The sequence below is a fragment of the Oncorhynchus mykiss genome, chromosome 16 (assembly GCF_013265735.2).
Source record: "Oncorhynchus mykiss isolate Arlee chromosome 16, USDA_OmykA_1.1, whole genome shotgun sequence".
In the NCBI taxonomy this organism is placed as follows: domain Eukaryota; kingdom Metazoa; phylum Chordata; class Actinopteri; order Salmoniformes; family Salmonidae; genus Oncorhynchus; species Oncorhynchus mykiss.
In genome coordinates this window covers 38,395,410-38,467,498 of record NC_048580.1, presented here as the reverse complement: position 1 = coordinate 38,467,498, position 72,089 = coordinate 38,395,410, and the positions used below count along the sequence as shown (strand labels likewise).

Sequence of the window (72,089 nt, the reverse complement as noted above, 5' to 3'; positions counted from 1 at the left end):
TATGTCTGTAGCCATGAAGTGCTTTCAAAGGCTGGTCATGGCTCACATCAACACAATTATCCCAAAAACCCTAGACCCACTCCAATTTGCATACCGCCCCAACAGATTCATAGATGATGCAATCTCTATTGCACACCACACTGCCCTTTCACACCTGGACAAAAGGAACATCTATGTGAGAATGCTATTAATTGACTACAGCTCAGTGTTCAACACCATAGTGCCCTCAAAAGCTCATCACATTGACTTTGTACTGGTACACCCTGTATATAGCCTTGCTATTGTTATTTTACTGCTGCTCTTTAATTATTTGTTACTTTTATATGGGTCTTCCAAATGGACAATGACCCCAAGCATACTTCCAAAGTTGTGGCGAAATTGCTTAAGGACAACAAAGAGTGGTCATTGGAGTGTCCATCATAAACTTTGACCCCAATCCTATAGAAAATTTGTATAAAGAACTGAAAAATCCTGTGCGAGCAAGGAGGCCTACGAACCTGACTCAGTTACATCAGCTTTGTCAGTAGAAACTTATTGTGGGAAGCTTGTGGAAGGCTACCTGAAATGTTTGACCCATGTTAAACTATTTAAAGGCAATGCTACCAAATACTAATTGAGTGCATGTAAACTTCTGACCCTCTGGGAATGTGATGAAATAAATAAAAGCTGAAATAGATCATTCTCTCTACTATTATTCTGACATTTCACATTCTTAAAATAAAGTGGTGATCCTAACTGACCTAAGAGGTGGAATTTTTACTATTATTAAATGTTAGGAATTGTGAAAAACTGAGTTTAAATGTAGTTGGCCAAGGTGTATGTAAACTTCCGACTTCAACTGTACCTACCTCATCCCCATATTTTTGTTTGTTTTTCTGCTCTTTTGCACACCAATATTTCTACTTGCACATCCTCATCTGTGCATAGATCACTCCAGTGTAAATTTCTAAATTGTAATTTCTTTGCCACTATTGGCCTTTTTTATTGCCTTGCCTCCTTCATTTGCTCACATTATAAAGATTTTTCTATTGTGTTATTGACTGTACATTTGTCTATCCCATGTGTAACTCTGTGTTGTTGTTTTTGTCGCACTGCTTTGCTTTATCTTGGCCAGGTCGCAGTTGTAAATGAGAACTTGTTCTCAACTGGCCTACCTGGTTAAATAAAGGGGAAATAAATAAAAAACATGGTTGGCCAACTCCCTGGCCAAAATGGCTGACATTTATCCCATCATAAGAAGGTTCATGTCCGTTCTAGTATTCGAAATCTTAATTCTATGGTGGCCACTTTCAGGGAGCCACTAATCGCCCCCCCCATTGTATATTTTTTATTTTGGGCGTTGGGGGCTGCCAAATCCTGTCCCCCCTTGCGTGTTTGTGTGGTAGGCCAGTGGGCTACTCCCCTCTCAGATAAGCACTTTTTTTTCATAAATTGAGAGTGACGTACAGAAGATAATCTTACTTCTATTCTGACTGATTTAGTTCAGTGTTTAAAGTCCAGTGGTTTTACAGATTCAAACCGTCCTCTTAAAACACGGGCAAAAAAGGTTTCCCTCTCTGTCAACATGCTGTGCAATATTGTGTTACAATTTCCCCAAAACAGTGCCTTCAGAAAGCATTCACACCCCTTGACTTATTCCACATTTTGTTGTGTCTCAGCCTAAACTCAAAATGGATGAAATAGATATTTTTCTCTCACCCATCTACCTACACACAATAACGACAAAGTGAAAACCCGTTTTTAGAAATCTTTGCAAATGTTTTGAAAAAATAAACACATATCTAATTTACCTAAGTATTCACACCCCTGAGTCAATACTTTGTAGAAGCAACCTTGGTAGCAATTACAGCTGTGAGTCTTTCTGGGTGGGTATCTTAAGAGCTTTTCACACCTGGATTGTGCAACATTTGCCCTTTATTATTTTCAAACTTCTTCAAGCTCTGTCAAATTGGTTATTGATCATTGCTAGACAACCATTTTCAGGTCTTGCCATAGATTTTTGAAAAGATTTATAAAAACTGTGACTCGGCACTCATGAACATTCACTGTCTTGCTGAAAGGTGAATTAATCTCCCAGTGTCTGGTGGAAAGCAGACTGAACCAGGTTTTCCTCGAGGATGTTGCATGTGCTTAGCTCCATTTGTTTATTTTTCATTGTGAAAACTCTCATGCCGTGCGCTCACAGACACCATCATGGGACAGATCCAAGAAGATGAATCTATCATTCTTACCAGGAGCATTACCATTGGTTTGACTTCACTAGCCAGTTCACTCTTCTACCACTAGAGAGCCCATATTTCTCTGGGGAAGAAGAGCTGTAGGTAGGCTTTTTTCACTCTCTCTCCAAAACTGTCTGTGTGTACCAATGTATTTTTGGTTTTCTCTCTAGTACTCTAAGTCCAGTGTGGATGAGGTGTTTCATTCCCCCTCCCTGACCTACTAGTTCCTGCCCAGTCCCACCTCCTCTCTGTTGTCCCTGTCCTTCAGAGCCCGCTACTCACTCCTGGACAGTCCACCACTGACCTCACAGAGTCAATGGCAGGCAGCTTCTAGTTATATTTTTAATCATTTGTAAAAAAACATTCTAATATAAAGAATTCATATCTTGAATTAAGAAATCTTCTGATTTAGATCGTGTTTGTGTACAATTCATATTTCAATTAGCTTAAATTATATTTTAAAGGTATGTTTGACATATTTAGACTATGGTCAAACTATGCTTGCGCTCTCCGCGTATGAGTCATAAAAGGACACTTTAATGATAGCCCTATGCCTTAGCATTGATGTGGTACAGTAGAGAGTTCCCAAAACATGTGCGCAAGCCCAATGCTATCATTAAAGTAAACCTCAGGAAGTTTCCCAGACCTCCAGCATGTGGAACTACTCCCCACTGGCAGCACTACCATCAGTCCATCTACCACACACCAATTAGGTAGTCAGAGATGGGTGTGTAATTGTGCACCGTAGGTACAGCTGTGGAGCTGTGGAAGACACCAGCATACTTTTTATTGTGTTGTTAGGCACTTTGAAGTTAAGCAACATAATAATGAGAAAGATGAATGTTTGTTTACGGACATTTTAGTGTTTTCCCCCTGTAGTATCAGATCTGCTACTGAGGCAGTAGTTGCCTCAACTTGCTGAGTCCACCCCAGAGTTGATCAAATCAGAGGATTGATTGCATCAACTCACTTAGATAATTCCTTTGACGATACAGCAGTAGCAATATAAGGATGTAACATCTATAGAAGAGACAGGAGTGCGTATGATGGAGCTGTTGCTGTATGTTCAGAGCCATATTCCTGTAAAGCTTAGAGAAGACCTCATGTCTAATGTTGTTGAAGTGTTGTGGTTGCAAGTTCACCGGCCTCATCTAAAGCCTTTTCTTTTGGGGTGTTGCTATAGGCCACCAAGTGCTAACAGTCAGTATCTGGGTAGCCTCTGCTGAGTGCCTCACAACCAGATGTTCTGGTTTTGGGGGGAAATGGAGAGAGAGCCTGTGACATTACTTCCAGTTTTGGACGTTAACAAGGCAACACTCCATCTTCACTCCTCCTCCACGTTTACTGGATTGGGTGAACAGTGCAGAGGAGAACCTCCCATGACAGTTTTTTCCCTTCTCGTCAAGACCAGTATGTAGGGGATCTAGTTTCAGGCATTTATTTTATGCCTACTACATTTGGTTAGTATCTGGATAATTTGAGTGAAATGCCTGATAATGGATGTCTAAGAGAGAGGTCTATTTTCTGGGTGACCTGAATATAGACTGTTTTTCATCAAGCTGTCCACTCAAGAAAAAGCTTCAAACTGTAACCAGTGCCTGTAATCTGGCTCAAGTTATCAGTCAACCTACCAGAGTGTTCATTCACATGTATTGATTACATTTTGACTAATGCTGCAGAACTTTGTTCTACAGCTGTATCCGTACCCATTGTATGTAGTGACCATAATATAGTGGCTTTATCCAGAAAAGGCAAAGATCCAAAGGTTGGGCCTAAAATAGTGCATAAGATATCATACAAAATGTTTTGTAATAATTCCTATGTTGAAGATGTAAAAAAGATTTGTTGGTCTGATGTGCGTAATGAGGAGCATCCAGAAGCTGCACTAAATGCATTTATGAAATTGTTTCTTCCAGTTATTGATAAGCATGCACCTATTAAGAAACTGACTGTTAGAACTGTTGAGGCTCTGTGTATGGATGAAGTATTGAAAAATGTTATGGTTGAGAGAGATGAAGCAAAATGAGTGGCTAATAAGTCTGGCTGCACAGCTGATTGGCAAACTTACTGTAAATTGAACAATTGGGACTAAACTGAACAAAAATAAGAATAAACTGTATTATATTATAAACTAAGATAAATTAAATAAAGTATGATGGGAAAAAAGCTTTGGAGTACATTAAATGAAATTACCGACAAAGACATTCAAATCCATCTTTCACTGAATCAGAAGGCTTGTTCATCACAAAACCTTCTGATATTGCCAATTATTTGAATGACTATTTTTGGCAAAGTAAGCAAACTCAGACATGAAATGCCAACAACAAACTGTGAGCGGTCATATTCATACAGAAAATACCAAATAATAAAATAAAAACGTTGTCATTTTGAATTATGTGAAGTTAGTGTGGTAGAGGTGGAAAATTGATTGTTGTCCATCAATAATGAGAAACCACCTGATATTGGCAACTTAGATGGAAAGCTACTGAGGATGGGAGCATTTTTGGATTGTTTTTGGAAACAATTGTGTTTGACCAGATACAATGCTATTTCACTGTGAACAAATTAACACCTGACTTTCAGCATACTTACAGAGAAGGGCACTCAAAATGTACTGCACAGACACAAATGACTGATGATTGGCTGAAATTGATAATACGAAGATGGTGGACGCTATATTGTTAGACTTTAGTGTAACCTTTGATATTATTGACCATAATCTGTGATTGGAACAACTTTACTTCCTCTACGATATCATGGGTTGATAGCTATCTATCCAATAGAACACAGTCTTCTGTAATGCAAGATTATCTAATGTAAAACAGGTAAAGTGTGTTATTCCGCAAGACACCTGTCTTGGTCCTTTACTGTTCTCTATTTTTATTACTGATCTACCACTAGCCTTAAACAAAGCGTGAGTGTCAATGTATGCAGATGATTCAACATCAGCAACCACAGCCAAGGAAATCACTGTAACCCTAAACAGAGAGTTACAGTCAGTTTTGGAATGGGTGGCTAGTAATAACTAGTCCTGTACATATCTAAAACTAAAATGATTGTATTTTGAATGATGTCTTTCATTAGATTGTACGTTGTTGTGGTCAAGGCGTGTTGATTCAATGATTGTAAAGATTGGGTTAGGGCTGTCTGTGATAAAGAGTTGCTCTGCTTTTTTGACACCACACTCCACAAAGCAAGTTCTGCAGGCTCTAGTTTTATCTGATCTTGATTATTGTTCAGTCATATGGTCAAGTGCCGCAAAGAAAGACCTAGTTAAGCTGCAGCTGGCCCAGAACAGAGCGGCATGTCTTGCTCTTCATTGTAATCAGAGGACTAATATTAATAGTATGCATGCCAGTGTCTCTTGGATTAGAGTTAAGGAAAAACTGACTGCATCCCTTCTTGTTTTTATAAGAAGCTTTGTGTTGGAAATTCCAAATTGTCTGTAATCAAATAATATGCACTTCTGACAAACATACATTTTATTTTATTTATTTATTTCACCTTTATTTAACCAGGTAGGCAAGTTGAGAACAAGTTCTCATTTACAATTGCGACCTGGCCAAGATAAAGCAAAGCAGTTCGACACATACAACAACACAGAGTTACACATGGAGTAAAACAAACATACAGTCAATAATACAGTAGAAAAGTAAGTCTATATACAATGTGAGCAAATGAGGTGAGATAAGGGAGGTAAAGGCAAAAAAAAAAAAGGCCATGGTGGCGAAGTAAATACAATACAGCAAGTAAAACACTGGAATGGTAGATTTGCTGTGGAAGAATGTGCAAAGTACAAATAAAAATAATGGGGTGCAAAGGAGCAAAATAAATACATATATACAGTAGGGGGAGAGGTAGTTGTTTGAGCTAAATTATAGATGGCTATGTACAGGTGCAGTAATCTGTGAGCTGGTCTGACAGCTGGTGCTTAAAGCTAGTGAGGGAGATAAGTGTTTCCAGTTTCAGAGATTTTTGTAGTTCGTTCCAGTCATTGGCAGCAAAGAACTGGAAGGAGAGGCGGCCAAAGGAAGAATTGGTTTTGGGGTGACCAGAGAGATATACCTGCTGGAGCGCGTGCTACCAGTGGGTGCTGCTATGGTGACCAGCGAAATGAGATAAGGGGGGACTTTACCTAGCAGGGTCTTGTAGATGACCTGGAGCCAGTGGGTTTGGCGACGAGTGTGAAGCGAGGGCCAGCCAACAAGAGCGTACAGGTCGCAGTGGTGGGTAGTATTTGGGGCTTTGGTGGCAAAATGGATGGCACTCTGATAGACTGCATCCTATTTATTGAGTAGGGTATTGTAGGCTATTTTGTAGATGACATCGCTGAAGTCGAGGATTGGTAGAATGGTCAGTTTTACAATGGTATGTTTGGCAGCATGAGTGAAGGATGCTTTGTTGTGAAATAGGAAGCCAATTCTAGATTTAACTTTGGATTGGAGATGTTTGATATGTGTCTGAGTCTGGAAGGAGAGTTTACAGTCTAACCAGACACCTAGGTATTTGTAGTTGTCGGTCAGAACCGTCCAGAGTAGTGATGTTGGACGGGTGGGCAGGTGCAGGCAGCGATCGGTTGAAGAGCATGCATTTAGTTTTACTAGTAATTAAGAGCAATTGGAGGCCACGGAAGGAGAGTTGTATGGCATTGAAGCTCGTCTGGAGGGTTGTTAACACAGTGTCCAAAGAAGTGCCAGAAGTATACAGAATGGTGTCGTCTGCGTAGAGGTGGATCAGAGACTCACCAGCAGCAAGAGCGACATCAGTGATGTATACAGAGAAGCGAGTCGGTCCAAGAATTGAGCCCTGTGGCACCCCCATAGAGACTGCCAGAGGCCCGGACAACAGGCCCTCCGATTTGACACACTGAACTCTATCAGAGAAGTAGTTGGTGAACAAGGCGAGGCAATCATTTGAGAAACCAAGGCTATCGAGTCTGCCGATGAGGATGCAGTGATTGACAGAGTCGAAAGCCTTGGCCAGGTCAATGAATACGGCTGCACAGTATTGTTTCTTATTGATGGCGGTTAAGATATCGTTTAGGACCTTGAGCGTGGCTGAGGTGCACCCATGACCAGCTCTGAAACCAGATTGCATAGCGGAGAAGGTACAGTGGGATCTGTTTGTTGACTTGGCTTTCGAAGACATTAGAAAGGCAGGGTAGGATAGATATAGGTCTGTACCAGTTTGGGTCAAGAGTGTCCCCCCCTTTGAAGAGGGGGATGACCGCAGCTGATTTCCAATCTTTGGGAATCTCAGACGACACGAAAGAGAGGTTGAACAGGCTAGTAATAGGGGTTGCAACAATTTCGGCAGATAATTTTAGAAAGAAAGGGTCCAGATTGTCTAGCCCGGCTGATTTGTAGGGGTCCAGAATTTGCAGCTCTTTCAGAACATCAGCTGACTGGATTTGGGAGAAGGAGAAATGGGGAAGGCTTGGGCGAGTTGCTGTGGGGGGTGCAGTGCTGTTGACCGGGGTAGGGGTAGCCAGGTGGAAAGCATGGCCAGCCGTAGAAAAATGCTTATTGAAATTCTCAATTATCGTGGATTCATCAGTGGTGACAGTGTTTCCTATCCTCAGTGCAGTGGTTAGCTGGGAGGAGGTGTTCTTATTCTCCATTGACTTTACAATGTCCCAGAACTTTTTTGAGTTTGTGTTGCAGGAAGCACAACGCCTCTTCCCTAGCTGACCTAAGTATGTGTATGTAAAGTAATATGTTTTTCCTAAGTTTTTTCAGTACAAGAGCTTGGATCTATATACAATTCTACATCCTAAACAGAATCCTGGGAGGTCCAATCAAATAGAGATGGCTGCTGCATGGAGCGTCCAATCAGAGTGCGTTAGAGACCGCTGCCAGTCCGAAAGAGGAATAACCTCCCACATTCCTCCAGCCACCAGTCACGGTACTGACTAATGATCATTAAACAAAACTATTCCTTAATGAGGGAGTATTGTGTAATCAGATGTGTCAGATTTCTCACACTCCATGTTAAATTCTTTTGGCACTGTTAGATCCTAGCCTTAGGGGCATTTGCCTGTGTGTGGAGCAGAGTTGAGGTAATGTTTGGCCTGACTTACCACAGCTGATATCTCCACCGCCAGCAGTTGCAGTGGAGTACATTGTGCTGATATTTGTGTCATCCACATCACTATCCCTGACTTCCCCAGACCCAACGTGAAGATTGCTGCCTGCTGTCTTCTGTTTCAAGGCTGTCCATCAACATATGCCCTAAAGGTTTAATTGCGAAACTGAAATGCTAACAATACAGTCCTTGTTTTGTCCCACAGCTTTTCCCAGACCACCATCTCCTTCTGCTCCAGGAGCTGCAGAAGCCAGTCGGCAGCCTTCTGAATCTCCCCGGTCCCGGCCACACAGGTCAAATCAACACCCTGGTCCTTTGTTATGGTTATTATACTCTACACACAGTCATTGAACGTGTTGCTAATCATTGACATTATGTTCAAGGTTTATGGCAGGTATTGTGTTTTGAGATTGGTCTTCACAAATCAGCAAAATGCTTGAGTGCTAGCTCCCTCAACACTGCAGTACAATAACCAAAACCAATGATAAAGAGTCAAAACAAAAACAACAAGTAATAGAAGAGGTAGTATGCATAGTAATATCCTGAAATGTACAAAATAGGATATATAGTATAAATAATGAATGTGCTATGTCAAGTATGACTGTATTTACACATATAAAGAGGGTAATGTCTTGGTTGCGCAGTTGAATAAATAATATATAATAGAACAGCAGTGTTGAGTGTGTGTGTGTGTGTGTGTGTGTGTGTGTGTGTGTGTGTGTGTGTGTGTGTGTGTGTGTGTGTGTGTGTGTGTGTGTGTGTGTGTGTGTGTGTGTGTGTGTGTGTGTGTGTGTGTGTGTGTGTGTGTGTGTGTGTGTGTGTGTGTGTGTGTGTGTGTGTGTGTGTGTGTGTGTGTGTGTGTGTGTGTTGGATGTATGGAGGGTTGGATGGGTTGGAGGGTTGGAAGGGTTGGATGTATGGAGAGGAAGTGCAAATAGTCTCTATGGTACAGGTCTGTGCAGGGAGACAGCTAGGGTAAGCTGTTCAGCAGTCTCAAGGCCTGGTGGTAGAAGCTGTCTTGGAGCCTGTTGGTCCGAGACCCGATGCTCCGACACCGCTTGCCAGATGGTAACAGTGACATTACTATCATCTGGTCAGGTTCCTCAGAAAGTTAGGCAGCCAGTGGTGTCTCGTCCCTGTACCTCACCAGGGACAGGAAGAGGGAGGCGGACCGCTGTTGTCTCTAAAGCCCCATCTATACCTGCTGCTAACATGCATCCTTCGTCCTGATCTTGTCCTGATCTTGCCCCTTCACACTTATAAGATTTAATCAAAAATCAGTTCCCAATGTGTCTTATAATTGTCTACACCTGAAAAAAAAATGTGTTCACAATCAGAATGTGGACAAGATCAGGACAAAGGTATAAACAGGGCATTAGAGCAGTTCCAGAGAGAGCTCATCTGACCGCAAGCAGCCCTCCCAGGGGCCTCAGAGGAGGGACAGCTCTCATAGCCCACCTGCAGCCAAAGGTTAAAAGGTCAAGGCACAGTATATACAGCACAACCAATAATTATTCTAAAATTACATGAGTTGGTAGTCTGATATGCTAGCTGGGTGTACATTATCAAAGGTAGTTTATGTATGTAGTTCTGTCCTTGAGCTGTTCTTGTCTAATGGTGTTCAGTATTATGTCATTCTGTATTATGTTTCATGTTTTGTGTGGACCCCAGGAAGAGTAGCTGCTGCTTTTGCAACAGCTAATGGGGATCCTAATAAAATACCAAATACCCAAAAAATGTTTTAGAGATTGTGGAGTTAAATACAGTTAAATATATTCAGTCAAAACATTCATATTTACAATTGAAAACTGAAACATGAATAGTCCCACCACTGGAGTACACCTGGGGATGTACTTGGGACTTGTATGCATGATATGTTTAGTTCAGCGATTACTTTGCATCAGTAAATGCTTAACAGCAGAGAGGGAAAATGAGTCATCCTTTCCATGGTGTTGCTAATGGTCAATAAAACAATTTTCACACTCCAGTAATCTATCCATGGTTTACACTATAGAATGACTAATCACACTAGACAAGTGCTTCAGCTGTAACATTGAAACAAAAGACCAAACATAGTGTATTTATATGTGATGATATATGAGATTTGTTTTCTGTATTCCTACAGCATGCAGACGATTTCTCTGTCCTAGATGTGGAGTCAGAGGATGTCAAAGCTCAGGACTATTTCTCAAGAACTGCCAGATACCTATATTTTTTTCAGACTCATTGTTGTTGTTGTTTTTAAAGCGACTTTGAAATTCTACTTATAATGAAAACTGCTAAGTAAAATCAATCTATTATTATTATTATTATTATTACACTGACTGTAAAGGGGTTGCCATGAATTTGACAGTTTTTTACAGGCAGCTCAGTGGCAAGAAAAATGTGGTATTTCATATTACAGTACACCTATATAAATATGGTATCAAAACTGTGTAATGACTGTGTATTAATGACACACGGTACAATACCATAGAATTGACTGTTTTATACTGTAAAGGAGGGGTTTGTATTTCACAGTATTTTACTGCACAAGGAATTGGTACAAGCAGGTAGACTGTTTAGTTAAATATGTTTACACATTACAGCCTATGAATGAATAGTTTGTGTTTTATATCACTTGTCTTCATGAGGGCACAGGGCGAGACCCAGATGCAGACACGGGAGGTAGACTGTTCGAGTCTCTGATATTTATTAGTATCCAAGGGGCAGGCAAGAGAATGGTTATGGACAGGCAAAAAGATCATAACAAAGTCAGAGTCCAGGTGGTACAGAGTGGCAGGCAGGCTCGAGGTCAGGGCAGGCAGTATGGTCAGGCAGGCGGGTTCAGAGGCAAGGGTCAAAACCGGGAGGAATAGCAAAAACAGAGAAAAGGAAAAAGCAGACGCACGGAGGAACACGCTGGTTGACTTGACAAAACAAAACGAACTGGCACAGACAGACAGAAAACACAGGTAGAAATACCCAGGGGATGGAGGGTGGAGACAAGCACAAGGACAGGTGAAACAGATCAGGGCGTGACAGTCTTTCTAGAGGCCTCAACAAAGGTGTCCAAACTGGCAACAACTCCAAGGCAAAACAGACCAAAAAGACATGGAAAAATTCTCAACCGTTTAAGGTTTAAGACTTGCTGCCATTCCAATCTGTCCCCTATAAATGTGAAATTTATGGGCCACTATAACCACATAGGAGTAAAATTGGTACAGCATACTTACTCACAGATGCAACAAATATATCCTCTTACAAGGCATGCCTCAAAATATGTTAATTAGCCAGAAACAACAATACCATGCACCCACTACTGGTCAAAAGGTTTTTGTGCTCCAAAGATATGGTACAGTACTGCATTCTGTGGGGTGGAATTACAGTACCATTAGAAATACAGCAATTATTTCACAAGTCACAACATTTCCCCACAATGCACCATAATTTAGAGTATGCTGCAGTAAAATGTTTCAGAGTATTTTACTGTTGATAATACCCACAATTATTGTGTAAATGACAGTTTTTCCATTACAGTGTACTTACAGTCAAAATCATGATTTACCTCCGTCCATCATTTAATTAACACCGATATGTACTTGGTATTAGGCAGGAGTGTCAGGTCCCTGAGTATCTCTGAAGACCCAGATATGACCACAGTGGATGAGTCTTTGCTTGCAAAATGACAGTCATTGACCAATCCAGGGATGAAGGTGAGAATCCTTTACCTAATCTATGTAAACTGGTATTGTTCCTAAAATTATCACCCTCTATAAATCTGGGGATCCAAGATCTTTTACAAATTATCACCCAATATCTGTACTAACATGTTTTTCAAAAATGGTAGAAAAATTGGTGTTTAATTCTTAAAGATCCGCCCCTTAATTTAAATTTTCGCATAAAATGACATATCCAAATCTAACTGCCTGTAGCTCAGGCATTAAAGCAAGGATATGCATATTCTTGATACCATTTGAAAGGAAACGCTTTGAAGTTTGTGGAAATATGAAATGAATGTAGGGGAATATAACACAGATCTGGTAAAAGAAAATACAATGACAAAAACGACCGTTTTTTGTATTTGTTTTGTACCATCATCTTTGAAATGCAAGAGAAAGGCCATCATGTATTATTCCAGCCCAGGCACAATTTAGGTGTTGGCCAATAGATGGCAGCAGTGTACGCACAACGTTTTAGACTGATCCAATGAACCATTGCATTTCTGTTCAAAATGTTGTATCAAGACTGCCCAAATGTGCCGAATTGGTTTATTACTAACTTTTCATGTTCATAACTGTGCACTCTCCTCAAACAATAGCATGGCATTATTTCACTGTAATATCTACTGTAAATTGGTAAGTGCAGGTAGATTAACAAGAATTTAACCTTTTTGCCAATATCAGATATGTCTATGTCCTGAGAAATGTTCTTGTTAATTAGCTCAACCGTTCCATGAAGGACCCACCAATCCTGAAGATGTTTTAAGAGAATGTTAAAATTTTAAATAATTCTATAAGAGCATCAATATAGTTTTCGTAAAAATTACTCCACAGATATGGCTCTTTACAGGGCTTTACAGCCCCGAACAACAATGAATACACTCTTGGCTTCTTTTTAGAGTTATCCAAAGCGTTTGACACGGTTGATCATTAAATATTACTTTCTAAATTGCATTATTACTATTTTCATGATTATACATGTGATTGGCTATATAGTTTTTTTTTTACCCCTTTTTTCTCCCCAATTGGGTACAGTCTCATCTCTGCAACTCCCACACGGACTCGGGAGAGGTGAAGGTCGAGAGCCATGCGTCCTCCGAAACACAATCCAACCAAGCCGCACTGCTTCTTGACACAATGCACATCCAACTCGGAAGCAAGCCGCACCAATGTGTCAGAGGAAACATTGTACACCTGGCGACCTGGTCAGCATGCACTGCACCCGGCCCGACACAGGAGTCGCTAGTGCGTGATGAGACAAGGATATCCCTGCCGGCCAAACCCTCCCTAACCCGGATGACACTGGGACAATTGTGCGCCGCCCCATGGGCCTCCTGGTCATGGTCAGCTGCGACAGAGCCTGGGCTCAAACCCAGAATCTCTGGTGGCACAGCTAGCACTGCGATGCAGTGCCTTAGACCACTGTGCCACCCAGGAGGACCATTGGCTACATAGTTATGTTTATGATAGAGATCAATGTGTTTATGCAAATGGCTGTGCATCTACCAGGGCCAAGACATCCTGTGGTGTGCCACAGGGTTGAATAATTGGACCTTTGTTGTTCCTAATTTAACCTTGAGCAATATCCTAGATGCAGTTTCACCCCTAAAAACGAAAAACATTTCTCATAAGAAACTAGCTCCCAGGTACACAGAAAATACCCGAGCTCTGAAGCAAGCTTCCAGAAAATTGGAAAGGAAATGGCGCCACACCAAACTGGAAGTCTTCCGACTAGTTTGGAAAGACAGTACCGTGCAGTACCGAAGAGTCCTTACTGCTGCTCGATCATCCTATTTTTCTAACTTAATTGAGGAAAATAAGAACAATCCGAAATTCCTTTTTGATACTGTCGCAAAGCTAACTAAAAAGCATTCCCCAAGAGAGGATGGCTTTCACTTCAGCAGTGATAAATTGGCCCTCTTATGTTGAACATAATAAACGGCTCTCTATCCACCGGATGTGTACCAAACTCACTAAAAGTGCCAGTAATAAAGCCTCTCTTGAAAAAGCCAAACCTTGACCCAGAAAATATAAAAAACTATCGGCCTATATCGAATCTTCCATTCCTCTCAAACATTTTTGAAAAGGCTGTTGCGCAGCAACTCACTGCCTTCCTGAAGACAAACAATGTATATGAAATGCTTCAGTCTGGTTTTAGACCCCATCATAGCACTGAGACTGCACTTGTGAAGGTGGTAAATTACCTTTTAATGGCATCAGACTGAGGCTCTGCATCTGTCCTCGTGCTCCTAGACCTTAGTGCTGCTTTTGATACCATCGATCACCACATTCTTTTGGAAAGATTGGAAACCCAAATTGGTCTACACGGACAAGTTCTGACCTGGTTTAGATCTTGGCTGTCGGAAAGATATCAGTTTGTCTCTGTGAATGGTTTGTCCTCTGACAAATCAACTGTACATTTTGGTGTTCCTCAAGGTTCCGTTTTAGGACCACTATTGTTTTCACTATATATTTTACCTCTTGGGGATGTCAATCGAAAACATAATGTTAACTTTCACTGCTATGCGGATGACACACAGCTGTACATTTCAATGAAACATGGTGAAGCCCCAAAATTGCCCTTGCTAGAAGCATGTGTTTCAGACATAAGGAAGTGGATGGCTGCAAACTTTCTACTTTTAAACTCGGACAAAACAGAGATGCTTGTTCTAGATCCCAAGAAACAAAGAAATCTTCTGTTGAATCTGACAATTAATCTTAATGGTTGTACAGTCGTCTCAAATAAAACTGTGAAGGACCTCGCCGTTACTCTGGACCCTGATCTCTCTTTTGAAGAACATATCAAGACCATTTCAAGGACAGCTTTTTTCCATCTACGTAACATTGCAAAAATCAGAAACTTTCTGTCCAAACATGATGCAGAAAAATTAATCCATGCTTTTGTCACTTCTAGGTTAGACTACTGCAATGCTCTACTTTCCGGCTACCCGGATAAAGCACTAAATAAACTTCAGTTAGTGCTAAATACGGCTGCTAGAATCCTGACTAGAACCAAAAAATGTGTTCATATTACTCCAGTGCTAGCATCCCTACACTGGCTTCCTGTCAAGGCAAGGGCTGATTTCAAGGTTTTACTGCTAACCTACAAAGCATTACATGGGCTTGCGCCTACCTATCTCTCTGATTTGGTCCTGCCGTTACATACCTACACGTACGCTACGGTCACAAGACGCAGGCCTCCTAATTGTCCCTAGAATTTCTAAGCAAACAGCTGGAGGCAGGGCTTTCTCCTATAGAGCTCCATTTTTATGGAATGGTCTGCCTACCCATGTAAGAGACACAAACTCGGTCTCAACATTTAAGTCTTTACTGAAGACTCATCTCTTCAGTGGGTCATATGATTGAGTGTAGTCTGGCCCAGGAGTGGGAAGGTGAACGGAAAGGCTCTGGAGCAACGAACCACCCTTGCTGTATCTGCCTGGCCGGTTCCCCTCTTTCCACTGGGATTATCTGCCTCTAACTCTATTACAGGGGCTGAGTCAATGGCTTACTGGGGCTCTTTTATACCGTCCCTTGAAGATGTGATCTTCCTGTCTGGTTTGCCCCCCCCCCCCCCCATGCATCAGGACAACCTGACATGATGACTCCTTGCTGTCCCCAGTCCACCTGGCCGTGCTGCAGCTCAGGTTTCAACTGTTCTGCCTGGGGCTATGGAATCCTGACCTGTTCACCGGACGTGCTACCTGTCCCAGACATGCTGTTTTCAACTCTCTAGAGACAGCAGGAGTGGTAGAGATACTCTTAAGATCGGCTATGAAAAGCAGGACAGCCCCCACTCCGATGTCCGAGGCATCGGCCTCCACCACGAACTGACGGGGCGGGTAGGGATGTATTAAGACATCAGCGTTATCAAGTGTGCTATCTTCGAGCGGTCCGAGGGGAACGAAGAAGGCTGCAGCCTGAAGATGAGGGAGCACTGGCAGAGAAACGCTCTGCAGGTTCCAGAATCTCCAACATAGAGCTACGGAGGAGGTAAGAGAGGTTCTCATGACACCGGGGTAGGCTGGGAAGAAGCGCCGTTGGTGGCGGGGTTGCTGAGAGTCTGGGGGATTACTGTTGCGGCTTGCTACCTAGTTGGGAATCCACGGAATTGCTCCAGCAATGTATTGAATGCATGGTAATGGCGTTCTGCCAGGCTATGGAGTCCCTCCATAAGGTTTTGCAGTAACTCCTCGTGTCTTCCAATGGTGGCTCCTTGGAAGGAGACAGCGTTGCGAAGCTGGTCCGAGTCTGCTGGGTCGGTCATGGCCAGTTCGTACTATCACGGCTCAGGCTAAGACCCAGATGTAGAAACAGAAGGCGCATAGTATGAGTCTATTACAGTACAAGGGGCAGGCAATCGTCAAGGCAGGCAAAGAGTCAGGCAGGTACAGGACGGCAGACAGGATCAGGGTCAGGGCAGGCAGAAAGGTCAGAACTGGGAAGTTCTCTAGAGCACAGGAAACACGGGAACACGCTAGTAGGACTTGACGGGACAATACGAACTGGCAACAGACAAACAGAAAACGCAGGTCTAAATACGGTAATGGGAGACACCTGGTGGGGGTTGGAGACAATCGCAAGACAGGTGAAACAGATCAGGGTGTGACACCTTCACCCTCCCCACTGCCGCACCTCACATCGTCAATTCTCTATCAGATACAGAGGTAACATACTCTGGAATTCTCATCTTCACTTTGCCAAAACAATCATCCCTCAATAACTTCAAGCGAAAACTGGGGGTCAGCCTGAAGAACCAAACTGCTCAGTAATCTCCTCCACATAGCCTAACTCTCACACACTCACATCACTGATCAATTAATTTATACATTTATAATTAGTAGTCTTTTAAAATCTGTTTTAACCAACCTTTAAAATTTGTGTACTTATGTATTGTGTATTGTTTTTTTGTGATGTGGTTTTCATATAAGACCTTGTGCTTCCAACCACACCATTTTTTTGAATTACATTTTTCTTTCTGTGTTGTTGTCTATCACTTGTTTTCTTTGATCTAAATAAATAAAGCTAAAAGTAAATCCAACATCATAACTTGAAGAAAGGCTACTGAGGGACTGCTTTCCCAAACACTGCAGAGGCTAAATCTACTTTCCCCACATTCCTACTGTGATGACATCTACTAGGTCAAATGCACACCATATCAGTCAAACCTACCTCACCAATAAAGCCCCAAAGTATACACTGGATGCTGTAGACCTAAACATGCAGTAACTCTCTTCGATAAACTAATGTTAACACCCGGTCTGAGCTACCAACTCATATTTTGACTACAAGAACTTAAATATTAAAGGTAGATGAAGCAATATGGTGTATGCAGAAAGTAAATTGTATAGTGGGTCAATTTCTGCAATAATTAAGACCGTTGAAGTGAGAGGCTCAACTTTTCCGCTGTTTTGGTCCCGCGGCTACCACACTGTAACAGCTTGTAGTGAACCCGTGCACATGCACAGATACTGTGTGAAAGCGAAGTCTCGCATCTAGCCCATCTCAATATGGACGGTGTTGATCTTAGCTGAGTCTACCTTTAAAGTAAATTGTAATGTACAGTAAAACAAATTGTAAAATAAAAATGTTTTCCCTGTAATCCGTCATACCAACAATGGCAGAAATTCATCAGATTTGTACATTTTCTTTGTAAACATTGTAAGAAGTAGTCCACAAAATATTTTTGGATACATTTGTCACAGGGAAGATTGGTGACCAACGTGGTCTTAGGGCAATTGGTATTATTCTGTGAGTAAATCTACTCCACTCCATTTAGTACTTTATATTATGTCACATTTGGTTACATTATGAGTGGAACAGCCGTCATACAATATCGTACAGGCAGGAAGACGTATTGTATCACACATCTTATCCTGTTGTACAATAGCATACCAATCGGATGATGTAACGTATTATATGTTAGTGTAATGAATGAAATTTACTTTGTGCATCTTATCTTTGGTGTCATAAACAATCCTTGGTTCCTGCCTGTGTCTGGTCAAGAGAGGAGAGGCTCTGGAGGAACATCGGGCAGAATGCCCAGAATATATTCTTTATGTTAAGATAGAGATGGAGCCAGTCACATGTGGAAACCGTTCCAATGAATCATGTTTATGTAGGTTTAGATAGCAGTATATAAGGCTCTATGTAAAGAACACCCTTTAAGATGCCCACTTCAGACTGGTGCTTATGCATCTAAGTTTGACTTCATTTAATATTGACTTTGAGTGTCCTGTCTAAGAATTTCCACAACATTGGTATTATACGTCTTTTTCTGAGACCACATTGCTTAAATTACATGGAGAATTTAAATTGGTTGTTAGTGGAACTAATGACAAAGGTTAGGATCATTTACCTAAAAGGTTATGAGAACTAAAATCACGAAGGTTAGATGAATTTATGGAGCAGGTTGGGAATATTCGGTTAATTTTACAGTTGGTTTTAATGCTAAAAGTATCTTAAATAAAATAGGCTATATTAATTTTGGCTACTCCGTTTTGTGTCAACATGCCATGCCTAAAAGATGAAATAATAAAAAATAAAAAAAACTATTACTGTATTTTCATCCAAATATCAGTTTAAAATCTGAATATTTTTCAATTACACCTATTTAAAAAAAAAAATTTGAAGACAGTGTTACAATTAACCCGTGAGAAATACCAGAGGGACATTTCACTTCCACCACTTTCGGTGTCATAGAAACTTCTTCACAACGTGTAGGCCTAATGGTAGCTAAAACATGTAGCCTATGTTGTTTGTATACACATATTATGAATGTAACACAAATATTATTTACATACTAAGTAAAAGCCTAAAACTGTTACTTTGATCCCCGGTCATCCCTATGTATAATACATCTTGGAAGTGCTTAGATATACGTAATGTCGGTGTCGGTCTATGTTTCGTATGTCTCTGAGGCAAAGCTATGGTGTCAGTCCCTGTTACAAAGTATTAGGGTTGGGTGTGACGTCAAGGCACAAGTGCCGCCGACCATTTTTTCTGGGAATTTTAAGGTTGACAAAATTGAGGAAACAACGACTGTTGAATGATCGGAGAACTCTGATAAAACAATTCTATCATCTGGGGTTGTCAGAACATGTTTGCGATGAGACATTTCAGCGGAGCAGAAAATATTGATTTAAAAATGTCATAATTTATCGGAACACACCAACAAAGACAACCGACATTCTGTTGCACATTACAATATTTTCGCCGCTGTTTATTTATTGTTGGATATTCATAGGCATAGGCGAATAGACTAATTGCTGAAGAGGCTGACCTAACCGTGCCACTTCCAACTTTTTCCGCATGAAGGTCCGTTCTTTCCCTTCTTTCGCAAAGCTGCATCAGACGAGCTGCCTCGCATGAGCCACCTCGGGGCGAGTGTTCTGCTCTGCCTGCTCGGGGAATCAGGATGAGAAAACCCAAAGTTGGACGAATGTTTCTGGCGACATGCGTTGGGTCACTTTTTATGGTCATATTGTACTTTCAGAACATCACAAGGCCAGGTAAGTTTCGAGCATCACCACACATCAGGGTGCTATGAGATGGTGCCCTATGATGTTCTTATAGGGCGACGTTTTGGTGTATTACATACACTGAGTGTAGGCTGTTTTTCATTAGGCTAGTCCCACTCATTTATTAAATATTATATTCAATAAATCGTTTATCACAAGCATCATGTCAAACTGAAATTAACTACCATGACTGTTGCTCAATTTCTCCCTAAATTAGCATGTGTTGAGTTGAGACACAATGGAGGGGTAAAGTGGCGGGGCATGAGTAAGAGCACTATGAGTGTGAACCATGGAATGTTTTGGTAGCCCCCTCTGAGAGACCCTTAAGCATTCCTGGGCCTTTTTGGACTCGTTTCCTCAGCTCTCCTGTGCTCCCCTGTGCTAGGGCAGGGGAAGAAGAAACGTATACCCTTAAGGGATTGAGTGAAACTGAGGGACAGAGAAAGATAGGAGGGAAGATAACCTGGGAGTGAGGCTAGGTTAGGTTATGTCTGAAGTTTTAACAACGGAGAGAATAAAAAATAAACCATGTATTTCAATGCCACAGTATGCTGTTGTTATACCACATATATGGGGAAAGAACTACTATGTAATAAGTCCGGGTTCCTCATGTTACAGAGCCTCCAAGAGTAAGTGAGCAACTAAGGAAGGGACACTCTTACTATGCTATTACATTATGTCATAGGATACTTTCTATTTAAACATGAACGTTTTTAAAAAATCATCCTTCCTATCCAACCATCTCCCAGGGGCAGATTTTTAGCCCCCCCCCCCCCCCCCCCCCCACGCTCCAAGCGCGTGCACAACATTTCTTAATGGTGTTTAGAGTAAAGATGTAATTTAATTATAATAATAATGTGCTATTAAAACAGCTAGTCATGATGTTTTCATCTGATCGTCAAACAAAGTAGGTTACATTTGCACGTTCATCCAAAATAATTCCAGCATCCTGACAGTGCACTGTGCACCCTCCAACTTTCCTTCACTTCACTTCACAAGTGGCTGAAACTATCTTTACCAGAAGAAGCATCCGAGTGAGTGAAATAGCCCCCCTCTGTCCGACAACACTGTATGTAGTCCATGTACAGTATGTGATGCTGTCTGGCCAAAAAAGAGTATGACTTGGCATACTCTTTTTGTCCAGACACCATCAGATATATGGGCTACACATCCATGTCCTCTGCCTCGACAACGATGGCAGTATTATCAGCAGCACCTGTCTTTACTAAAGAAATGCGTATTGTATCCTCATACAGTCTAAGGGCCCGGGGCTGGGTGCCCCCAAATACAATGTTTTTCGTTTTCAAAATATTTAGGACTAACGTATTTCTTGCCACAAAATCTGAAACTGACTGCACCTCTTTTTGTTAAGTGTTGCAGTGTAGTAGCTGATATGTATTGTTTGAGTCACCTGCATACATAGACACACTGGCTTTACTCAAAGACTAGACAGCTGCCTAGACGGCTGCCCTGGGGAATGCCTGATTCTACCTGGATTATGTTGGCGAGGCTTCAATTAAAGAACACCCTCTGTGTTCTGTCAGACAGGTAACTCTAACAGGGGTGGCAGGTAGCCTAGTGGTTAGAGCATTGGGCCAGTAACCAAAAGGTTGCTAGATTGAATCCCCGAGCTGACAAGGTACAAATCTGTTGTTCTGCCCCTGAACAAGGCAGTTAACCCACTGTTCCTAGGCCATCATTGTAAATAGGAATTTGTTATTAACTGACTTGCCTAGTTAAATAAATGACAAATTCTCCACAATATAGCAGGGGTTGTATGTGTTACACACTTTGTGTAAGTGCCATGCATGTTGAATGCTCTTCCCTATAAGCTTGTTGAAATTCTGTTGTCAATTTGTTTACTGTAAAATAGCATTGTATCTGGTCAACAGTGCGTGAGGATGGTCGGAAATCAAAGATTAAAACCCCATAAACATATGTTGATGTATTTTGGATATTGTCTACAAATCATATCAAATCAAATGTTACACATATTTTACAGATGCTATCGTGGGGTGTAGTGAAATACTCATGTTCCTAGCTCCAACAGTGCAGTAATACCTACTAACAATACAAAACAATTACAATAAGAAAAGGAATGTAGAAATATAGAAATATTAGAAAGAGCAATGTCAAAGTCCAGAATATAAATAAATATCTACAGTATTCCACATTTTGTTGCGTTACAGCCTGCATTCAACATTTATTAAAGTAAAACATGTTTTTAGACATTTTAGCAAATTTATTGAAAATTAAATACAGAAATATCTCATCTACATTCTGTGAGTATTCACATCCCTGAGTCAATACTTTGTTGAAGCACCTTTGGCAGCGATTACAGCCACTCAGGAACATTTACAGTTTTCTTGGTAAGCAACTCCAATGTAGATTTGGCCTTGTGTTTTATGTTATTGTCCTGCTGAAAGGTGAATTCATCTCCCAGTGTCTGGTGGAAAGCAAACTGAACCAGGTTTTACTCTAGGATTTTGCTCGTGCTTAGCATTCTATTTATTTATATTTTATCCTGAAAAACTCCCTAGTTTTTGCTGATTACAAGCGTACCCATAACATGATTCAGCCACCATTATGCTTAAAAATATAGAGAGTGGTACTCAGTAGTATGTTGTAATAGATTTGCCCCAAACATAACACTTTGTATTCAGGACAAATAATTAATTGTTTAGCACATTTTTTGCAATATTACGTTAGTGCCTTGTTGCAAACAGGATGCATGTTTTGGAATATTTGTATTATGTACAGGCATCTTTCTTTTCACTCTGTCAATTAGGTTAGTATTGTAGAGTAACTACAATGTTGATCTATCCGCAGTTTTCTCCTATCACAGTCATTAAACTCTGTAACTGTTTTAAAGTCACCATTGGCCTGATTGTGAAATCCCTGATCGGTTTCCTTCCTCCCCAGCATATTAGTTAGGAAGGACACCTGTATCTTTGTAGGGACTGTGTGTATTGATACAACATCCAAAGTGTAATAAATAACTTCACCATGCTCAAAGGCATGGTGTGTCGGCCAGTAACAAAACAATCTCAATTGAATCGGTTGTAAATTCAGGATGTAACATAACAACATTTGGAAAAAGTCAAGGGGTGTGAACGCTTTCTGAAGGCATTGTATATGATGGTGTGTAGAGACAGTATAAATAGAAAAGCTGTGTACAGCAATAGTTATATAGGATGAGCCTTGACTAGAATACAGTATATACATTTGAAGTGGGCCAAACAGTATGTAAACATTATTAAACTGACCAGTGTTCAATAACTATGTATGTACTGTTGAAGTCGGAAGTTTACATACACTTGGAGTCATTAAAACTAGTTTTTCAACCACTCCGCAAATTTCTTGTTAACAAACTATAGTTTTGGCAAGTCGGTTAGGACATCTACTTTGTGCATGACACAAGTCATTTTTCCAACAATTGTTTACAGACTGATTATTTCACTTATAATTCACTGTATCACAATTCCAGTGGGTCAGAAGTTTACATACACTAAGTTGACTGTGTCTTTAAACAGCTTGGAAAATTCCAGAAAATGATGTCATGGCTTTAGATGCTTCTGATAGGCTAATTTACATAATTTGAGTCAATTGGAGGTGTACCTTTGGATGTATTTCAAGGTCTACCTTCAAACTCAGTGCCTCTTTGCTTGACATCATGGGAAAATCAAAAGAAATCGGCCAAGACCTCAGAAAAACAATTGTAGACCTCCACAAGTCTGGTTCATCCTTGTGAGCAATTTCCAAACTCCTGAAGGTACCACGTTCATCTGTAGAAATTATAGTACGCAAGTAAACACCATGGGACCACGCAGCTGTCATACCACTCAGGAAGGCGATGCGTTCTATCTCCTAGAGATGAGCGTACTTTGGTGCGAAAAGTGCAAATCAACCCCAGAACAACAGCAAAGGACCTTGTGAAGATGCTGGAGGAAACAGGTACAAAAGTATCTATATCCACAGTAAAACCAGTCCTATATCGACATAACCTGAAAAGCCGCTCAGCAAGGAAGAAGCCACTGCTCTAAAACTGCCATAAAACAGCCAGACTATGGTTTGCAACTGCACATGGGGACAAAGATAGTACTTTTTGGAGAAATGTCCTCTAGTCTAATGAAACAAAAATAGAACTGTTTGGCCATAATGACCGTCTTTATGTTTGGAGGAAAAAGGGGGAGGCTTGCAAGCCGAAGACCACCATCCCAACCATGAGGCACGGGGGTGGCAGCATCATGTTGTGGGGGTGCTTTGCTGCAGGAGGGACTGGTGCACTTCACAAAATAGATGGCATCATGAGCATCATAAGGAAAATTATGTGGATATATTGAAGCAACATCTCAAGACATCAGTCAGGAAGTTAAAGCTTGGTCGCAAATGGGTCTTCCAAATGGACAATGACCTCAATCATACTTCCAAAGTTGTGGCAAAATGGCTTAGGGACAACAAAGTCAAGGTATTGGAGTGGCCATCACAAAGCCCTGACCTCAATCTTATGGAAAATGTGTGGGCAGAACTGAAAAAGTGTGTGCGAGCAAGGAGACCTACAAACCTGACTCAGTTACACTAGCTCAGCTCTGTCAGGAGGAATGGGCCAAAATTGACCCAACTTATTGCGGGAAGCTTGTGGAAGGCTACCCTAAACGTTTGACCCAAGATAAACAATTTAAAGGCAATGCTACCAAATACTAATTGAGTGTATGCAAACTTCTAACCCACTGGGAATGTGATGAAAGATATTAAAGCTTAAATATATCATTCTCTCTACTATTATTCTGACATTTAACATTCTTAAAATAAAGTGGTGATCCTAACTGACCTAAGACAGGGAATTTTTACTAGGATTAAAATGTCAGGAATTTTGAAAGCTGAGTTTAAATGTATTTGGCTAAGGTGTATGTAAACTTCCAACTTCAACTGTCAATAGGGCAGCAGTCTCTAAGGTGTAGGGTAGAGAACCAGGTGGTAACTGGCTAGTAACAGTGACTAAGTTCAGGTCAGGGTACTAGGCGGAGGCCGGCTAGTGGTAATTATTTAACACTCTGATGGCTTGGCTATAGAAGCAGTTTTTCAGTCTCTCGGTCCCAACTTTGATGCACCTGTACCTTCTCCGCCTTCTAGATGATAGCTCGGTGAGTAGGCCGGGGGTTGGGTATATTTATCTGTAACCACGTTACCATCCACAGTTTTAATGCGAGTACAGTCATACTGTACCATATAAAAAAATATCACAACAGCTGTGATGGAAAAAGGAAGTTTCTGTACAATTTTATGAATGCTAACAGATAAATCTTTCGTTCAACATAATGGGATCAATTTGTGTCGGTAAAATGTATTATGCGAGAAATGGCAGTGGTAAGGCCTTTATGCGCAAATATTAATATAGTAACCATTATATCGAAGTAAACTTGGAGTCACATGATGATATGTTGTCTGGAACTCACACTACGACTAGGGAAATGCAGTTTATTAGGCGACACATGAAATAAGTTATGATGAACTTCACAGGGTGGTGAAAGTGCACAGGGATCTTGATGCCCCTTTCCAATAAGTATTGAGGGTCGGATTCTGGTGACATGATGATTGACTGTCGTTTGACAAATACAAATATTCTTGCTCTTATCCATAATAATCACATCATGTAGACTACCAGTATCTGCGAGCTGTTGGCTAGAGTGCATGTCCCAAGACCAGAGACCATTTTCTTTTTTAAGCGAAAAAAGTACAGTTTTTATCTGCAACAAGATAAACATCAGTGCTTGATGACATAGTGCACACAAAAAGGTGGAAACTAACTTGTTTCAGAATAAACACATCTGTGTATTTCCCTATAGTGAGTGTCTCTCCTCTGTGGGCAGAAGGATTCACACCTCGGACTTAGCAGTACTATGTCCAGTCTGAGAAAGAGCTGACTAAACGTGTGGGTGGGTGTACACACTTGTCAGTTACTGAAAGGTGCTAGATGTGCCAAGCCTGCTTTACAAGTCAGCTCAATGTGACATGTGAAATGTGAAAAAAATGCATGTGGAAATAGTTCATGTCTACTTTTCAAACAGGACCTTTGATCCTTCAGATAATATTTCGTTTGTCTATACTCTCTCCTGATATCCTTTTAGGTTGAGCATGTCGTGAGCCCTGTACCACGGACTTAAACGCACGTGATGATCCAAGGTCTGCTAGAGCAGACTTTCTCAACTCTTCGACATTTAGATTATTCTGGTCTTGTTCTAAACCTCAAATACTTCACTGTCAGATATCATTTATATTCTAAATTCTTCTTCTTCTGTGAAAAGCTGACATCAGCGTAACTGAGTTACTGAAGTTACAACAGAAAGTAATTTCAAGCAGCAATGTATTCCTTATGAGATAATGATGTTGAAAATACTGTAAGTATTTTTTAATTAATAAACACATTTTGCTCACTGGGTTGGGCCCACACACACTTTCATTACTATGCTCTTTTACCATCACACACAAGCAACATCTTCCTACGTTGGCATCATGTGGGTCTTGTCTAGTCAACAAACAAGGCTGGCATATGTCCCAATCCTGCCACATGCCCATGGCACCATAGAAAGCTGAATCAGTCAAAAGTCACACCTGCTGGGTGTTTGTTCTTGCTGAATAAGCAATTGAGAGACGTTAAAAGTAAATTGCTCACTATTTTAGCACAAGTATGGCCTGTTTATTCCATTTCTGGGGTGCTTTTGCTATGCAGCTGTGGTCTATCTGTATATAAACAGCTATGGTCTATACAGCTATGGTCTATACAGCTAGTCTATACAGCTATGGTCTATATACAGTGCCTTCGGAAAGTATTCAGACCCCTTTAAAAAAATATATTTAAAATCAACAATCGACACACAATACCAAAAACAGGTTTTAATAAAAATAAAAAAATGTATTAAAATAGAAAAACATAACTTATTTACATAATGTTCAGACCCTTTGCTATGAGACTCTAAATTGAGCTCAAGTGCATCCTGTTTCCATTGATCATCATTGAGATGTTTATACAACCTGATTGGAGTCCACCTGTGGTAAATTAAATTGATTGGACATGATTTGGAAAGGCACATATAAGGTATATCTATATAAGGTCCCACAGTTGAAAAAAAACAGTGGGAAAAAAAAACAACCCATGAGATCAAAGGAATTGTCAGTAGAGCTCCGAGACATGATTTTTGTAGAGGCACAGATCTGGAGAAGGGTACCAAAACATTTCTGGAGCATTGAAGGTCCCAAGAACACTGTGAGGAACCACTAAGACTCTTCCTAGAGCTGGCCATCCGGCCAAAATGAGCAATCGGGAGAGAAGGGCCTTGGTCAGGGAGGTGACCAAGAACCCGATGATCGCTCTGACAGAGCACTAGAGTTCCTCTGTGGAGATGGGAGAACCTTCCCGCAGCACTCTACCAATCAGGCCTTTATGGTAAAGTGGCCAGATGGAAGCCACTCCTCAGTAAAAGGCACATGACAGCCCGCTTGGAGACTCTCAGACCATGAGAAACAAGATTCTTTGGTTTGTTGAAACCAAGATTAAACTCTTTGGCCTGAATGCCAAGCGTCACGTCTGGAGGAAATCTGGCACCATCCCTACGGTGAAGCATGGTGGTGGCAGCATCATGCTGTTGGGGTGTTTTTCAGTGACAGGGACTGGGAGACTAGTCAGGATCGAGGCAAAGATTTTCATTTATTAATTTTTATTTAACCAGGTAGGCCAGTTGAAAACAAGTTCTCATTTACAACTGCGACCTGGCCAAGATAAAGCAGAAAAAAAACAACAACACAGAGTTACACATAAACAAACATACAGTCAATAACACAAAATAAAAAAAATAAAATAAAAATCTATGTACAATGTGTGCAAATGTAGAAGAGTAGGGAGGTAGGCAATAAATAGGGCCTAGAGGCGAAAATAATTACAATTTAGCATTAATAGGGAGGGAGGTAGGCAATAAATAGGCCATAGAGGTGAAAATAATTACAATTTAGCATTAATACTGGAGTGATAGGTGTGCAGATGATAATGTGCAAGTAGAGACACTGGGGTGCAAAAGAGCAAGAGAGTAAGTAATAATATGGGGATGAGGTAGTCGGGTGTGCTATTTACAGATTGGCTGTGTACAGGTACAGTGATCGGTAAGCTGCTCAGACAGCTGATGCTTAAAGTTAGAAAGGGAGATATAAGACTCCAGCTTCAGAGATGTTTGCAATTCGTTCCAGTCATTTGCAGCAGAGAACTGGAAGGAAAGGCGGCCAAAGGAAGTGTTGGCTTTGGGGATGACCAATGCAATGTACCTGCTGGAACGCGTACTACAGGTGGGTGTTGCTATGGTGACCAGTGAGCTGAGATAAGGCGGGGCTTTACCTAGCAAAGACTTATAGATGACCTGGAGCAAGTGTGTTTGGCGACGGATATGTAGTGAGGGCCAGCCAACGAGAGCATACAGGTCACAGTGGTGGGTAGTATATGGGGCTTTGGTGACGAAACGGATGGCACTGTAATAGACTACGTCCAGTTTGCAGAGTAGAGTGTTGTAGGCTATTTTGTAAATGACATCGCCAAAGTCAATGATCGGTAGGATAGTCAGTTTTGCGAGGGTATGTTGGGCTGCATGAGTGCAGGAGGCCTTGTTGCGAAATAGGAAGCCGATTCTAGATTTAATTTTGGATTGGAGATGCTTAATGTGAGTCTGGAAGGAGAGTTTACAGTCTAACCAGGCACCTAGGTATTTGTAGTTGTCCACATATTCTAATTCAGAACCGTCCAGAGTAGCGATGCTAGTCGGGCGAGAGGGTGCGGGCAGCAATCGGTTGAAGAGCATGCACTTAGTTTTACTAGCATTTAAAAGCAGTTGGAGGCCACGGAAGGAGTGGTGTATGGCGTTGAAGCTCATTTGGAGGTTTGTTAGCACAGTGTCCAAAGAAGGGCAAGACGAAAGATGAACGAAGAAAAGTGCAGAGAGATCCTTGGTGAAAACCTGCTCCACAGTGCTCAGGACCTCTGACTGGGCTGAAGGTTCACCTTACAACAGCACAACAACCCTAAGCACACAGCCAAGACAATGCAGGAGTGGCTTCGGTACAATTCTCTGAATGTCCTTGAGTAGCCCAGCCAGAGCCCGGACTTGAACCCGATCGAACATCTCTGGAGAGACCTGAAAATAGCTGTGCATTGACGCTCCCCATCCAACCTGAAAGAGCTTGAGAGGATCTACAGAGAAGAATGGGAGAAACTCCCCAAATACAGGTGTGCCAAGCTTGTAGCGTCATACCAAAGAAGACTCGAGGCTGTAATCGCTGCCAAAGGTGCGTCAACAATGTACTGAGTAAAGGGTCTGAATACTTATGTAAATGTAATGTTACCGTTCATTTAATTTTTTGCAAAATATGAAGAAAAAAAGTTTTTGTCAAGGGGTGTGAATACTTTCCGAAGGCACTGTAGCTATGGTCTATACAGCAATGGTCTCTCTCTCTCTCTATAAATATATACAGTGCCTTGCGAAAGTATTCGGCCCCCTTGAACTTTGCGACCTTTTGCCACATTTCAGGCTTCAAACATAAAGATATAAAACTGTATTTTTTTGTGAAGAATCAACAACAAGTGGGACACAATCATGAAGTGGAACGACATTTATTGGATATTTCAAACTTTTTTAACAAATCAAAAACTGAAAAATTGGGCGTGCAAAATTATTCAGCCCCCTTAAGTTAATACTTTGTAGCGCCACCTTTTGCTGCGATTACAGCTGTAAGTCGCTTGGGGTATGTCTCTATCAGTTTTGCACATCGAGAGACTGACATTTTTTCCCATTCCTCCTTGCAAAACAGCTTGAGCTCAGTGAGGTTGGATGGAGAGCATTTGTGAACAGCAGTTTTCAGTTCTTTCCACAGATTCTCGATTGGATTCAGGTCTGGACTTTGACTTGGCCATTCTAACACCTGGATATGTTTATTTTTGAACCATTCCATTGTAGATTTTGCTTTATGTTTTGGATCATTGTCTTGTTGGAAGACAAATTTCCGTCCCAGTCTCAGGTCTTTTGCAGACTGCATCAGGTTTTCTTCCAGAATGGTCCTGTATTTGGCTCCACCCATCTTCCCATCAATTTTAACCATCTTCCCTGTCCCAGCTGAAGAAAAGCAGGCCCAAACCATGATGCTGCCACCACCATGTTTGACAGTGGGGATGGTGTGTTCAGCTGTGTTGCTTTTACGCCAAACATAACGTTTTGCATTGTTGCCAAAAAGTTCAATTTTGGTTTCATCTGACCAGAGCACCTTCTTCCACATGTTTGGTGTGTCTAACAGGTGTCTTGTGGCAAACTTTAAACGACACTTTTCATGGATATCTTTAAGAAATGGCTTTCTTCTTGCCACTCTTCCATAAAGGCCAGATTTGTGCAATATACGACTGATTGTTGTCCTATGGACAGAGTCTCCCACCTCAGCTGTAGATCTCTGCAGTTCATCCAGAGTGATCATGGGCCTCTTGGCTGCATCTCTGATCAGTCTTCTCCTTGTATGAGCTGAAAGTTTAGAGGGACGGCCAGGTCTTGGTAGATTTGCAGTGGTCTGATACTCCTTCCATTTCAATATTATCGCTTGCACAGTGCTCCTTGGGATGTTTAAAGCTTGGGAAATCTTTTTGTATCCAAATCCGGCTTTAAACTTCTTCACAACAGTATCTCGGACCTGCCTGGTGTGTTCCTTGTTCTTCATGATGCTCTCTGCGCTTTTAACGGACCTCTGAGACTATCACAGTGCAGGTGCATTTATACGGAGACTTGATTACACACAGGTGGATTGTATTTATCATCATTAGTCATTTAGGTCAACATTGGATCATTCAGAGATCCTCACTGAACTTCTGGAGAGAGTTTGCTGCACTGAAAGTAAAGGGGCTGAATAATTTTGCACGCCCAATTTTTCAGTTTTTGATTTGTTAAAAAAGTTTGAAATATCCAATAAATGTCGTTCCACTTCATGATTGTGTCCCACTTGTTGTTGATTTTTCACAAAAAAATACAGTTTTATATCTTTATGTTTGAAGCCTGAAATGTGGCAAAAGGTCGCAAAGTTCAAGGGGGCCGAATACTTTCGCAAGGCACTGTATATATATATATAGATACAGCTAGTCCATACAGCTATGGTCTTTTCAGCTAAACAGGGAATAGTGAAACTGTATCTTGCATCCTGTGATCTCCACATATCATATGATAGGAGAAGCTAAAAGATTTTCTTTTCAAAAATAAAAATCTTCTGATTTATCTTTGGACTAATGTATAGAGTAGTGATAACCCACTGGGCACAGTTTAATTCAACATCTATTCCGTGTTGGTTCAATTGTAATTTCATTGAAATGACGTGGAAACAACGTTGATTCAACCAGCGTGTACCCAGTGGGTAGGGTTTAATTTGGTATCTTGACGTTGTTTCGCAACACTGAATCTCCCACTTCTCTGAATCTCCCACGGTGCATGTGGCTTCCACAAAAGCGGAAGTCATAATCAGTGACGCAGGCTGATGTGTAGAGCAGATGAAAGGACAGCGATGTAGAGGGGGAAGTGTGTTTTATCAGAGCAGGAGTCACATGCAAAGTCACATGCCAGTCACAAAAAATACTTGGTCTGTGACACCTTTTCACGTTTTGTTTTGAGTCAAATGTTTTGAGTCAATAGGTATTCAACCTCTTTGTTATGGCAAGCATAAGTAAGTTCAGGAGTAAACATTTGTTTAACAATTCACATTAGTGTCATGGACTCTGTGTGCAATAATAGTGTTTAGCATGATTTTTGAACAACTACCTCATCTCTGTACCCCACAAATACAATTAGCTGTAAGGTCTCACAGTCGAGATGTACATTTCAAACACAGATTCAACCACAAAAACCAGGGAGGATTTCTAATGCCTCGCAAAGAAGGGCACCTATTGGTAGATAAAATAAATACAAAAATGTACACATTCCATATATATAACATGGTGAAGTTATTAAGTACACTTTGGATGGTGTATCGATACACGTAGTCACTACAAAGATACAGGCGTTCTTCCTAACTCAGTTGCCGGAGAGGAAGGAAACCACGAGGCCAATAGTGACTTTAAAACAATTACATAGTTTTATAGCTGTGATAGGAGAAAACTGAGAATGGATCAACAACATTGTAGTTATTCCACAATACTAACCTAATTGACAGAGTGAAAAGAAGGAAGCCTGTATAGAATACAGATATTCCAAAACATGATCTTGTTTGCAACAAGGCACTAACGTAATACTACAAAAAATGTGGCAAAGCAATTCACTTTTTGTGCTGAATACAAAGTGTTATTGTATGTTTGAGGCAAATCCAATACAACACATTACTGAGTACCACTCTCCATATTTTTAAGCATAGTGGTGGCTGCATCATTGTCACGTTCTGACCTTTATTTCCTTTGTTTTGTCTTTATTTAGTATGGTCAGGGCGTGAGTTGGGGTGGGCAGTCTATGTTTGTGTTTCTATGTTTGGTTTATGTTTCGGCCTAGTATGGTTCTCAATCAGAGGCAGGTGTCGTTAGTTGTCTCGGATTGAGAATCATACTTAGGTAGCCTGGGTTTCACTGTTGGTTGGTGGGTGTTTGTTTCCTGTGTCAGTGTTTGTGCCACACAGGACTGGTTCGTTTATATTCACTTTGTTATTTTGTATTGTGTCATGTTCAGTTTATACTATTAAAACATGGACACTTACCACACTGCGTATTGGTCCGATCCTTGCTACTCCTCTTCAGAGGAAGAGGACGATATCCGTTACAATCATGGTATGGGTATGCTTGTAATCATTAAGAACTGGGTAGTTTTTCAGGATAAAAAAGAAATGGAATGGAGTTAAGTACAGGCAAAATTCTAGAGGAAATCCTGGTTCAGTCTTCTTTCCATCAGACACTGGTAGATGAATTCACATTTCAGCAGGACAATAACCTAAAACAGAAGGCCAAATCTACACTGGAGTAGCTTACCAAGAAGACAGTGAATGTTCCTGAGTGGCTGAGTTACCGTTTTGACTTAAATCTACTTGAAAATCTATGGCAATACCTGCACATGGTTGTCTAGCAATGATCAACAACCAAGTTGACAGAGCTTGAATAATCTTTTAAAGAATAATGGGTAATGGGTGTGGAAAGCTCTTAGAAATTTACCCAGAAAGACTCACAGATGTAAACACAGCTGAAGGTGATTCTACAAAGTATTGACTCAAGGGTGTGAATACTTATGTAAATGATCAATTGAATCCATTTTGAATTCAGGCTGTAACACAACAAAATGTGTCAAGGGGTATGAATACTTTCTGAAGTCACTGTATATACGGAGTACCGGTACCAAGTCAATGTTCAGGGGTACGAGGTAGCTTTTTATTTTATTTAGCCTTTTTTTTAACTAGGCAAGTCAATTAAGAACAGCAGGGTCGGGGGCTGGGATACAAAACAAATGTGAAGTAGGAAAAAACACATCACGACAATAGAGACACCACAACAGTACATAAAGAGAGACCTAAAGACAACAACATAGTATGGCAGCAACACATTACAACAGAGCATGGTAGCAACTCAACATGGTCTAAACATTGTTAGGCACAGACAACTGAACAAAGGGCAAAAAGGTAGAGACAACATTACATCACGTGAAGCAGCCACGAGTATCAGTAAGAGTGTCCGTGATTGAGTCTTTGAATGTAGAGATGGAGATAAAACTGTCCAGTTTGAGTGTTTTTAATTCTTGTTCCAGTCGCTAGCTGCGAACTGAAAAGAGGAGCGACCCAGGTATATGTGTGCTTGGTATATGTGTGCTTTGGGGACCTTTAACAGAATGTGACTGGCAGAACGGGTGTTTTATGTGGAGGATGAGGCATTCAGTAGGTTACTAAGATAAGGGGGAGTGAGGCCTAAGAAGGTTTTATAAATAAGCATCAAACAGTGGGTCTATTGTCAGGTATTAAGAAATTGACAGTTTACAGAGAAGTATAGAGTGCAATGATGTGTCCTATAGGGAGCATTGGTGAAAAGTCTGATGGCTGAATGGTAAAGAACATCTAGCCGTTCGAGAGAGCCCTTACCAGCTGACCTATCAATTATGTTTCTGTATTCTAGCATGGGTAGAATGGTCATCTGAATCAGGGTTAGTTTGTCAGCTGGGGTGAAAAGGGAATGATTACTATAGAATAAGGTTAAGGGCAGAGAAAGCTTGTTGGACACTAAGAAAGCTTTGTTGTAGAGCATTCAACTGAAAATCCGGGGAGGGGCTAGCTGACTGTATAATCTACATATGAATGGATGAGAGAGCTTCCTACTGCCTGAGCTACGTTGTTGATGTAAATTGAAGTGCGTGGGGCCTAGGATCGAGCCTTGGGGTACTTCCTTGGTGACAGGCAGTGGCTGAGACAGCAGATGTTCTGACTTTACACACTGCACTCTTTGAGAGAGGTAGTTAGCAAACGAGGCCAAATACCCCTCAGAGACACTGACACGGAACCCAAACCGGCTGGCGCCTGCGCCATCGTGCGCTATCATGCATACATTTATTTTGCCCCCCCCACACCAAACGCGATCACGACACGCAGGTTAAAATATCAAAACAAACTCTGAACCAATGACATTATTTTGGGGACAGGTCGAAAATCATTAAACATGTATGGCAATTTAGCTAGTTAGCTTGCAAGCTAACGTTAATTTGTCCTATTTAGCTAGCTTGCTGTTGCTAGCTAATTTGTCCAGGGATATAAACGTTGAGTTGTTATTTTACCTGAAATGCACAAGGACCTCTACTTCGACAATTAATCCACACATTAAACGGCCAACCGAATCGTCATCTCTCCTCCTTCCAGGCTTTTTCATCGTTTAATTTATATGGTGATCGCATCTAAACTTTCATTGTATTACCATGACTACCGGCAAAACAGTTCGTCTTTCAGTCACCCACGTGGGTATAACCAATGAGGAGATGGCACGTGGGTACCTGCTTCTATAAACCAATGAGGAGATGGGAGAGGCAGGACTTTCAGCGCGATCTGCGTCAGAAATAGAAGTTCTATGAGTTCTATTTTAGCCCTTGGAGTCGCAGACGCTTGTTGGCGCGTGCGAGCAGTGTGGGTGCAATAATTGAATAACATGGATTTCTAAATTAATTTTGCGACGCTCGCGCATGCGATGTCTGGTCTGGTCAGCATGTAATACTCCTTAGCTGACCCACAGGAAAGGAATGGTCTATGGCCAAGTCAATAAAATAGCAGCACAACATTTGTTAGAATCAAGGGCAATGGTGACATAAGTTAGGACCACCACCTTTGGAAGATCTGTCTTGTTGAAAAAGGTTATAACCAGAAAGGTTAACATCAGTGTTCAGAACACTCTTTCTTAACCATGTCTCAGTAATGACAAACACATCTGGATTGGCGCTGTGAACCCACACCTTCAATTGATACATTTTAGGTAATAAGCTTCTAGTGTTAATGTGCTGAAAACCCAGGCTTTTATGAGAGCAGAAATCAGTGAAGCAGAAATCAGAATTGCAGATCCACTCACTTGTGTGTAACACAGTGTAAAAAAAAAGGAGTCAATGCAAATAGTCCAGGTAGCCGTTTGATTAACTGTTCAGCAGTCATGGCTTGGGGGTAGCAGCTGTTCAGGAGCTTTTTGGTCCTAGACCTGGCGCTCCGGTACCGCTTGCCATGCGGTAGCAGAGAGAACCGTCAATGACTTGGGTGGCTGGAGTCTTTGACAATTTTTAGGGCCTTCCTCTGATACCACGTGGTATAGAGGTCCTGGAGGCAGGGAGCTCAGCCCCAGCGGTGTACTGGGCCATACGCACTACCCTCCGTTAGCAATTTGCCAAGCAGTTGCCATACCAGGTGGTGATGCAGCCAGTCAAGATGTTCTCAATGGTGCAACTGTAGAACTTTTTGAGGATCTGAGGGCCCATGCCAAATATTTTCAGCCTCCTGAGGGGGAGAGGGAGGAGACGTTATCATACCCTCTTCATGACTGTGTTGGTGTGTTTGGACCATGATAGGTCCTTAGTGATGTGAACACCAAGGAACTTGAAGCTCTTGGCCCGCTCCACTACAGCTCCTTCGATGTGAATAGGGGCATGCTCGGCCCTCCGTTTCCTGTTTTCTACGATCAGCTCCTTTGTCTTGCTGATGTTGAGGGAGAGATTGTTGTCCTGGCACCACACTGCCAGGTCTCTGACCTTCTCTCTATAGGCTATCTCATCGTTGTCGGGTCTACCACCGCCGTGTCATCGGCAAACTTAATGATGGCGTTGGAGTCGTGCGCGGCCACGCAGTCGTGGGTGAACAGGAAGTACAGGAGGGGACTAAGCACACACCCCTGAGGGGCCCCTGTGTTGAGGTTCAGTGTGGCTGATGTGTTTTTGCCTAACTTCACCACCTGGGGGCGGCCTGTCAGGATGTCCAGGATCCAGTCGTCAGTTACCTTGACTTTGTTGTCCTTAAGCCATTTTGCCACAACTTTGGAAGTATGCTTGGGGTCATGGTCCATTTGGAAGGCCCATTTGCGACCAAGCTTTAACTTCCTGACTGATGTCTTGAGATGTTGCTTCAATATATCCACATAATTTTCCTTATGATGCTCATGATGCCATCTATTTTATGAAGTGCACCAGTCCCTTCTGCAGCAAAGCACCCCCAGAACATGATGCTGCCACCCCCGTGCTTCACGGTTGGGATGGTGGTCTTCGGCTTGCAAGCCTCCCCCTTTTTCCTCCAAATATAGCGATGTTCATTATGGCCAAACAGTTCTATTTTTGTTTCATCAGACTAGAGGACATTTCTCCAAAAAGTACGATCTTTGTCCCCATATGCAATTGCAAACCATCGTCTGGCTGTTTTACGGCGGTTTTGGAGCAGTGGCTTCTTCCTCGCTGAGCGGCCTTTCAGGTTATGCCGATATAGGACTGGTTTTACTGTGGATATAGGAACTTTTGTACCTGTTTCCTCCAGCATCTTCACTTCGCAGCTACAACTGTTCTGAGATTGATTTGCACTTTTCGCACCAAAATACGTTCATCTCTAGGAGACAGAACGCATCTCCACCTTGAGCGGTATGTCGGTTGCGTGGTCGTATGGTGTTTACACTTGCTTAATATTGTTTGTAAAAAATTTAATTCTGAGGTCTTGGCTGATTTATTTTGATTTTCCCATGATGTCAAGCAAAGAGGCACTGAGTAGGCTTTGAAGTACATCCACAGGTACACCTCCAATTGACTCAAATGAGAATCAGAAGCTTCTAAAGCCATGACATACTTTTCTGGAATTTTCCAAGCTGTTTAAAGGCACAGTCAACTTAGTGTATGTAAACTTCTGACCCACTGGAATTGTGAAACAGTGAATTATAAGTTAAATAATCTGTCTGTAAACAATTGCTGTAAAAAGGACTTGTGTCATGCACAAAGTAGATGTCCTAACCGACTTGCCAAAACTATAGTTTGTTACCAAGAAATTTGTGGAGTGGTTGAAAAAACGAGTTTTAATGACCCCAACCTAAGTGTATGTAAACTTCCGACTTCAACTGTAAACAGGTTACCTTGGCGTTCTTGGGCACGGGGATTGTGGAGGTCTGCTTGATACATGTACATATTACAGACTTGGTCAGGGAGAGGTTGAATATGTCAGTGAAGACATGTTATGAGTACACGTCCTGGTAATCCATCTTGCCCTGTGGCCTTGTGAATGTTAACCTGCTTAAAGGGCTGACTCATATTGGCTACGGAGAGCGTGATCACACAGTCACTTGCAAGGTTGACGAGATTTCATCAAGATACGATCCTCTCACACATAATTTTAGAGTTTTTGTTGTGTTGAGTCTATGTGATGAGACCTCTTGACCCACTTTCTCATTTCCTTCTATGGTTTCTTTCTCTCTCTCTCTTTTTCTCTATTTCTCACTGTCCTTCCCTCCCTCCCTGTGAGATGTAAAGCAATCCTCTGCATTCAACTGGCACATGTGCAAATCCAATCCGTTTCCTCTCACTAGTGAGGAGGGCCCCAACACTGACATGCCTCCAGCCCTGAGGTGCTGGGGCTCATGTGAGATCATGCAGCATAAGGTAAAACATATTGAAATGAGAACTCAATGGGCTACTGTACTACAGTGTGCTATAGCAGCACTGGCCACAGTCAGATTTGCTTGACAAGGTGAGGGTGACAGAGTCGGATACTGTTCAGGACAGCTCAACCAGTAAAGAATATGATGTCTTTTTGTATTCCAAAAGGATGCTCAGTGAGGCCAAAGTTCCTTGAACATCGAGCACCCGTCACTAATCACTAAAGAAAACAGACAATAATGCCCTTTTCAGATGATTCATCTGTTTCGCCTTTTCTCCCTCTCTGTCTTTGTGCCTGTAGCTGTGGAGCAGTCTGGGGGGAAGGGCATCGCCCCAGGGAAGACCAGGAGAAGTCCACTACAGACCCTCTACAACGGAGACCAGGTGACTAGCTTTAGAATGGCCCCATTCTATCATGCCTTGAATGCGTGTGAACACTCACGGTTGTGTACTGTTTATTCACCTGATGTTGATGTGTAATTGTTTCCAGATGTGTCACACACAGGAAATAACATTTGACAAAGCAATGATCTTGGAGAACCACTTTGACACATTTGATTTCCCAACAAATGGGTAGCCTTTGGTCTCTGAACTGAACTATTGCTGCTATACATTAAATATTGTTACATCATACTACATACCAGCCACCTTTTTCTTGAACTTTCCTCAGAGGTAATGGCTCAAGCGTTACTGCAAGACTGAGTTGAGTTCATTTGATTTGACTTAGAAGTTATGACTCAGGTCCTTAGTGGTTACTATAAAAACAGTAGCCCCTCTTGCTCCGAGAGACAAAGCTCTCTTTTTCAGCTCCAATATCCAAAGTCTCAGGAATCCAGTGTATGCTGAGTGATACTGCATCTCTCTCTCTCTCTCACGCTCTCTCTCTCTCTCTCTCTCTCTCTCTCTCTCTCACGCTCTCTCTCTATCTCTCTCTCTCTCTCTATCTCTCTCTCTCTCTCTCTCTCTCTCTCTCTCTCTCTCTCTCTCTCTCACACTCTCTCTCACGCTCTCTCTCTCTCTTTCTCTCTCTCACGCTCTCTCTCGCTCTCTCTCGCTCTCTCTCGCTCTCTCTCTCTTTTTTGCTCTCTCTCACACAGAGAGCAGTTAGTTTGGTGCTGCTGATGCAACTAATCTTATCTGTTGTGTTATTTTTCTCTTGGACTACGTCCACCTTGCAACCCCTCTATCTTCTGTTCATTATTCACAGTGGGTCAGCAACACAAAGCACCATGCCCATCCTTGATCATTCTATTGCTTCCTCATTGCTCAAATCAAGCCACATCTTTTGCTACTCTTTATATTATAACGTTAAACACTTTGTCTATTGCATGTGACTAGTGCCACAGGCTGTCTACTGGGAAACACAGTGGATGGCCTTGATGTTGCAATGCCAATTCCAGGACATTTTACTAATCGGACAAGATAGATTAAAACATTGTTGTTGTTTCTCCGTTTTAGTCAGAGAATGTGACTACATGAAGATGTTATCACTTGGAGAGATGTAATATTTCATCACTTTTAAGTTTTTAATTCTAAATGTGAGTGTTGACCTTGTATGTCCCCTCCTCTTTCTGTGACCGTAGTTGGATTTGTCTGCAGTGCAGACGTCTCTGCGTGATCGGCGGGAGCTGCTGGAGCAGGCGTGTCTCACCCACACCAAGAAGCGACGGGTGTTGACCCCAGACGACCTCCGCCACCTCATCGTGGACGATAAGCATGGCCTGCTGTACTGCTACGTCCCCAAGGTGGCCTGTACCAACTGGAAACGCGTCTTCATGGTCCTGACGGGGGACGGACGCTACCACGAGCCCCTAGCCATCCCTGCCAACGAGGCCCACGTGGCTGGCAACCTGCGCACACTGTCAGAGTACTCCACCTCTGAGATCAACCGCCGTCTGCGCAGCTACCTGAAATTCATCTTTGTGCGGGAGCCCTTCGAGAGGCTAGTGTCGGCCTACCGCAACAAGTTCACCCGCAGCTACAACACGGCCTTCCACAAGCGCTACGGCACCAAGATAATCCGCCGGCATCGGCCCCAACCCCAGCCGGATGCGCTGGAGCGGGGCAACGACGTCTCCTTCCAGGAGTTTGTGTACTACCTGGTGGATCCCCGCACACAGAGAGAGGAGCCCTTCAACGAGCACTGGGAGCGGATCCACTCACTGTGCCACCCCTGCCTCGTCCACTACGATGTGGTGGGGAAGTATGAGACTCTGGAGCAGGACTCCCGCTCTGTGCTGCGGCTGGCTGGCACTGATGGGGAGGTCCGCTTCCCTACCTCAGGCAAGAGCACCAGGACCAACGGGGACATGGCGGCTCAGTTCTTCCAAAACATCAGCCCCTTTTACCAAAAGAAGCTGTACAACCTTTACCGCATGGACTTCCTGCTCTTCAATTACTCCAACCCAGAGTACTTGAAGACTAGATGAGGGCGACTCTCTCCATGTCAGCTAGAGATTTAGTCATCAATCTGTTTGGCTCTGTAATTTGTAATTAATCTGGGTGCGTAGAGCTTGTAATTGATGTTCCAGATGTTATTTATACAGGCCTTGCCAGTAGGGGGAATCACTACATTGTCAGATGTAAGAAGTTTATGAGCATAGGTGGCTGACCTTGGAGTCGCTATATTTGCTTTAATCCTCGTCATGTGGCCGAGATAAGAGAGAAGCAGGTTCTTCTTTTACAATTGAATGTGTCGAGGGTTGTAAAGAACTTGTTGTGTGTATCACAGAATCCCTCGACTATGCATTCTTTTTTATTTATACAATTGTAAGAGTATTTATTGTGAATATAGACTGAGCGCATTGGGTGAGGACAATCTAATTCATGCATTTCTTTCTGCTTGCACATACAGCATGTTTCTTTGGCTCTTGGACATCTTCTGTAGCCAAAAATGTTCCTCTGGGGGGACAAAGGGTGTCATAAAACTTACATAAACCACCAAACAAAAGAAAGCATAGTCCACAAATAAAAAGAAAGAAAAAACCCCAATAAAAATAAGCTATTTACTCTCTATTGACAGAAGTATGAGGCTTGCACAGACCCAATATGAATTGAACCAGTTTAAATGGTATATCTTACATGGTAGCGTTTAAAAAAAAAAAAAACAGTGAAGTCCTCATTCATACTGTATCATGTCACAATTTTCCCACATTATAAAATGATTGCCACCTGTTCATTGATGTTACATAAGCCACAGTTGATAGTAAATATGTTCTGATACACAATGTATGCTGGTTATATAAAGCCTGGCAGGCAGATTGCCTGCAGATAGGGAGTTATTTACAGAAATGGCACATGCTTTGCAGAGTCACCTCTTTATTTAGCTCACGTCAGACTGAGCAAACGGTGCATAGCTGTGGTTTGGGCCAAGGCAGCCCCTCATCAGAGCACTCCTTGTTGAACTGTGGAAAGCCACCTAGGGCTAACTACCTACCTACAGGGGCACTACATGTTAAAACCAGGTAGGCCATCTGGTAAAAAGCTAATATTAAATTACATTTGTAGCATGCAGTATTTGTCTTGACTATGAGAGCAGTAAATAAAATGAGTTTTCATGACTGTTGATGTTATGCCTCATTGCAACCTTTTGGAACAAAGTTTGTCCATAACAACGGTATACTGTATGGTGCATTCGAAGTATTTAGACCACTTCACTTTCCCCACATTTTGTTACGTTACAGCCTTATTCTAAAATTGATTACATTTTTCCTCAACAATCTACACACAATACCCCATAATGACAAAGCAAAAACAGTTTTTTAGAAAATGTAGCAAATGCATAAAAAATTATAACTGAAATATCGCATTTATATAAGTATTCAGGCCCTTTACTCAGCACCTTTGGCAGTGATTACATTCTTGAGTCTTCTTGGGTATGAAGCCAAAAAACTTAGCATACCTGTATTTGGGGTGTTTCTCCCATTAATCTCTGCAAATCCTCTTAAGCTCTGTCAGGTTGGATGGGGAGCATCGCTGTACAGCTATTTTCAAGTCTCTAGAGATATTAGATCGGGCTCATGTCCGGGCTCTGGCTGGGCCACTCAAGGACATTCAGATACTTGTCCGAAGCCTCTCCTGCATTGTCTTGATTGTGTGCTTAGGGGCATTGGCCTGTTGGTGAATCTTCAGCCCCGTCTGAAGTCCTGAGCCCTCTGGAGCAGGTTTTCATCAAGGATCTCTCTGTACTTGGCTCCGTTCATCTTTCCCTCGATCCTGACTAGTCTCCCAGTCCCTGCCAGTGAAAAACACACCCACAGCATGATGCTGCCACCACCATGCTTCACTGTAGGGATGGTGCCAGGTTTCCTCCAGACATGATGCTTGGCATTCAGGCCAAAGAGTTCAATATTGGTTTCATCAGACCAGAGAATCTTGTTTCTCATGGTCTGAGAGTCTTTAGGTGCATTTTGGCAAACTCCCAATGGGCTGTCATGTGCCTTTTACTGAGGAATGGCTTCCGTCTGGCCACTCTACCATAAAGGCCTGATTGGTAGAGTGCTGCAGAGATGGTTGTCCTTCTGGAAGGTTCTATCAGAGTGACCATCGGGTTCTTGGTCACCTCCCTGACCAAGGCCCTTCTCCCTTGATTGCTCAGTTTGGCCGAGAGGCCAACTCTAGGAAAAGTCTTGGTTGCTCCAAACTTCTTCTGTTTAAGTATGATGGAGGTCACTGTGTTCTTGGGGACCTTCAATGCTGTAGAAATGTGTTGGTACCCATCCCCAGATCTGTGCTTCGGCACAATCCTGTACAGATAATTCCTTCGGTCTCATGACTTGGTTTTTGCTCTGACATGCATTGTCAACTGTGGGACCTTATATAGACAGGTGTGTGCCTTTCCAAATCATGGGGGTGGCAGGGTAGCCTAGTGGCTAGAGCGTTGGACTAGTAACCGAAAGGTTTCATGTTCAAATCCCCAAGCTGACAAGGTACAAATCTGTCGTTCTGCCCCTGAACAGGCAGTTAACCCACTGTTCCTAGGCTGTCATTGAAAATAAGAATTTGTTCGTAACTGACTTGCCAAGGTAAAAAAAATAAAATGTCCAATCAATTGAATTTACCACAGGTGGACTCCAATCAAGTTGTAGAAAATTCTCAAGGATGAATAATGCAAACAGGATGCATCTTATCTCAATTTAGAGTCTAATAGCAAAGGGTTTGAATACTTATGTAAATAAGGTGTATCTTTTTTGTTGTTGTTACCCCCCTTTTCTCCCAATCTCCCCAACGGGCGTGGGAGGCGAAGGTCGAGTCATGCGTCCTCCGAAACATGACCCGCCAAATCGTGCTTCTTAACACCTGCCCGCTAAACCCTGAAGCTAATTGCATCAATGTGTATTAGGAAACACCATTAAACTGAAGACCGAGGTCAGCCTGTAGGCGCCTGGCCCACCACAAGGAGTCGCTAGAGAGCGATGAGCCAAGTGGGGGAGGGTTTGCCCCCCCCCCTCCACAATTGACGCTGGGTCAATTGTGCGCCACCATATGGGACGGCCGGTTATGATACAGCCCGGGATCGAACCAGTGCCTTAGACTATTTTTAATACATTTGCAAAAAAAATTAAATACCTGTTTTTGCTTTGTCATTATCGGGTATTGGGTGTAGATTTGATGAGGTAACATTTTTGTTTAATCCATTTTAGGGCTGTAACTTAATAACATTTGGAACAAGTCAAGGGGTCTGAATACTTGCACTGTATTTACCTTTATATTTCAAACAGCATTTTTTGCTGACTTGAAATAGAAATAGCCTCTCCAAAGAGTTTCAAGTTTTAAAGTGTATTTGTCACTTGCAATAGGAAAAGGCAGTTGTAAAACAGTACAGTTAAATGCTTATTTGCATGTAAGCTCTTTCCCAACAATGCAGTATTCAGTATGAAGGTAAGTGGAAATAATATAAAGGAACAATATACAGTATAAATATAAAGTAAGAAAACTCATGAGAAGTATGGAAAAACGACATAAAAAAACATGAGAATGCAAGTCATATACAGGTTCAGTGCTAGTACCGTAATGACAATGTGCAGGAGTACTAGAGTAATTGAGGTACATGTAAACAGCGGTAAAAAGTGACTGATGGCAGGATAAATAATAATCAATCTAGCAGCAGTGTAAGGGGTGAGTGGGTGTGTAAGTGGTGATATGTGTGGCGTCTGTGAGCGTGTGTATGCGTCATGGAGTGCATGTCCGTGACTTATAGACAATGACACTGAAACAAAAGACTATTGGAGAAAGACTATTGTATCTCCAAGGTATAGCCAAGAACCCTGAAACAAAAGATAATATGTTGGGTAGAGTTGCGCATTCCGCAAGAGAGTTGTGCATTCCGTTTGACAAAAACTTTGACATAAGGCGCTAAAGTCGAGTGTTTGTTGTTTCTACTGTGTATAAAGCCCCCCATTTAAACGAACATGCTCTAGCAATGTGACATATATTTTTAGAATAGCGTTTCGAAGTGTTGGTAGAGAATAATCATATAATTTAACCTATCTCATTTGTTTGTTTCCTTGTTGAAGTGCTGGTGTGCATTACACATTTCTCAAATTAGTCTACGAGTCTTCCATTTTTTTATTGGTTGACGGGAATAAGCAGCCATGGAACAAGTTATTGAAGTGTGTGTTTATGTAAAACTGTTGTTTACGCGTTTATGGTAGAAATGTGTTTTGGGGCTATCATAATGGAACATTCCTAGCAGGAGGGAGTTCCTGGAAGGAGTACTTAGGTGCTCAGTTGGCCTTTGCCTGGGGGAGAGCAGGCTGGGCAGGTAACAGGTTGGCTAGAGTAGAGCCATACTTGAGTTTGGTTACAAGCAAAGAGTTGTTGCCAGAATAGTTTACACTGAGAATATCTTATATTTATTCAAGTCTTTGATAACCTCCTGTTTGTTATTTTCTGTACAAAGTTTATTGGCCAATTAGTCCTGCACCTGTTACTATTGTAAATAAAAGCCTCTAAGAGAGGGGAGCACCAGAACATCCTGTCTGTCTCCTCACTGTCCGATCTGGTTTCTGCTTCACATATGGTGGCAGCGGTGGGATCCCATGTCATGGACAGTGAAGAACTGACCACAACGCTACCAAACTGGTGCGACAAGAAGGACTGGGACGACGCCACTCTTCTGGTAGAGTAACTACAAGGCTGTTTCCCTGACGACTGGCAAAGGTGGGCGAAGCTCTATCCAGCAAAGACCCTGGAAGAAGGGTTCTTCAGAGCCCAACGGTTTTTGCTGACGCTGTTGGAGTTTGACCTTCCAGTTGATGAGCCCTGCAGCTGTCATCTACAGTGCATCACTACTGAAATTACTGCCTGCAGACTGACCACAACTGGGCCAGCTGGCCGAAGGCATGACCTTTCTACATGTGTGTTCCATCAGATGTGGGCTGAGATAGAGAGTCCATGATCCAGATGCAGGCCGAGCCCATCACAGAACTACTGGAGAATGGGGCTGGAGCCCTGGGTGGTCCTGTTCCATCTGAGGGGATGCCGGCTACTGATTTCGCTACTGCTGCCGTAGGTACAGAGGAGCTGCCCGTTGGTGAAGTGGCACTGGAGGAATCTGGCCTATCAGGGTCACCAGAGCAGTTTTCCAAATCTGAGGTCACAATGTTTCCTGATGCATATCCTGTGTGTTGGACACCTCTCCAGTGTTTTCTGGCCCTGAGATATGGCCTACTACACCGCTGCCTGCTGAGAGCTGTGCTGCTGCAACACATCTGGCCGAACCTTCCATGCCCCATGCTACCCTTACCCCTGAGCCCATACAGCAGACCGGGTACATTGTCGTGTATCACCTGCCACTGTGGGTGGTGCTATTTCCCTATGAAGATGGCCAACCTTTTCCCCTGTTCTTGATGCTGGTTCCCTAAGGTTGCTGGTCATTTAAAGGGGGTGGAACTGACTACTACTGTACTTACTGTACCTGATTAAGACATTTGGTGATGTCCTTTCCCCGAATGACGCACCTTGTGAAGATGGAAGGTATGTCATGGAGCACATGTCTGTGACAATGACACTGAAATAAATGATTGGTTGGAGAAAGACTTTGTTGTATCTCTTCAAGGTATAGCCAATAATCAGGTATGGAAGGGAGTTCCTGGAAAGTGTACTTAGGTGCTCAGTTGTGTGTATGTTTGTGTGTGTGCGTGTGGGCGGGCGGGAAAGGGAGGACAGCCGTTGTTTAGCTATTCAATCGTCTTATTTCTTGGGGAAAGAAGCTTTCTTGGACCCTGTTGGTCAGAGACTTGATGCTCCGGTACCGCCTGCCGGTGGCAGAGAGATCAGTCCATGGCTGGTGTGACTGATGTCATTGGCAATTTTTTGTGCCTTCCTCAGTACCACCTGGTTTGAATGTCCTGAATGGCTGGAAGCTCACCCCCAGTGATGTGCTAGGCCGTCCGCACCACCCTTTGTAGGGCCTTGCGGTTGAGGGCGGTGCAGTTGCCATACCAGGCGGTGATGCAACCAGTCAAGATGCGCTCCGATGGTGCACCTGTAAAAGTTCTTCAGGATCTGAAGGGCCATGCCAAATCTCTTCAGCCCACCCCCTTTCCTGTAGTCCATGATCAGCTTCTTAGTCTTGCTGACGTTGAGGGAAGAGATTGTTGTGCTGGCACCACATTGCCAGGTCTCTGACGTCCTCTCTGTAGGCTGTCTCATCACCTTCGGTGGTCAGGCCCACCACTGTCGTGTCGTCAGCAAACCTGAGGATGCCGTTGGAGTCGTGCGTGGCCATGCAGTCGTGGGTAAACGGAGTACAGGAGGGGGCTAAACACACACCCCTGGGGGGGGCCCCCATGTTGAGGGTCAGCGTGGCGGAGGTGTTGTTGCCTTCCCTAACCACCTGGGGTCGGCCTGTCAAGAAGTCCAGGATCCAATTACAGAGGAAGGTGTTCAGTCCAAGGGGTCCCAATCTTAGGGACGAGCTTGGAGTGGACTATGGTGTTGAACACTGAGCTGTAGTCAATGAACAGCATTCTCACATAGGTATTCTCTTGTCTAGGTGTGAGAGGGCTGTGTGGAGTGCAATTGAGATTGTGTCATCCGTGGATCTGTCGAGGTGGTATGCACATTTTAGTGTGTCCAGGGTGTCTGGAATGATGGAGTTGATGTGTGCCATGACCAGCCTTCATGATTACAGATGTGAGTGCGACAGTCATTGAGGCAGGTTACTTTAGAATGAATTTGCGAAGCTCCCTGAGTGTTAAGGAGCCACCATCAAGTTATGTACAGACAGCCTGTTTCAGACAAACACCCGTAGACTGTGAATAATGTCTGGAGAGAACAGAGGTCGCACTCAGTAGAGTTGCATCATTCATGAACTCCTCAGCTGGGAAATGACACAACATTTGACTGTTGTTGACAAGTGGTCTGTAAAACGTGGTATTTTCTGCTACCAATTTAGCCTACAGAGAAATGAGCAGGTAGTTACACTATTTATTATACCAGTATTGCTGTTTTACTGTACATGTTGTCTAATGTTAGAGCCCTCTATGTTCACTTTGCAAGTTGAAAATTGTATTTTATAGTAACAATATCCACCATTCAATATAAATTATACTTTCACACACTAATTTCTCAACATCCAAGCACACAGTAGTAGAAAGTGATGACATCTTGTATTGTCATTACCGGTTCTCAACCATCATAGGACCATCAAAGGATCAACCATCATAGGATACCTTTTTCCATGTCCTTATTTTCCATTATGAAATACTGTTGTTCTCTGACAGAAATATATTTTGTGGCTATGAAACTATTGTGAAGGAATGAAAGTTTTCTCCACTTTTGAAAAGTCCAAAAACCCTATCTGCAATTTCGGCATGACTCATTCATTGGAGAATATTTTGCACAGGCTTTAAAAACAACTTTATGTGCTCATTGTGTGTTACCAACAAACTGTGAATTTAATACCAATGTACACTAACTGATACAGACCAGTAGTCAGTTGTGTTACCAACAAACTGAATTTAATACCAATGTACACTAACTGATACAGACCAGTGGTCAGTTGTGTTAAACCAATGGGACTGACTGACTGGAGCACAGGGAGAGCTGAGAGAGAAAGATTACAGGTTATGCGGTCACATACTGTTCAGTGTTTTTTATTACAATGCGACTGACCAGAGCCACAGACCACAGAAAACATATTGATGCTTGTTGTACATTTATGAAGTATTTGATACCATAATTTCAAATGTCTATGAAAAGTAATTTAAATAATATGATAGTTCTGTGTAGAAAAAGGCATGTTAAGGCCAGGCACCACACCCTATCACAATCAACTTTTTTCCAGTTACATGTAGACACAAATATGATACTTTTTTGTATTACAATATTTCTGAAATATTGTCTAAAACATGCACATTTTGTGTTCTCATTAAATTTGCACATATTTTCATAAACCACAAAATCAAAAATGTTCTGGATGAAGTCAGCCCAAATATTTTGGTTTCATTTTGTTAAAACACTCCAGGACCGGATTTACTTAGACCAGATTAAAGATAAATAATGTATCCATCTTTCTGTCTGTAGAAAATTAAAGACATGTACAGGTAACTGCCAAAATAAATTAAACAACATAAAATGTCTTAATAGGGCGTTGGGCCACTACGAGCCAGAACAGCTTCAATGCACCTTGATTCTACAAATGTCTGGAACATTCAAGTGAATGATGGCATAATGGGTGGACTGGCGGCCATTGCGAGTGTACCCATAAGAGCAAAGAATGAAGTAAAAGCAGGAAGTCCAACCATCAGTCTGTGCTGTGATTTGTTGATTCAATTCAAATAACATTTAAAAAGTGAATTCCATTCCATGAGCCAGTTAGCATCATCTGAATTAACATTATACATTACCATGGAAATGACTACATCACAAATGCCAGGGTTAGAGGTTCCAAGCCCGTTCTATTCATTCTCTTTTCTATGTGGTTAACGCTGTCTCAAGCGCTGCTCCAGAATCGCCCATAAGTGTGCAAGTGGGTTGAGATCAGAGTGGTATACACTACAAAGTAAGCTAGATCTACTCAGGCATTTTTAAAGCTATCCAGCTTCAGTTAGCTTCACATTCCAGCTCAGGCTTCATCCGTACTATGACTGTGGATATTGCTCATCTGCCTGCCGTTAACGCTAGCAGGCTTGTAACTATGCATGGCTAGTCAAATGCGTGACTATTCATTGAGCCAATGCTTAAACATCAATCCATGGGCGTGTCAGTGCCACATTTACATTTTTGCCGAAATCAACACGAAAGAAAAGTTATCTTGCCAATTCAGCAGGCTCTGCTGTGAAATGGGCTATTACAAGTGCCATTTTTATGTTATTACGTGCTTATCAATGCACAGGCACCTTTTCCCACATCTATCGATAAAATAATTTTATAAAGTCCTACAAAAGTTTTACTGTGCATGAACTTTCAAATGCATCCTGTCATTACTAAATGTGTGATGTGATGGGTATTTTAATATTACAACTTTTAAAACATTTGGTTAATAAAATATTATCAGTCATCTTCCTCAAATGAAGGGGATGATGATGCAATATTTTCAACAGGGAGGGAAGCTGATTTCGTTGGTTCTCAACTCATGGCTCAGTCACTTCATTTAGGGTAAGTATGGACCCTGGGCTAAGCTAAGGACCCTGGGACTAAACACCTCTTTCTGCAACTGGATCCTGGTAGCCAACAATACATCTGCCACACTGATCCTCAACATGGGGTCCCACAGGGGTGCGTGCTTAGTCTCCTCCTGTACTCCCTGTTCACCCACGACTGCGTGGCCAAGCGCGCCTCCAACACCATCATTTAGTTTGCTGACGACACAGCGGTGGTAGGCCTGTTCACCGACAACGATGAGACAGCCTATAGGGAGGAGGTCAGAGACCTGGCAGTGTGGTGCCAGGACAACAACCTCTCCCTCAATGTGAGCAAGACAAAGGAGATGATCGTGGACTATAGGAAAAGGAGGGCCGAACATGCCCCCATTCACATCGATGTGGCTGTAGTGAAGTGGGTCAAGAGTTTCTAGTTCCTTGGTGTCCACAACACCAACAAACTTTCAAACACACCAAGAAAGTCGTGAAGAGGGCACAACTTTCTTGACGAAAGACATTCCCCCTCAGGAGACTGAAAAGATTTGGCATGGGTCCCCAGATCCTTAAAATGTTCTACAGCTGCACTATTGAGAGCATCCTGACCGGTTGCATCACCGCCTGGTGTGGCAACTGCTCGGCATCCAACCGTAAGGCGCTACAGAGGGTAGTGCGTACAGCCCTATACATCACTGAGGCAAAGCTTCCTGCCATCCAGGACCTATATACTAGGCGGTGTCAGAGGAAGGCCCAAAAAATGACTCCAGTCACCCAAGTCATAGACTGTTCTCTCTGCGACCACACGGCAAGCGGTACCAAGTCTATGTCCGAAAGGCTCCTCAACAAGCCATAAGACTGCTGAACAATTAATCTAATGGCAACCTGGACTATTTGCTGCTACTCACTGTTTATTATCTATGCATAGTCACTTTACCCCTACCTACATGTACAAATTGCCTCGACTAACCTGTACCCCCGCACATTGACTCAGTACCGGTACACCCTGTATATAGCCTCATTATTGTTATTTTATTGTTACTTAATTTTTTTACTCTAGTATATTTATAAATATTGTCTTAACTTTAGTTTCTTAAAAATGCATTGTTGGTTAAGGGCTTGTAAGTAAGCATTTCACGGTAAGGTCTACCTACACCTGTTGTATTCGGCCATGGCATATGGTTTTACAGTGTTTTCATGCTCATCAAACCATTCAGGGACCAATCGTGCCCTGTGGATGGGGGCATTGTCACCCTAGCCATGGTAGCCAAAATAAGGACCATAAGCATAAGGACCCACACCTGTGTGGACGCATCTGCTTTCCATATACTTTGTATCCCTCATTTACTCGTTTCCAATATTTTGGCAGATACTTGTACATAAAAAGCATTTTTTGGAACATTTGTAATGTAGTCTATAATAAATATGTGACAAATCAACAATTCCCTCTGAGTAATTCCGGAGAATATATCTAAGGATAACCACACACACTTTGGTGAATTTAGATGCTTCTGAAGCTGAGGAAAATGAGTTGGACAGTGAAATCTGTCCAGTCTGACATTCGGGAAATGGCAGTTAAAGACAAGTACACTGAATTTTTTCAAATGCCTATTTTGACCCAACGACCATCTCTTCAAAGTAAATTACTAGATACAGTATAGTCCAGATTGTAATATTCTCTATGAAATGAGCTTTACAATGTGTGATTCAATGTAGTGAAATTATGGATGTATGTACATTTTAAAGTGATTCAAATTCATGAAATGTTGATGACGGTAGGATAAACAAAATAAGGAATACATTTACATTCGTTTTTTTCGTTTCATTTTTATGATCAAGCCCCTTAACCATGTGTGAGGGCACTACAGTTGTAACGTACAGAAGGCATGTGAATGGGGACATTGCAATGTTTTAAATAAAGCTACCTTCTCTTTAAATAGACATTTGTGATTATACAAAACACACCCGACATGTAACATTCATGATACACGGACTTGACAGATACTGTGTACTTTAAGGTTTTGTTTTTGCATTTAAGATTGCTGCTGAACATTAAGATGTGACAAACATTAGTAACACTTTATCAGGCACTTTGCTATGATACCGTGTCCCGTCCTGTCATATGTGATAAGACGCCTAACACCTTGAACCAGATTTGAGAACAGTTTCAATGTTTTGCCCTTACCCCATCTCACATTACTGATGACATGCCAACGGTAACTTAACTCTGGTTTAAGAAGTGCCTCCCTTAAAAGTTTCTTTTGCAGATATTTAACTTAACACTGTGACAGTAAGCTGCTCATAGAAAAATCACAAAATAATACTGATTGCCTTCAAATATGTTCGAGCCTTGATACATTCACAGGTCCAGTTGTCTCCCACACCCTAGTTGCAATTTCAATGGGTGCAGTAGTTTCAAGCTACGCATTGGTGGTGATGTATGAAGATGATTCTACTTCGGTCTACAACAGAATGTTCCTGTAGTTACCAGTCAAGTAAGGTTTTTTGAGTTATGTCTATAATGAAAGGGATGTTGCCAAGCCCCACTCTGCATTCTACATCCAGAAATACTGTAAACAAGTTAAAATTCATTTTCATACACCAACATACAATGCACCCATTATCGATCAATAACCGTTCCCTAATTTCAGAAAAAGTTCCATTTAGTGTGTTGATTTTTCCATTGTCTCACATTCACAAGTGACATGTGGGGTGTGTGAAATAGGACCTGGATGAGTTTGTGGTTTGTCCCATCAACCCATACTTTCTGATGTTTGAAATGACTCACACTTCCTGATGAACTGTAAGCTGAGTGAGTGAGTGTGCGTGCAGTCAGTCAGTCACACTGCCATCCCCATGCCCAGCAGAGTAACTCCCTCCAGTGGTGAAGGCAGAGGAGAGGCAGGGCAGGGAGATGATACAGACCCCTTGTCTGGGAAGGCACAGCACAGAGAGGCCTGTAGCAGACCGATGACCTCCATCCCTTTCAGAATCCCAGCCCCTCCATGAGTGAGACGGAGCGGAAGACCAAAGCCAGGAAGCCGGTCCCCAGCAGGTCTCCCAGGGCTGTCAGGTAGGGGATGGAAAAGTTGTCTGGGTCCAGACTCCTCCTCCACATCAGACGGACTATCAGGTCAGCCACATAGAGGAGGATGCCCACCTGGAGGAACATCCCATACAGACAGACAATCCATCACACAGCAGATCTGAATGAGAAGTCCATAAGTCCTTATACTTCAATAACTGTATAATGAAAAGTCTGTATGAGACTTTACCAAACTCCATCAGTGTACCAGTGACTGAGGGGTAGCAGGCGAGGGGATAGGGCGTACCTGGAGAAGGGCAGCAGACAGGTAGCAGACGATGAAAGTAACAGTGAGGGCAGTGTGGCCGCCTTGGAGCAGAGAGATGGTATAGAGGAAAACCAGGTGGCCCGGAACCACCAATAGGAACAACACCCTCGCTGACTTGGAGTTCACACCTGGAGAGACAAAGGCAACTAATGAATACTGTAGGTAGTTTTCTTATCTTGTTTAGTTACTGTGGAAGCACTGTCTGAAATGTAAATCTGTACAAATACTATGACAAAGAGAGGATAAATATAACAGGAATGGCAAGAGAGGGGTTCCAAATAGTAAAGTTCATATTTGCTAAATCACAAACAGAGAGGAAGTAACTGGCATATATTCTCCTTATTTTTTGTTTGTTACAGACATATCTACATGCAATCCATGACCCTCTATAGAAAGACAGAGTGGAGGAGCCTTTCCTGAGGTGAAGAAGGTAGTAAAGGGGCTGGGCCAGTGCTGTCTCATCTTATAGGGCAAGACTCCAGGCATGCTCCAGAAGTGAAGGTAGGTTGAGATCCGACTGGCCTGGATGGCCACCAAGTTTCCTCCGACACCTGAGGGGAAGCACAGAGCATGGAAAGAATATCAACCACACAAGTCTCCGATTATACAGTCACCTGCTTTTCCATTGAAATACGACTCTCTATATGTAAAACACATGTTGCCCACCACATGCTTTTGACTTCAAAAATTCCTGAGTATATCCTCATTATTTATTTAATTTGCAATTTGATTCATCAATTCCACATTGACAGATCCTGGCTTGTAGAGGTCTGCACGGGACAGATTTCATACCGCACCTGCCCGCTCCCGGTGGCTTTCTGTCGGACTCTCTTCTGCTCCCTGGTCTTGAACCCAACCGCAGTCCTGCAATGTTATTTCAGGCAGCTCGCTTGACAGCCATGGTTCCAGCAAGAGTGCGCCCTATACTATAGGTAATATCAAAATGCTCTAAAATAACCTAAGAAATAGGTTAGGTTAAATGACCAGAGATTTTCACGTAGCCCATTATATTAGGCGATCGGTATTACTGGGCTATATCGGCCAATATGCTAGACTAGACGTAGTTTGAAGAGAGCAGAGTTGGAGAGAGAGAAAGCGGACACTTGCACTTTCTCTTCAGCTACGTTTAGCATAGGCCTAATAGCCTACCTTTCAGGAGAGGGACACATTTCAGACGGACACAAATACGGGTGATCAATATTTATTTCTAGGCGATGTAGTAAACTATAAACTATTATGATTAGGCTATAGTTTACTACATTGCCTAGAAATAAATATTGATTGTGTCCGTCTGAAATTCGCCCCTCTCCTGAAAGGTAGGCTAAACGTAGCTGAAGAGAAAGTGAAAGTGTCCGCTCTCTCTCTCCAACTCTGCTCTCTTCAAACTACGTTATTTAGGAAGTTAATTCCCTGTAAAGATATCTACCCGTGCTTCTGCATAGGATATAGCCTCATACTCTATTTAATTGAGACCACAAGCACACCTGATATCGCACGCCCAACTAAGAGAGGTATCGCTACTGCACTTGAAGCTGCAAGATTAATGAGACCGGACACTTGCACTTTCTCACGAGCTATGTTTTGCATATAGGATATAGCCTACCTTTTAAGAGCGGGACGATTTGTAGACCGACTCGTTGGTTGAGGGCCCTCCACTTCTTTCCATTATCAATATTTATCTACCGACACTGTAAATTATGTAGCCTAATCATATTTAAGTTAATTTCCTTGCAAAGATACAATACATCACCAAAAGTATGTGGACACCCCTTGAAATGAGTGGATTCGGCTATTTCAGCCACATCCGTTGTTGACAGGTGTATAAAATCGGGCATTGGCAGTAGAATGGCCTTACTGAAGATCTCAGTGACTTAAAGGACCTTTCCAACAAGTCAGTTGTCAAATTCCTGCTCTGCTAGAGCTGCCCCAGTAAACTGTAAGTGCTGTTATTTTGAAGTGGAAATGTCTGGGAGCAATAAGTGGTAGGCCACACAAGCTCACAGAACGGGACTGCAGAGTACCCAAGCGCGTCTGTCCTCGGTTGCAACACTCACTACAGGGTTCCAAACTGCCTCTGGAAGCAACATCAGCACAATAACTGTTCGTCGGGAGCTTCATGAAATGAGTTTCCATGGCCGAGCAGCTGCACAAAAGCCTAAGATCACCATGCACAATGCCAAGCGTCGGCTGGAGTGATGTAAAGTTCGCTGCCATTGGACTCTAGAGCAGTGGAAACGCGTTCTCTGGATAGACAAATCTTGGTTTCGCAGATGGCAGGATAACACTACCTGCCCCAATGCATAGTGCCAACTGTAAAGTTTGGTGGAGGAGTAATAATGGTCTGGGGCTGTTTTTCATGGTTCGGGCTAGGCCCCTTAGTTCCAGTGAAGATAAATCATAACGTACAGCATACAATGACATTCTGTGCTTCCAACTTTGTGGCCACAGTTTGGGAAAGGCCCTTCCTTGCCTCAGACAATGTCCCTGTGTACAGGTCCATACAGAAATGGTTTGTCGAGATCAGTGTGGAAGAACTTGACTGCCTGGACAGAGGCCTTACCTCAACCTTTGGGATGAATTGGAATGCCGACTGCAAGCCAGGCCTAATCGCCCAACATCAGTGCTGCGACCTCACTAATGCTCGTGGCTGAATGGAAGCAAGTCCCCGCAGCAATGATCAAACATCTAGTGGAAAGCCTTCCCAGAAGAGTGGAGGCTGTTATAGCAGCAAAGGGGGACCAACTTCATATTAATGCCCATGATTTTGAGATGTTCGACGAGCAGGTGTCCACATACTTTGGTCATGCAGTGTAACTGCCACACTTTTCTCCGCCCATGCATAGGCAGTCTTCTCTATTTTATTGAGACCACACATATTGTAGCAATCTTTGATACATGATCCACGTTACAATTTCCACCAAGAGGTTTAACCCTATTGGTAGGATGTTTGCCTTTCATGCCAGAGACCAGGGTTTGCTTCCTGCCCCCTAAGTTTGCTACACTGGTGTCAGAAGTGGGATAGTGGCTGTGAGGCCATCAGAACACACGGGTGAAGTGTGAAGGGTCTTGAAAGAACACATAAGTGCTTGTAATATGCCTACAATAGGTAGGCACGTGCATACGATGCAGAAAGACGACGGTTTGCAAATAATCTGCGGGACAAAAACCCTATTCATCCCAAAGTTGTCTGTCTGGATCCAAAGGTGCAGCCCTCTTCCTGCTTGAGGTCTTGCCACTGTTGCCACCAAGTGGAGAAACAAATTGCTATTGATACATTTGTCTTACTTATTTTGATGTAAAAAATATTACCTTTATTTAACCAGGCAAGTCAATTAAGAACAAATTATTATTTACAATGACGGCCTGGCAATCCTGTGTGGACAGTGGCTACTGTTAACAGCACAAATGCGACAGCAAACAAACAGTAGATGTGTGTTTGTGTGCGTACAGGCATGTGTGTGGTGTGTGACGTGATTCTATGGTAACATCTACCAAAATACTGTTTTTGTCATATCCTATATCAAACACCAATACAGATGTGTATCTCAGACTTGACGAGACATTGGTAAAGTGCCGGGTAATAGTCATAGTACCAGGAGAGGGAAATTCTAACCACTGTGAGCAATATTTAACTGAGGTCCAAAGGCTATCCAATGCTCAGCGTCAGGCAGCCAATATCAGCCTGGGACACTGCCATTTGTGGGTAAGAACATCTGACCGTGTGCTCTTAAACACTCTCATTTGAAAGGATTTCCCAGCATGTGTCATTTATAGACAGTTAACTGACTGAGCCAGGCACATGAATGTCCCATGGTCGTTAATAACTCAACTCTCCCCTTTCCATCCTTGTATAATGTGTTCAGAGACCACTTTCTAGTTTCATTTAACCAAGATGAGTCCACTCACCATTTATGACGGGTGTAAAGACGGCCATCCCCTCAAAGTTAGGGTCGCTAACAGTCTTGTCCAATATGAGTCCCCCAAAACTAAAAAAGGTCATAATGAAAAACATCAGTCAAACATCTACTGATCAGATACATGTTTTTAAAAATATATAATAAAAATAATAATAATATATGCCATTTATCAGACACTTTTATCCAAAGCAACATACAGTCATGCGTTTTACGTATGGGTGGCCCCGGGATTCGAACCAACTATCTTGGCATTGCAAGCTCTATCAACGGAGTCATACAGGACCATATGATAAGGTTATGATAAGAATGATAAGGTGTCATGTGTGTCTTACCTGCTGATAGACATGGCTACGAGGACAGGCTGCCAGCCAGAGACGAGGACCTCCTTGATTTGAGGGCTCTTCCGGGCCACCACCACCCACAGAGGGATCAGAGCCAGGAAGAACACACACAACAGGGGAGACAGGTACCAGACGTCTACACAACAGAGAAAACACGTTAGAATAGTGTCCACAATGCACTGTTACCACTCTCCCACACAAATAGAACACAATTCATCTGACATAAGAGCACCTCCAAAATTGTTAGAAATGTTCTGATATTTAAACATTAAAGCCATTTTACTTTTACATGTTTAAATTGGGCTTTGTAAAAGTAGCTAACTGTATAGTTCGTGCAGACCACAGGCAAGAGATGAGTGGGAACTTACACTGAACAAAGGAATTAATGCAACAAGGTACAATTTAAACGATTTTACTGAGTTATAGTTCATATAAGGAAATCAGTGAATTAAAATAAATTCACTAGACCCCAATCTATGGATTTCACATGACTGTGAATACAGATATGAATCTGTTGGTCACAGATACTTTTTAGAAAAAAGTAGGGTCGTGGATCAGAAAACCAGTCCGTATCTGGTGTGACCTCCATTCGCCTCATGCAGCGCCACACATCTCCTTTGAATAGAGTTGATCAGCCTGTTGATTGTGGCCTGTGGAATGTTGTCCCACTCTTCTTCAATGGCTGTGCAAAGTTGCTTATTGGCTGTAACTGGAACATGCAGTTGTACACATCGATTCAGAGCATCCCAAACATGCTCAATGGGTGACATGACTGGTGACTATACAGGCCATGGAAGAACTGGGACATTTTCAGCTTCCAGGAATTGTGTACAGATCCTTGCAACATTATAATGCTGAAACATGAGATGATGGCAGTGGATGAATGGCACAACAATGGGCCTCAGTATCTCATCACGTTATCTCTGTGCACTCAAATTGCCATCGTAGCAAATGTCTGCCCATACCATAACCCCACCATGGGGCACTCTGTTCCCAACGTTGACATCAGCAAATCGCTCGCCCACGCCACGCCCTACATGCGGTCTGTCATCTGCCCAGTACAGCTGAAACCGGGATTCATATGTGAAGAGCACACTTCTCCAGCGTGCCAGTGTCCATCAAAGGTGAGCATTTGCCCACTGAAGTAATTCACAATGCCGAACTGCAATCAGGTCAAGACCCTGGTGAGTACGACGAGCACGCAGATGAGCTTCCCTGAGACGGTTTCTGACAGTTTGTGCAGAAATTATTTTGTTGTGCAAACCCACCCTCATCAGCTGTTTGGGTGGCTGATCTCAGATGATCCTGCAGGTGCAGAAGCCAGATGTGGAGGTCCTGGGCTGGCGTGGTTACACGTGGTCTGCGGTTTCGAGGCAGGTTGGACGTACTGCCAAATTCTCTAAAACTACGTTGAAGGCGGCTTTTGGTAGAGAACTTAACATTCAAGTCTCTGGCCTTCGTCCTCTGTTCTGGCTCCCTTATCGGTGGCTTCTAACTTGGTTTCAGATCTTCAGAACCCCCCCCTCATAGGAGCGTGAGGGTGTCTGAGACTCCATCAGGCCCCTCCATCAGCCACTATGGTTTCTACAGTTGGCTATGGTCCATCGGTCCTCACCGCCCATCAATCCTTGGGGGGTCTGCGAGGCCACTCAAGATGAAAGAGCGGCCGCACCTCCTCAGCCTTTGCACCAGCTGTGGTCCTCGGTTCCCGGGGCAAAACATCTAGGTCCCGGGAGGGGAAAAAAACCCTGTGCTAACGAGTACTGGACATTACAAGGCTTCTTCCTACCGTTCTACAACAGATGTCGGGGGTTGACACTGTCGTAGTCCATGTGCGGGTCAAATGACATTAGGAGGGCTAGCTCGGAACTGCTGAAAATTGATTTTAAAGAACTGATCCTAGCTCTGAAAGCAGACAATTATTTCAGGCCCAGTACCATCGTTGGGCCACAGCTGTGAGCGATTCAGCAGGCTACTGGCATTACATATCTGGCTAAAACATTACTGTAGCTCTGTTGGCATAACTTTTATCGATAACTTGGACACCTTCTTTGAAACAAAAGATGCTCTACAGGAATGACGAGGTCCATCCAAATCATCTTGTCCACGCATTTCAAGGCTGCGTTGAGACAATTACTTATCAATGACACAAGCCCTGCTCAGATAATCCCTACCATTGTGTCGCTGAGTTGTCATAGTGCTGCAGTAAGTGTAAATTGTCCCAGGAGCGTTGGAAGTCATAATGTAAGTAACCAAATTACAGTGTATCCGGAAAATATTCAGACCCCTTCTCCACATTATTATGTTACAGCCTTATTCTAAAATGGATTAAAGAAATAAAAATTCTCAAACTACACACAATACCCCCATAATGACAAAGCAAAAGACAGGTTTTCAGAAAGTTTGGTAAGATTATTAAAAATAGAAATATCTTATTTAGATAAGAATTCAGACCCTTTGCTATGAGACTCAAAATTGAGCTCAGCTGATTGGACATGATTTGGAAAGATCCCACAGTTGACAGTGCATGTCAGAGCAAAGCCAAAACCATGAGGTTGAAGGAATTGTCCGTAGAGCTCAGAGACAGGATTGTGTCGACGCACAGATCTGGGGAAGGGTACCAAAAATGTCTGCAGCATTCAAGGTCCCCAAGAACACAGTGGCCTCCATCATTCTTAAATGGAAGAAGTTTGGAATCAGCAACTCTTCCTAGAGCTAGCTGCCCGGCCAAACTGAGTAATCGGGGGAGAAGGGCCTTGGTCAGGGAGGTGGCCAAGAACCCGATAGCCACTCTGGCAGAGCTCCAGAGTTCCTCTGTGGAGATGGAAGAACCTTCCAGAAAGACAACAATCTCTGCAGCACTCCACCAATCAGGCCTATGGTAGAGTGGCCAGACGGACGCCACTCCTCAGTAAAAGCGTGGCCAGACGGACGCCACTCCTCAGTAAAAGCTTGGCCAGACGGAAGCCACTCCTCAGTAAAAGCGTGGCCAGACGGAAGCCACTCCTCAGTAAAAGCGTGGCCAGACGGAAGCCACTCCTCAGTAAAAGCGTGGCCAGACGGACGCCACTCCTCAGTAAAAGCGTGGCCAGACGGAAGCCACTCCTCAGTAAAAGCGTGGCCAGACGGAAGCCACTCCTCAGTAAAAGCGTGGCCAGACGGAAGCCACTCAGGAGAGCTCCAGAGTTCCTCTGTGGAGATGGGAGAACCTTCCAGAAGGACAACGATCTCTGCAGCACTCCACCAATCAGGCCTATGGTAGAGTGGCCAGACGGAAGCTACTCCTCAGTAAAAGCGTGGCCAGACGGAAGCCACTCCTCAGTAAAAGCGTGGCCAGACGGAAGCCACTCCTCAGTAAAAGGCACATGACAGCCCACTGGGAGTTTGCCAAAAGGCTCCTAAAGGACTCTGACCATGAAAAACAAGATTCTCTGGTCTGATGAAACGAAGATTTAACTCTTTGGCCTGAATGCCAAGCGTCATGTCTGGAGGAAACCTGGCACCATCCCTACGGTGAAGCATGGTGGTGGCAGAATCATGCTGTTGGGGTGTTTTTCAGCAGCAGGGACTGGGAGACTAGTCAGGATCGAGGGAAAGATGATCGGAGCAAAGTACAGAGAGATCCTTGATGAAAATCTGCTCCAGAGCACTCAGGACCTCAGACTGGGATGAAGATTCACCTTCCAATAGGACCCTAAGCACACTGCCAAGACAATGCAGGTGTTGCTTCGGGACAAGTCTCTGAATGTCCTTGAGTGGCCCAGCCAGAGTCTGGACTTGAACCCAATCGAAAATCTCTGGAGAGACCTGAAAATAGCTGTGCATCAATGCTCCCCATCAAACCTGACCGAGCTTGAGAGGATCTGCAGAGAAGAATGTGAGAAATTTCCAAATACAGGTGTGCCAAGTTTCTAGCATCATACCCAAGAAGACTCGAGGCTGTAATCGCTGCCAAAGGTGCTTCAACAAAGTACTGAGAAAAAGGGTCTAAATACTTATGTAAATGTGATATTTCAGTTAATTATAAAATGCACAACAATTTACAAAAAACTGTTTTTGCTTTGTCATTATCGGGTGTAGATTGATGGGGGAAAAACAAATTAAAATGTAGGAAGCTGCTATAGACCACCAAGTGCTAAAAGTCAGAATCTGGATAATATGTGTGAAATGCTTGATTATGTGTGTGATGTCAACAGAGAGGTATATTTTCTGGGTGACCTAAATATTGACTGGCTTTCATCAAGCTGCCCATTCAAGAAAAAGCTTCAAACTGTAACCTGGTTCAGGTTATCAATCAAGCTAACAGGGTATTTACAAACAGCACAGGAATTAAATCCACATGTATTGATCACATATTTGCTAATGCTACAGAACTCTCCTGTAAAGCAGTAGCCAAATGCATTGGATAGAGTTATCACAATTATGGTAGACATATCTAGGAAATCCAAAGTTACAAATTCTGGACCTAATATTGCGTATAAGAGTTCCTACAATTAGTTTTTGTAGTGATTCCTAAATTGATGTAAAGAATATTTGCTGGTCTGTGTGTGTAATGAGGAGCTTTCAGACCCTTCAAATGACACATTTATGAAATTGCTTACTCCAGTTACTAATAAGCATGCACCCATTAAGAAAATAACTGTAAAAACTGTTAAATCCCCATGGATTCATGAGGAATTTAAAAATGTTATGGTTGAGCGGGATGAGGCAAAAGGAATGGCAAATAAGTCTGGCTGCATAACCGATTGGCAAATCTACCTCAAATTGAGAAATCATGTCACTAAACAGAAACAAAAAAGAAGCGGAAACTATACTAATGAAACAAAGATATATAAAGGATTATAGTAAAAAGCTTTGGAGCACCTTAATTAAATAAAATGTTGGGCAAAAAGGCAAACTGAATCAGATGGCTCATTCATCACAAAACCCTCTGATACTGCCAACAACTTCAAAACATGTTTCATTGGCAAGACTAGCAAATTTAGGCATGCAGCAACAAACGCCGAACCTACGCATCCAAGTATAACTGACCAAATTATGAAAGACAAGCACTGTAATTTTAAATTCCATAAAGTAAGTGTGGAAGAGGTGAAAAAAACATTGTTGTCAACCAACAATGACAAGCCACTTGGGTCTGACAACTTGGATGGAAAATTACTGAGGATGATATTTCCACTCCTATTTGCCATCTCTTCAATCTAAGTTTACAAAAAAGTGTGTGCCCTCAGGCCTGGAGGAAACAAAAGTAATTCCGCTACCCAAGAATAGTAAAGCACCCTTTACTGGCTCAAATAGCCGACCAATCAGCCTGTTACCAACCCATAGTAAACTTTTGGAAAACATTTTGTTTGACCAGATACAATGCTATTTCACTGTAAACAAACAAACTATAGACTTTCAGCACTCTTTTAGGGAAGGACATTCAACAAGCACAGCACTTGACAAATGACTGAGGATTGGCTGAGAGAAATTGGTGATAAAAATATTGTGGGAGCTGTTTTGTTAGAGTTCAGTGCGGCTTTTGACGTTATTGATTATAGTCTGCTGGTGGAAAAACATGTGTTATGGCTTTACACCCCTCGCTATAATGTGGATAAAGAGTTACCTGTCTTAAAGAACACCCTCAGTGTTCTGTTATGGTAGCCTCTCCAACATAACTGTGGTAAAATCAGGCATTCCACAGGGAAGCTGTCTAGGCCCCTTACTTTTTTCAATATTTACTAATGCCCCGCCACTGGGTCTGAATAAAGCCTGTGTGTCTATGTATGCGGATGACTCAACACTATACATGTCAGCTACTACAGTGAGTGAAATCACTGCAACACTTCACAAAGAGTAACAGTCAGTTTCAGAATGGGTGGCAAGAAATCAGTTAGTCCTAGCATTGTATTTGGGACAAATCATTCACTAAACATTAAACCTCAACTAAATATTGTAATGAATAATGTGGAAATTGAGCAAATTGAGGAGACTAAACTGCTTTGAGTAACGCTGGATTGTAAACTGTTATGGTCAAAACATATTGATGCAACAGTAGCTAAAAATAGGAGAGGTCTGTCCATAATAAAGTGCTGCTCTGCCTTCTTAACAACAAACAATATCAACAAGGCAAGTCCTACAGGCCCTAGTTTTCCTACAGGCCCTATAATATGCATGTCAACCTCGCATGGCTCAAAGTAGATGAGAGATTGACTTCATCACTACTTGTTTTTGTAAGAAGTATTGACATGTTGAATGCACCGAGCTGTCTGTTTAAACTACTAGCACACAGCTCGGACACCCATGCATACGCCACAAGACATGCCACCAGAGGTCTCTTTACAGTCCCCAAGTCCAGAACAGGCGCATAGTACTACATAGAGCCATGGATACATGGAACTCTATTCTACATCAAGTAACTCAAGCAAGCGGTAAAATCTGATTTAAATAACAGATAAATGGAACAGCGAGGACTATGAAGAGTCACACACAGGTAAAAACACACACATACAAAAACACACATAACATGCACAATATACACACACGTACATCTGGATTGTGAGTTCTAGTATTGACTTGTGGCCGGAGGGCACACACTTAATGTATTGTGAAATCTGTTGTAAAAATGTATTTTAATGTTTAAAAATTGTAATATAATGTATATTACTGCCTTCATTTTTGCTTGACTCCAGGAAGAGTAGCTGCTGCCTTGGCAGATCCATAATAAATACAAATACAACTACAAACTGCTCTGGTGGACATTCCCGCACTCAGCATGCCAATTGCACGCTCCCTCAAAACTTGAGACATCTGTGGCATTGTGTTGTGTGACAAAACTGTCCTATTGTCCCCAGCACAAGGTGCGCCTGTGTAATGATCATGCTGTTTAATCAGCTTCTTGATATGCCACACCTGTCAGGGGGATGGATTATCTAGGCAAAGGAGAAATGCTCACTAACAGGGATATAAACAAATATGCAACATTTCAGAGAAATAATATTTTTGAGCATATGAAAAAATGTCTGGGATCTTTTATTTTAGCTTATGAAACATGGAACCAACACTTAACATGTTACATTTATAAGTTTGTTCAGTGTAACTTCTGACCTCTGCCGGTTCTGAATAATACTACCACAATAATTTGCTTAAATAGTTATTTACCCAGATACATGCACTCTACTGACTCTATTAATTGTTTAATTACTGCCATATTTTTTTAGTGTATTGTTTTTGTAATTTTTACCCCCATTTTGTGATTACAATCTTCTTTCATCGCTGCAACTACCCAACGGGCTCGGGAGAGGCGAAGGTCGAGTCATGCGCCCTCTGAAACATGACCCGCCAAACCGAGCTTCTTAACACCCACTCGCTTAACCCTGAAGCCAGCTGCACCAGTGTTGGCGGAAACACCGTTCAACTGACGACCTAAGTCAGCCTGCAGGCACCCGGCCCACCACAAGTAGTCACTAGAGTGTGACAAGCCAAGTAAAGCCCCCCTGGCCAAACCCTACCCTAACCCGGACGACGCTGGGCCAATTGTACCTGGGATCGATCCCCAGGCTGTAGTGACGCCGCAACACTGCGGTGCAGTACCTTAGACCGCTGCACCACTCGGGAGGCCCTAATGACTGATTTCTAATTAAAAGTTGAATTAAACCCTTCATCCATTATTATAATGCCATACCTCGGTACTGGTAGAGTATAGTACTGACTCCAGCCAGCAGGGACAGTGTGATTAGATCTCCCAGACTGGCAGCGATGGGTGTGGCCACATTGTCTGGGTTGATGCCCACTTTCCTGGCGCCAATGATCACCCCAATCATTACCAGACCTATGGAGGGAGGGAGAGAGAGGGACGGAGGGAAGGAAGGAGAGAGGGAAGGGAGGTAGAGCGAGGGATGGAGAAGTGAGAGAGGGGGTGACTGTGAGCACAACCGTTAACAGATACTACGGTCAAGACATTTGGAATGTCAATCTAATAAAGACACCCTGAGGGTGAACGCACCTAGAGACAGTGCTGCCACGAATGCAGTGATGATGCTGCTGGCACAGAGCACAGCAGCTTGGTCCAGCTCCACCCCACCTCTAGACATGGCCCCCAGTAATATGGCTGCCACGGCAGCCAGGAAACCCACCACCGTGGCCTGAACCTGTGGAGAGAATCGATCTTCATATCCCCTGGGTCCATCCATCACATCTAATGTACCTTATGGGCTCTGGCTACCTTCATTATTATGCCTTGGATAATGTGTGACCAAGAGCTACAGTGCCTTGCGAAAGTATTCGGCCCCCTTGAACTTTGCGACCTTTTGCCACATTTCAGGCTTCAAACATAAAGATATAAAACTGTATATTTTTGTGAAGAATCAACAACAAGTGGGACACAATCATGAAGTGGAACGACATTTATTGGATATTTCAAACTTTTTTAACAAATCAAAAACTGAAAAATTGGGCGTCAATCAACTTGTTGTTGATTCTTCACAAAAAAATACAGTTTTATATCTTTATGTTTGAAGCCTGAAATGTGGCAAAAGTTCGCAAAGTTCAAGGGGGCCGAATACATTCGCAAGGCACTGTATCTTGACCTCTTCCTAACCTTGGACGAGTCTAACACAGCTGTTTTTACGGTGATCCTGTTGATCCTCGAGGTCAAGTTAGGCACTGTAACTGTAGCCCAAGGTTGTCTTTCAGATTTGGATATAAAAGGCCAAGTTGTGCCGTGGAAGACTTATGTTCATCTTCCTGTCTGCCTGTCTCCCAATAAATCAATTGGAGATTACCTGAATGAGAGCCAGGTTGCTGCACACCATCGTCCACTGATGCTTGGGGTCATCCATCTGTCCAGTGTTAGCCTAAACAAGAGAGCTCATCATTAGTACAGCATACACCAACATCAAACTTTGGCTTTTCAACAAGAGCGTTGCATTTGATTATGTGTGGGGAAATGTGTGTTTATTTACACTTTGACACTAGCCCCTAGGAGTTAGCAAGAGAGCATAGAGAGACCAGGCCACTTTGCCGTCCTACTTGGGCTAATACTACGTACTATATACAATAGTATGCGGTCCTATGTAGCTCAGTAGCCGGTAGAGCATGGTGCTTTGAACGCCAGGATAGTGGGTTCGATTCCGTACATAAAATGTATGCAAGTATGACTATTAGGATTAAAGCATATTCTAAATGGTATACTGTATATTGTTATATTTATATTAGGATGCTGAAGATGTTGACCTCATCCCGTCAGTAGAGGATGCCTGTTTATTCTTTAAAAGTGCTTTCCTCACCATCTTAAATAAGCATGCTCCATTCCCAAAAAAATTACAACCAGGAATAGATATAGCCCTTGGTTCACTCCAGACCTGTTTGCCCTTGACCAGCACAAAAACATCCTGTGGCGTTCTGCATTAGCATCGAATAGCCCCTGTGATATGCAACTTTTCAGGGAAGTTAGGAAAGCAAAGGCTAGCTTTTTCAAACAGAAATTTGCATCCTGTAGTACAAACTCAAAAAAGTTCTGGGACACTGTAAAGTCCATGGAGAATAATAGCACCTCCTCCCAGCTGCCCTCTGCACTGAGGCTAGGAAACACTGTCAATACCGATAAATCCACTATAATTGAGAATTTCAATAAGCATTTCTCTACGGCTGGCCATGATTTCCACCTGGCTACCCCTATCCCGGTCAACTGCCCGGCACCCTCCACAGCAACCCGCCCAAGCCCCCACCATTTCTCCTTCACCCAAATCCAGATAGCTGATGTTCTGAAAGAGCTGCAAAATCTGGACCCCTACAAATCAGCCGGGCTAGACAATCTGGACCCTCTCTTTCTAAAATGATCTGCCAAAATTGTTGCAACCCCTATTACTAGCCTGTTCAACATCTCTTTTGTATCGTCTGAGATTCCCAAAGATTGGAAAGCTGCCGCGGTCATCCCCCTCTTCAAAGGGGAGACACTCTAGACCCAAACTGCTACAGACCTATATCTATCCTACCCTGCCTTTCCAAGGTCTTCGAAAGCCAAGTTAACAAACAGATTACCGACCATTTCGAATCCCACTGTACCTTCTCCGCTATGCAATCTAGTTTCAGAGCTGGTCATGGGTGCACCTCAATCACGCTCAAGGTCCTAAACGATATCATAACTGCCATCGATAAGAGACATTACTGTGCAGCCGTGTTCATCGACCTGGCCAAGGCTTTCGACTCTGTCAATCACCACATTCTTATCGGCAGACTAAACAGCCTTGGTTTCTCAAATGACTGCCTCGCTTGGTTCACCAACTACTTCTCTGACAGAGTTCAGTCTGTCAAATCGGAGGGCCTGTTGTCCGGACCTCTGGCAGTCTCTATGGGGGTGCCAAAGGGTTCAATTCTCGGGCCAACTCTCTCTCTCTGTATACATCAATGATGTCGCTCTTGCTGCTGGTGATTCTCTGATCCAACTCTACGCAGGTGACACCATTCTGTATACATCTGGCCCTTCTTTGGACATTGTGTTAACTAACCTCCAGACGAGCTTCAATGCCATACAACTCTCCTTCCGTGGCCTCCAACTGCTCTTAAATGCAAGTAAAACCAAATGCATGCTCTTCAACCAATCGCTGCCCACACCTGCCCGCCCGCCCAGCATCACTACTCTGGACGGTTCTGACTTAGAATATGTGGACAACTACAAATACATAGGTGTCTCGTTAGACTGTAAACTCTCCTTCCAGACTCACATTAAGCATCTCCAATCCAAAATTAAATCTAGAAATGTCTTCCTATTTCACAACAAAGCATCCTTCACTCATGCTGCCAAACATACCCTCGTAAAACTGACCATCCTACCAATCCTCGACTTTGGCGATGTCATCTATAAAATAGCCTCCATCACTCTACTCAACAAATTGGATGCAGTCTATCACAGTGCCATCCATTTTGTTACCAAAGCCCCATACACTACCCACCACTGCGACCTGTACGCTCACGTGGTACGCTCTCGTCACCAAACCCACTGGCTACAGGTTATCTACAAGTCTCTGCTAGGTAAATCTCAGCTGACTGGTCACCATAGCAGCACCCACTCGTAGCACACGCTCCAGCACGTAGTTGTCACTGGTCACCCCCAAAGCCAATTCTTCCTTTGGCCGCCTCTCCTTCCAGTTCTCTGCTGCCAATGACTGGAACGAACTGCAAAAATCACTGATGCTGGAGACTCACATCTCCCTCACTAGCTTTAAGCACCAGCTGTCAGAGCAGCTCACAGATCACTGCACCTGTACATAGCCCATCTGTAAACAGCCCATCTTTCTATCTCAGTTGAATTTAATTGCTATATTGTAATTACTTCGCCACCATGGCCTATTTATTGCCTTAACTCCCTTATCTTTCCTCATTTGCACTCACTGTATATAGACATTTTTCTTTTTTTTCTACTGTATTATTGACTGAATGTTTTGTTTATTCCATGTGTAACTCTGTGTTGTTGTCTGTGTCACACTGCTTTGCTTTATCTTGGCCAGGTCGCAGTTGTAAATGAGAACTTGTTCTCAACTAACCTACCTGGTTAAATAAAGGTGAAATAAATAAAAAAATACTGTATTTATTTATTTTGCTCCTTTGCACCCCTGTATTTCTACTTTATTGCCTTACCTCCCTTTTCTTACCTCATTTGCACACACTGTATATAGATTTTCTTCAACTGTATTATTGACTGTATGTTTTGTTTATTCCATGTGTAACTCTGTGTTGTTGTATGTGTCGAACTGCTTTGCTTTATTCTTGGCCAGGTCGCAGTTGTAAATGTGAACTTGTTCTCAACTTGCCTACCTGGCTAAATAAAGGTGAAAAAAAAAAATGTTTAAATGTGGACTCACTGCAGTGGAGAGGCGAGCAGCCAGGGTCATCTCCAGGTTGCCCTTCAGTCCCACCAGAGCTGGAACCAGGATGAAAATCTCTGTGATGACCTTAAACACCTCCCAGTGCTGAAACACACAGAAATCATCATCAACTGTATCCTTTCAGCCAGACCACAACAGGGATAAACACTTATATTGTCCTTAAATACAACCATCACCCCAACGCAAAAAAAAAATCATCCAACACCAGCAGCCCTTCTTTCAATTGTAAACTGTGATCTTCAAAATTAAATATTAATCTCAAATTTTACTTGAGTTTAATCTCAGTGATATATTGGCAACTATTTTGTCAGATAGACTTTGTCAGACAGAAAATTAAAATAGCTTAATTGAGTGTCTAAGAGTTCCTCTTGACAACGTGTCTACAAACCCCCTACTGAAGATCTAAAAATAGAGGCATGTATAAATAAACAGATAAGTCAGCGTTGCCAGGATGGGGGTGGGGTAGGTTATTTTTAAACGCCGCTCTCAAGTTCTTCTCAAATGTCGACTAAAGGCTGTCACATATCTTGGTGAAGCGTCCCATTTCATTTTGCCTCCACTGGTCGGCGGTCCAGAGCCCTAGCTCCAGCTCAGAGCTCCGACTCTGTGGCCAAATTGGCACCCTAGTCCTTATATAAAATGCACTACATAGGGAATAGGGTGTGGGGGCTGTGCTTTGGCAAAGTGGGTGGGGTTATATCCTTCCTGTTTGGCCCTGTCCGGGGGTGTCCTCGGATGGGGCCACAGTGTCTCCTGACCCCTCCTGTCTCAGCCTCCAGTATTTATGCTGCAGTAGTTTATGTGTCGGGGGGCTAGGGTCAGTTTGTTATATCTGGAGTACTTCTCCTGTCCTATTCGGTGTCCTGTGGGAATTTAAGTGTGCTCTCTCTAATTCTCTCTTTCTCTCTCTCTCTCGGAGGACCTGAACCCTAGGACCATGCCTCAGGACTACCTGACATGATGACTCCTTGCTGTCCCCAGTCCACCTGGCCGTGCTGCTGCTCCAGTTTCAACTGTTCTGCCTTATTATTATTTGACCATGCTGGTAATTTATGAACATTTGAACATCTTGGCCATGTTCTGTTATAATCTCCACCCGGCACAGCCAGAAGAGGACTGGCCACCCCACATAGGCTGGTTCCTCTCTAGGTTTCTTCCTAGGTTTTGGCCTTTCTAGGGAGTTTTTCCTAGCCGCCGTGCTTCTACACCTGCATTGCTTGCTGTTTGGGGTTTTAGGCTGGGTTTCTGTACAGCACTTTGAGATATGGGGCGGCAGGGTAGCCTAGTGGTTAGAGCGTTGGACTAGTAACCGGAAGGTTGCGAGTTCAAACCCCCCCAGCTGACAAGGTACAAATCTGTCGTTCTGCCCCTGAACAGGCAGTTAACCCTAGGCCGTCACTGTAAATAAGAATTTGTTCTTAACTGAAATAAAGGTTAAATAAAAACTCAAATATATAAATAGATTTGATTTGATTATGTCAGCCAACCGCCCTCTCTCTCTCTCTATACAATGAAAGCCTCCCCAGACCAACCTTTCCCACCTCCAAATCTGATTTGTATGGCAATGGAAGGTGGAGAAAGAGTTCAAAACTGATATCCAAAATAGAGAGAGGATATAAACAGAAACCCAGTTTGGATTATCATGAAAAACTGATAAGCAAATCATAAGTCATTGTCCATCTTTCCAGTGACTAAAATGGCTATTTCCCAGAGGGGTTACAAAACAATTCTCCCAGATGTCCTGCTGGCCTTTAATGATCTGACCATTTTGATTCCTATCAAACTACATAAAAATATGACTATAATAGGTTACACACACACACACACACACACACACAGAAGTAGGAGGAGATAGGAAGCCCATCACATAGATCCATACTTGAACAATATCCATGATGATGCCAGCGGAGACCATTCCCAGTCCAGCCACCAGGTATGGCAGCAGCACCTGGGCTGCGATCTGCCAGGAGCTCTCAGGCAGGAAGCCATGGGCAGAGCGGGTCAGCTTACAGGTGAAGCCACGCAACTTCTTCCCCTGGTAGCACAGCTCCAGTTCCAGCCGAGTCACCACCATGATTGTACACACTTACCCCATTACTCAAACGCTTGACTGGTAGGGATAAAGGGCCGGGGGGTGGACAGTGACAGCCTGAGATCCACAGACAAGTACTTGGTTCTTTCGCCAGTAGGCACCACAAGCTAGTGTCTCTGCCGCTTACCTCACAGGTGGGAGCTTGACTTCACTGCAATGTTGCTTTCTGTGATTCATGAAAGGTCATTACAACAAAGCTGGTGACTATGAAGTAGTAACAATGGACCCTGAAAAGTGGGTGAACTTGATTAAAGTCCTCTTAAAGTTAGGCGTTGTTCTTGTTCTGTCCTCGCCATGTCCTTGACCTTAGAATACTCCTTTACCCCAGAAGAAATGAGAGTGAATGGAACAAACTCAGAAAACCCCAACAGTCTAGTCCTTTGATGCGTCAGTCCTGGTGAGGGGTCCAGATGTCACTAGAGTGATCACTCTCTCCATCATATGATACACCAACAGCTTGCAGGCTCCATCTTACTACCTCACAAACAAACAATTAACCTATACCAAGAGGCTTTCACTCAATCCCCGGTCCTTGAGAGAGAAGAGAAAGAGGCAGCAGGTGCAGTTGATCCTTCTGCCCTATTAGATGCTCCTGTTCCATTTGTTTGACTTTTCGATGGTCCTTTGCTGGCTCTCTGACAGGAGAAGTGTTCTCTGTGTCCTCTGAGAAAACGGCAACGCAGTAGGTTCCTGGAGACTCATTCACCATCAAGGCAGGCATCTGCAGGGGGAGGGCTGTCTGTCTGCGCCACAGTCATTCAGGAGGATGACCGGCTTACAGACTGAGACACACTCTCTCTAATCCTCCCTCTCTCTCTCTAGTGTCGTGACTCACTCACTCCATGCTCCCTCTCCCTCTTAAACGCACAGTTTATCCCCCCTCCGACTTTCCTCTCGTTATTCTAGCACACAGAGTCTCTTTCCGCTTTGGTTGTAGTAACAGGTTCAAGTCCTGTCAGAAACATATGTCAGGGACCTGCTCTTTACTCTAACTGGTGGGCTGGCTTTGCTCCTCTCTGGGTGTCACCCCATTTCATGAGACCACTTGGTATCTGCCCCTCTCGTATCCTCCCTCAGTCCTTATTTTCATGCCCCTCTGCTCAGGCTGCCTCTGTCTATCCCTCTGCATGCTGTGACTGTCTCTTTATGTTAGGGCATCCTACCACTTCCCTCTCTGCCGTCAGCAGTATACGTAGAGCTGATCTCACCGCTGTGTTTCCCCTAAACCACATGCACGATGCGGAGGGACGGAAAGAGAAGGCGAGACAGAGAGGGAGAGAGAGGAAGCGAGAGCCAGCATCTG

General features: G+C 42.9%; 2 protein-coding genes across 7 annotated transcripts in view; one reads left to right on the top strand and one right to left on the bottom strand.

The window, feature by feature from the left end:
• The first annotated feature begins 18,929 nt into the window (after positions 1-18,929).
• Positions 18,930-41,209, top strand: LOC110491911 (carbohydrate sulfotransferase 11). The gene is made up of 3 exons (XM_021565753.2): positions 18,930-19,515; positions 37,939-38,021; positions 39,221-41,209. The coding sequence occupies exons 1-3, from the start codon at positions 19,422-19,424 to the stop codon at positions 40,064-40,066; spliced, it is 1,023 nt and encodes a 340-aa protein (XP_021421428.1). The 5' UTR covers positions 18,930-19,421; the 3' UTR covers positions 40,067-41,209.
• Positions 41,210-51,026: 9,817 nt separating this feature from the next.
• The window catches only part of LOC110491910 (solute carrier family 41 member 1), a 26,086-nt gene continuing 5,023 nt past the window's right edge, over positions 51,027-72,089 (bottom strand). For 5 of the 6 annotated variants that reach the window (XM_021565746.2, XM_021565747.2, XM_021565748.2 and 2 more), the window contains 9 exons: positions 68,671-68,778; positions 65,593-65,664; positions 64,815-64,959; positions 64,494-64,640; positions 56,822-56,966; positions 56,479-56,558; positions 52,989-53,123; positions 52,552-52,700; positions 51,027-52,379 (listed from right to left, as the gene is read on the bottom strand). In XM_021565746.2, coding sequence (XP_021421421.1) covers positions 52,206-52,379; positions 52,552-52,700; positions 52,989-53,123; positions 56,479-56,558; positions 56,822-56,966; positions 64,494-64,640; positions 64,815-64,959; positions 65,593-65,664; positions 68,671-68,778 — 1,155 coding nt within the window. In that variant the 3' untranslated portion in view covers positions 51,027-52,205. Of the gene's footprint in view, positions 52,380-52,551; positions 52,701-52,988; positions 53,124-56,478; positions 56,559-56,821; positions 56,967-64,493; positions 64,641-64,814; positions 64,960-65,592; positions 65,665-68,670; positions 68,779-70,573; positions 71,610-72,089 lie in introns of those variants that run through there. The other variant, XM_021565752.2, reaches the window with a different exon arrangement.

Coding starts and splice junctions, on each gene's coding strand:
- LOC110491911 (XM_021565753.2), top strand. CDS start 19,422: ATGAGAAAACCCAAAGTTGGACGAATGTTTCTGGCGACATGCGTTGGG. Junction 19,516..37,938: donor TCAGAACATCACAAGGCCAG/GTAAGTTTCGAG, acceptor TTGTGCCTGTAG/CTGTGGAGCAGTCTGGGGGG. Junction 38,022..39,220: donor CCCTCTACAACGGAGACCAG/GTGACTAGCTTT, acceptor CTGTGACCGTAG/TTGGATTTGTCTGCAGTGCA.